Source organism: Lepidochelys kempii, chromosome 2, assembly GCF_965140285.1.
Source record: "Lepidochelys kempii isolate rLepKem1 chromosome 2, rLepKem1.hap1, whole genome shotgun sequence".
Classification (NCBI taxonomy): Eukaryota; Metazoa; Chordata; order Testudines; family Cheloniidae; genus Lepidochelys; species Lepidochelys kempii.
In genome coordinates this window covers 23,812,155-23,884,243 of record NC_136381.1, presented here as the reverse complement: position 1 = coordinate 23,884,243, position 72,089 = coordinate 23,812,155, and the positions used below count along the sequence as shown (strand labels likewise).

General features: G+C 43.1%; 1 protein-coding gene across 1 annotated transcript; it reads right to left on the bottom strand.

The window, feature by feature from the left end:
• Window positions 1-40,143: 40,143 nt before the first annotated feature.
• Window positions 40,144-63,195, bottom strand: HAS2 (hyaluronan synthase 2). Its single transcript, XM_073329342.1, has 4 exons — window positions 63,023-63,195; window positions 49,800-50,426; window positions 46,131-46,232; window positions 40,144-41,620 (listed from the first exon to the last, which is right to left on the bottom strand). Exons 2-4 carry the CDS (start codon window positions 50,424-50,426, stop codon window positions 40,691-40,693), a joined length of 1,659 nt encoding a protein of 552 aa, XP_073185443.1. The 5' UTR covers window positions 63,023-63,195; the 3' UTR covers window positions 40,144-40,690.
• Window positions 63,196-72,089: the final 8,894 nt, after the last annotated feature.

Here is a 72,089-nt window from a genome sequence, read left to right as displayed (position 1 = left end):
CCAGCTCCCTCAGCCTCTCCTCATAACTCATGTGTTCCAGTCCCCTAATCATTTTTGTTGCCCTTCGCTGGACTCTCTCCAATTTATCCACATCCTTCTTGAAGTGTGGGGCCCAAAACTGGACACAGTACTCCAGATGAGGCCTCACCAATGTCGAATAGAGGGGAACGATCACGTCCCTCGATCTGCTCGCTATGCCCCTACTTATACATCCCAAAATGCCATTGGCCTTCTTGGCAACAAGGGCACACTGCTGACTCATATCCAGCTTCTCGTCCACTGTCACCCCTAGGTCCTTTTCTGCAGAACTGCTGCCTAGCCATTCGGTCCCTAGTCTGTAGCTGTGCATTGGGTTCTTCCGTCCTAAGTGCAGGACCCTGCACTTATCCTTATTGAACCTCATCAGATTCCTTTTGGCCCAATCTTCCAATTGGTCTAGGTCCTTCTGTATCCTATCCCTCCCCTCCAGCGTATCTACCACTCCTCCCAGTTTAGTATCATCCGCAAATTTGCTGAGAGTGCAATCCACACCATCCTCCAGATCATTTATGAAGATATTGAATAAAACCGGCCCCAGGACCGACCCTTGGGGCACTCCACTTGATACCGGCTGCCAACTAGACATGGAGCCATTGATCACTACCCGTTGAGCCCGACAATTTAGCCAGCTTTCTACCCACCTTATAGTGCATTCATCCAGCCCATACTTCCTTAACTTGCTGACAAGAATACTATGGGAGACCGTGTCAAAAGCTTTGCTAAAGTCAAGAAACAATACATCCACTGCTTTCCCTTCATCCACAGAACCAGTAATCTCATCATAAAAGGCGATTAGATTAGTCAGGCATGACCTTCCCTTGGTGAATCCATGCTGGCTGTTCCTGATCACTTTCCTCTCATGCAAGTGCTTCAGGATTGATTCTTTGAGGACCTGCTCCATGATTTTTCCAGGGACTGAGGTGAGGCTGACTGGCCTGTAGTTCCCAGGATCTTCCTTCTTCCCTTTTTTAAAGATTGGCACTACATTAGCCTTTTTCCAGTCATCCGGGACTTCTCCGGTTCGCCACGAGTTTTCAAAGATAATGGCCAGTGGCTCTGCAATCACAGCCGCCAATTCCTTCAGCACTCTCGGATGCAACTCGTCCGGCCCCAGGGACTTGTGCACGTCCAGCTTTTCTAAATAGTCCCTAACCGCCTCTATCTCCACAGAGGGCTGGCCATCTCTTCCGCATTTTGTGATGCCCAGCGCAGCAGTCTGGGAGCTGACCTTGTTAGTGAAAACAGAGGCAAAAAAAGCATTGAGTACATTAGCTTTTTCCACATCCTCTGTCACTAGGTTGCCTCCCTCATTCAGTAAGGGGCCCACACATTCCTTGGCTTTCTTCTTGTTGCCAACATACCTGAAGAAACCCTTCTTGTTACTCTTGACATCTCTGGCTAGCTGCAGCTCCAGGTGCGATTTGGCCCTCCTGATAACATTCCTACATGCCCGAGCAATATTTTTATACTCTTCCCTGGTCATATGTCCAACCTTCCACTTCTTGTAAGCTTCTTTTTTATGTTTAAGATCCGCTAGGATTTCACCATTAAGCCAAGTTGGTCGCCTGCCATATTTACTATTCTTTCGACTCATCGGGATGGTTTGTCCCTGTAACCTCAACAGGGATTCCTTGAAATACAGCCAGCTCTCCTGGACTCCTTTCCCCTTCAAGTTAGTCCCCCAGGGGATCCTGGCCATCCGTTCCCTGAGGGAGTCGAAGTCTGCTTTCCTGAAGTCCAGGGTCCGTATCCTGCTGCTTACCTTTGTTCCCTGCGTCAGGATCCTGAACTCAACCAACTCATGGTCACTGCCTCCCAGATTCCCATCCACTTTTGCTTCCCCCACTAATTCTACCCGGTTTGTGAGCAGCAGGTCAAGAAAAGCACCCCCCCTAGTTGGCTCCTCTAGCACTTGCGCCAGGAAATTGTCCCCTACGCTTTCCAAAAACTTCCTGGATTGTCTATGCACCGCTGTATTGCTCTCCCAGCAGATATCAGGAAAATTAAAGTCACCCATGAGAATCAGGGCATGCGATCTAGTAGCTTCCGTGAGCTGCCGGAAGAAAGCCTCATCCACCTCATCCCCCTGGTCCGGTGGTCTATAGCAGACTCCCACCACTACATCACTCTTGTTGCACACACTTCTAAACTTAATCCAGAGACACTCAGGTTTTTCTGCAGTTTCGTACCGGAGCTCTGAGCAGTCATACTGCTCCCTTACATACAGTGCTACTCCCCCACCTTTTCTGCCCTGCCTGTCCTTCCTGAACAGTTTATAACCATCCATGACAGTACTCCAGTCATATGAGTTATCCCACCAAGTCTCTGTTATTCCGATCACGTCATAGTTCCTTGACATCACCAGGACCTCCAGTTCTCCCTGCTTGTTTCCAAGGCTTTGTGCATTTGTATATAAGCACTTGAGATAACCTGTTGATCGCCCCTCATTGCCAGTATGAGGCAGGAGCCCTCCCCTCACAGACATTCCTGCCTGTGCTTCCTCCCGGTATCCCGCTTTCCCACTTACCTCAGGGCTTTGGTCTCCTTCCCCCGGTGAACCTAGTTTAAAGCCCTCCTCACTAGGTTAGCCAGCCTGCTGGCAAAGATGCTCTTCCCTCTCTTCGTAAGATGGAGCCCGTCTCTACCCAGCACTCCTCCTTCATGGAACACCATCCCATGGTCAAAGAAACCAAAGCCTTCTCTCCGACACCATCTGCGTAGCCATTCGTTGACTTCCACGATTCGACGCTCCCTACCTAGGCCTTTTCCTTCCACGGGGAGGATGGACGAGAACACCACTTGCGCCTCCAACTCCTTTATTCTTCTTCCTAGAGCCACATAGTCCGCAGTGATCCGCTCAAGGTCATTCTTGGCAGTATCATTGGTGCCCACGTGGAGAAGCAGGAAGGGGTAGCGATCCAAGGGCTTGATGAGCCTCGGCAGTCTCTCCGTCACATCACGAATCTTAGCCCCTGGCAAGCAGCAGACTTCTCGGTTTTCCCGGTCAGGGCGGCAGATAGATGACTCAGTCCCCCGGAGGAGAGAGTCCCCGACCACCACCACCCGCCTTCTCCTCTTGGGGGTGGTGGTCGTGGAACCCCCAACCTCAGGACAGCGCATCTCATGCCTTCCAACCAGCGGAGTCTCCTTCTGCTTTCTCGCCCCAGACATATCATCTGGTCCACTCTCCGCAACGATACCTGTGGAGAGAACATGAAAGGGGTTAGTTACCTGTGTCTGTGTTACTGGAACCCGGACATTCCGCTTACCTCTTCTGGAGGTCACATGTTGCCAAGCTTCTTCACTGGTCTCTTGGCTCCTCTGTGCAACCTGCTCTATATCTGTAGAGCTTTGTGCCCCTAGAAGCCTATCCTGAGTTTCGTCCAGGAAATCCTCAGTTTCCCGTATGCAACGCAGGGTTGTTATCTGTTGCTCCAGACCTTCAATCTTCTCTTCCAATATGGAGACCAGCTTGCACTTTGTACAGACAAAGTCGCTTCTGTCCTGTGGAAGAAAGACAAACATGGCACATCCAGTGCAGGTCACAACAGCTGAACCCCCCCCTTCCATATCACCTTCCTACTATGAGCTTCCTCAGAGCAGTTTGCACGACGTAAGCCTCACTGGGCTCCCTCCAGGCGAACTCCCAGGCAAACTCCTGCTGTGTGCTGCTCTGCTGTCCCCGCTGCTCAGCTGGTTCTCCGCCGCTCAGCTGGTTCGCGAAGCTCTGGCTATTTTTAAACAGCCAGGCTTCCCTGTCGCAAACAAACAGACACCCTACTGCCCGCCCCCTGCAGGCTAGCAGCCAATCAGACACTCACTCAGGCTCTCACACTGCCCCCCCAGCAAACACACGCTCGGATACTTCCTCAGCAAGCAAACAAACACAGACTCGGATACTTACCAGTCCCAGGCAAACTCCTGCTGTGTGCTGCTCTGCTGTCCCCGCTTTCTTTCTTTCTTTCTTTCTTTCTTTCTTTCTTTGTACATCAAGGCCATGTCCAAATCATGCCTTTTCTCCTTATACAATACTTCTGGGACCCAGTCTTTACTTTCTGTCCACACAACAAAGGACTTGTCTACACAGAGACTAAGCGGATGGCAAGCCGGGGTCTGAATCTATAGTGCATTAGCTTTCTGCCCGCTAACTGACCATATGGACCTTGCTATCATGCACTAAAAATGCCATAGTTTGCTTTGACGTACTGCAGCAGTAAGTCAGAGTGCACTATGGGACTTCTAATGTGCAGTAGCAGGGTCCATATAGCCAGTCAGAGGGCAGCAAACTAGTGTACTGTAGATTCACACCTCTGCTTGCTGTGCACTAAGTGTCCATGTAGACAAGCCCTGAAATTCTCATTCAAACTCATATCATCTCCCATCATGATTACTATAACCACCACCTCATCTCAGCTCTCTCCAGTCTACACAAAATGCATCTCCTAAGATATTCCATCCTTCGGACCCTGTCACTGCTCTCTTTGAATCCCTCCACTAACTCCACTTTACTGCTACAGGATAATCAAGTTTTTAGGGGGGCCTTCAGTTCTGAGCCTTTCCATATATGCATGTTTGCCTCTACTCACAATATCCCCCAATCCGTTCCGCTCCACCCTTTGTGCCCGTATCTACATCCTGTTTGTCTGCTTTTCCTACAGCTACCCCTGCACTTTCTCCCATGCTGCCACCTACACCTGGAACATTTTTTCTGAGGTCTGGTCTACACCTAAAATAGGCCGACCTAGCTACGTTGCTCAGAGCTGTGAAAAATGTTGTGCCCTGTGCACCATAGTTAAGTCTGCCTGTCCCCCATTGTAGACATAGCTAAACTGATGGAAGAATTCTTCCATCCACCTAGCTACTGCCTCTTAAGGGGGCAGATTTATTACAGCAACAGAAAAACGCCTTCCATTACGGCTGCACGTGTTTACACGACAGTGCTACAGGGGCATAGTTGTAGCGTCATTGTCGTGCTTCTACCCTGAGCAAAGCTACTACCCATTTCTCACTGAAGTCCTTACTTGAGTCTTTCCACAAGACCTACAGGAAGCTTGCCAACCAGGTCATCTTTTTATATATCTCACTTATTTGTCTCGTGAATTGATTGCTTTTTTGGGTGGAAGGGATGGGTGGAAAGATGGGAGGAAGGGTTGTAAGATCACTGGATATGAAGCTGGGGAAAGAGGGCTGTATGAGAGGGTGGATAGGAGAAGGGATATTTAGTGAGTGAGGATTTAAATGAGTTTATCTTCAACAACAAAACATCCATGTAACTAAAGATCTTTGTACCTATCATCACCCTTGTGCCTAGATCACTTTGCTCATATGTTATATCTCAATCCTGCATCCGTCTTCACCTTGTTAGATCATACTGTTTGGGGCAGGAACTGAGTCGTCATGTGTTTGGAAAGCATCTCGCACTGGGTACTTTCGCATTCTAAGTATTAATAGTGCTAACATTCAGTCCCTGCTATTCATGTAACAGAATGTCAACTGACCAGTGCTCTTTAGTTTCTGGGTTCACTTATCTTCATATTTGATTTGTATTTTTCAATCTCCCTTGTAATATCATCCATGCTTTTAGAGTGATGATATGCTTACTTGTTATTGTTTTTTTTAATATCTGGATGAGTAATGAGGCTTGCGTCATGGCAATAATGGGCTGTTACACCCAGGTTGACCTCCATGTGTTTCTTCACTCTATTTTCCTCTCTGCAGAATAGGATTTAAGTTTTGTCAAATTCTTTTTTAAAATATGATAGTTCTAGGAAACACTTGTTTTGTAAGTAACTCTGCAGTAACATTACTTATTGTCTTATTATTTGGGGGCTTATTTCCCCCCGAACATCCGTAATTTTTATATCTAAATGATAATTTGTAGCTCAAATCCAGATTGCGTCACCTTTTTAGGTATTCATTTTACAAGATATCCTTTCATTCTGTATAATGCAGGGGTAAGCAGCATGTTCTCTGAATACAGTTTTTAATAAATAGACCATTAAATCCATATGTGTAAGAGTGATTTATGAACTTCCATCTCTAAAAATCTCTGTACAGTGAAATTACTTTGGCCTGAATCTGATCATTTTGGAGTCATTCCCTATCCTCATGTGTGCAGTTAATATGGTCCCATTCTCCAGTAGGGAAAACATCTTTATGTGAGAAAAGCATTCCCTATGCTGCTTCTACTTTGAGAATGAAAGATTGAGGCAAAAGGAAAGATTTATGATCCACGTTTTAAAGCTGCAAAGTCTTTTTGCCAGCGCTAAAGGAAAATTTATATAAATACAGCGTGGGAGCTTTTCAAAAGCACCAATGGAAGTTAAAAGGAAAAGTTCCATTGGTTTTCAATAAGAAAAGGGGTACTTGTGGCACCTTAGAGACTAACCAATTTATTTGATCATGAGCTTTCGTGAGCTACAGCTCACTTCATCAGATGCATACCATGGAAGTGAGCTGTAGCTCACGAAAGCTCATGCTCAAATAAATTGGTTAGTCTCTAAGGTGCCACAAGTACTCCTTTTCTTTTTGCAAAGACAGACTAACACGGCTGTTACTCTGAAACCTGTCATTGGTTTTCAATGGGACTTCTGCTCCTAAATCCTTTAGCTGCTCTTTTAAATCTCTCCCAGAGATATGTATAGGGTCACTGCTGAAGTCCTCACTCAGACAAACCCTCATTGATTTTAAGGGGAATTTTGAGTACATAAGGACTTAATGTATGCGCCCTGCATGAAAATGTACAGTAAATTTTTTTTGAAGAGTTTGTACTGACTCCTGTCACTGTTTCATAATGCTGGGTTAGGCTGGTGTCTCTGTCAGTGGCCTCAATATTGTCAAGAGATCTCTTAAGTAGGCTCCTGAGTTAAACACAATCTCCCCCTCCTTTGTACCCAGAAAAAAAATGGTTTTAAACCACTTTAGAAAATGCCATATAGTCCTTGACATCAGTATTGAGCCAGATTTTCAAAAGCTGGCCTCCTTTCTTCATGTAGACATAGTGGGAGAAAAGTAATCGCTTGGATGGCCAAGTTCCTGGTTTTCAGGTGAAATCAGCTATTTAGATGTCCAAATGATATGAGCTGTGTTGACAAATAATTTATGGATGCAAAATTGTGCCTTCTGTTATTTATATTTTAAAATGTTTGGGTGCAAAAAAGGAGGCCTAGTTGAGGCTAGGCAGACATTCAGTGCCTTTACTCTTTAAGTTACCATAAGAACACCCTTTATGGAAAAAGAAGGGACTGATATGTGCCACAGCTTAATGGCAAGGACATATAAGAGCATCTGATTCAGCTAATATTATCATTATTTACAGGTAAAGATCATAACAAAAGGAATTCTTCCCAGGAGAAATTGCTAAAACACAGGACTCAGTATTAATTGATCTGGGTTCAGTTGCCAGCTCTTCTACTGACTGTTGTGTTATCCTGGGCATGTCATTTAGACCCTGATTTTTTCCACCCTTAATCAATGGGATTACCTGTAGAGTAAGTTACTTAAGAAGGGGCATTGCCTACCTTGGCTAGTTATCTATTTTATAGGTATTGTAAGGGTTCACTCAGTAACTGTTGTAAAGTGCTTTGGGATCTTTGGCTAGACGAACCATAAAAGTGCATATATTGTTATTAGATATGAATATTTAGATTTTATAGGTCAAATTCTGCCATTGTATATGCATGTGTGGCTCCATTGAAGTTCATGGAGTGCCACATGTACATCCAAGGACAGATTTGGACCTAAATTTTAAATGACTAAGTCACTTCTAAGCGTGCATTTTATTGTCAAGAAAAGGGTTGTTGCATCTGGGTGCAAACTCAAAACCACACCCATACAGATACTCTGACTATTTCAATTCTCATTACCTGGAACTTCTTGAGCATAAAGCCAAATTGGCTGATATTCCTGAGAAGAGCATTTGAACATCAAAAAAACAACATTGGTTAGTCCTTGGGAAGTTTCTGAGCAGGGATTTTGGTTAAGTGAAACATATTGTTGGCTAATTAAAGGAACCAGATGTTTCAGCACTTTAAGGAAGACTGCTGTCTGGCTAATTATTGTCATTGGGAATTGACAGTCTGATCTGTGCCAGAAACATCAGGGAAAGGGAACTCTATAAAACAGGAAGAGGGAGGAGACAGTTCTGCAAATCTGAAGGTTGTTTCCAAAGCAGCTTACTCAAAACTGGTTAAATCTGGGGGGTTTTTTCAGACTAACACTAAACCACAATTTCTTCTCCATCTGTATATCAGACTGAAAAGAACTTGATTGATACAAAAGCTTTAGATGTGATTAAATTTTACCCTCAAAACATATTTTTCCTTATGGTATCACGGGATTCGCTACTGGGGTACCTTCACCTGGGGACTAGCTCATGACCAGTCTGACATCCCCTCTTTCAGTTTCTCACTCCCATGGTCAGTCTCTCTCTCTGGAGTCAGGTTATTCGGTCTTTATGGCTTGGCCTTCCAACCAGGTCACCATTGTTTTCGCCTTCTGAGGTATCAAAGTCTCTCTGGACTAACTGTCTCACACAGTCTTCCAATCCACTGCCCAGATTTTACCACTTCCCAGTGGCTGGTAGGATAACCCAGGCCTATGCACTGCTTTGGGTTCCAGCCCAGGACCCTAATACTAGTAACCATGGTCTATGCAATCCCAGACTGTGTTGCTGTTTCCTTGGTCTGCTTCCTAACTTTCTTCTCTAGCTCTAGCCTCCCTCTGGGTTACCATTAGAGCTTCCTCTACTCCCTGGGGCTATTTCACCCTTCATGGTTTCTTGCCAGAGTCAATCATCTAAGGCAGGATCCCAGAGCTTTCACATCCCCTCCTCTCTAGGGAGTAGCTGCAGAGTTCCTTCTTGCTGTCCCTCTTTTACCATCAGCTTCCTCTCTTTATGCCTATTCCAACTCCTCCCCAAACTGGGATTCATTAGCCATTAGGCCTTATCAGCCTTGACTCTCCTTCAGGTGTAGCCTATGACAGGGTTCACTAGTCAGGCTTTGTGTGTGGTAGGCACCCCATCACATACGGGAAGAAATGAAAAAAACCCACAATCTTCCTTCTAGTAGTTGCCTGGAGCTCACTAAGGGAAACTGATGATCCCAATGACTGAGCTACTCTAATGATTATGTATAACTAAAATAAAAATAGGGAAGTTTTTGGCTATATTTAAAGCTGTTTTGTTTGTTTTCCAATTCCTTTTGGTGCAGTTTCTCTACACAGAAAGACAGGTAAGTCAAATGCCCAGTATTTAACATTGAAAATATTGAAAATATGTACCCTCTTGCTAGCATCTGGACAGGCTATAAACTGTTGTTACTTCTGTACTAGTTTTGAGTCTTGACTGAAGGAATGATAATTTTTTATCATAAATGTAAACTACTTGAGTGCCAATATGGATTGAACAAGTCAGTGAATGTTTAGACTCAAGAAGCAGACTTTGCATTGTGTATGGTGCATAAGAAATGGTTGGCTCTATTGAATGCTGTTCCTGGAATGATGCATCCGATGAAGTGAGCTGTAGCTCACGAAAGCTTATGCTCAAATAAATTGGTTAGTCTCTAAGGTGCCACAAGTACTTCTTTTCTTTTTACGGATACAGACTAACACAGCTGCTACTCTGAAACCTGGAATGAATACAGTGGGTCTGTAGGGGAAAAATATCTTTCAGTAAGAGCTCTTCCACAGGGTTTTATCTTTGAGGCTAGAGGGCAGTGTTTATAGGAGCAAACCCAATTGTTTTAACAAGATTATAAACAGAAAAGTCCTTCATCTTAAGGTATACGCCAGTCTCTTGATCATTAGTGCTCTGCCTTCACAAAGGCATTTCCCCCTTGTATTCCCTTCTAGAGCAGGTTAGGTCTTATCTTCCCAGCCCTGCTACTTTACTCAGCTCTCTATGCCCTAGTAAGCTTGAAGCTGGGAATTAACTGGGTTTACTGGACAACAAGGGCTTCAGGCCCCTGTTACAGATACAGAACCGGTTCATCGCAGTCTGCATGATGGCTGTCATCTTGGCTCACACATGGGATTGAACCAAGGATCTCCCACACAGAAAGCCTGAGTTGCTAGAGCTTGAGCTGATGCTCTGTAGCCAGCAGCTATGCAACGCATGTCTTTTGCAGATCTGCACAGAGGGGGACTGTAATACACACTCACCAGTGGATTACTGTAGCAGGGCAGTTACCCCCGCTCTGGTGGAAAAGGCTAGGCTGACTGGGGAAGAAGCCACAGCTGGGGCCACGCCCAATCAGGCCACGGCAAGCCCTGATAAAAGGGCTGTGAGCCGGGCTGTGAGCCAGGCACTGAGTCAGTCTCTCTCTAGCCTTAGAGGGAAGAATCTAGCTGCCTGGGAGAAAAGGGTACCCGAAGAAAAGCAGGGTTGGGGAGCTCTAGCCTGGCAACACTGTAGGCTGAGGTCTTGTACAAGGCCTAAAGAGGTACTGGGGCTGCAGAGGTGTAGTCCAGGGATAGGTAGAGGCAGCTGGTCCAGGTCCCTTGCCTATGATGAGTGGCTATTACAGACTGCAGTTTGCCCTAGTTAGAGAAGTCTAGATGATAACTGGCAGTAGCTACTGAGGCAAGGTGGGTGTAGGGGGAAGGAGTTCCCCTGGGAGGGGAGACCTGGAGTGTGGGGGTACTGCTATGGCAGAACCCTGAGGTAAAGGGGTACCAGGGTCTGGAAGGTGGCCAGCCGAGGGTGCTCTGAGGCTGGAAAACACCTATTGGCCAGCAGGAGGCACCGCACTGGTGAATCTTTGCTCTGCTACAGTTACATCGACTCATGCTGCTATCATCATACTTTATCTGTGATAGGCTTAGCGTGTCAATTTCTTGGGACAAAGATAACTTCTTCCTTTAGGTTTGTACGGTACTAAGCACCCTGGCCCTGCTGGTGGCATTCAGATTACAAAACCAATAATCAGATACTTTGGATTCTTTGACATAACACAGCAAACTCTCTCAAGGATCTAAAGCCCAAGAATGGAGGGGAAATAATTTGTATGCTTCAAAAGGGGTATTGAGAATTAGTTGATATTTGAGAATATCAGGAAAAATTAATCAAATGTATAATGGGGCTTCCACCACTTTCCTTGGAACAGTATCTCAGTCACACCCCTGGAAATTTGGAGCAACTTCATATACTTAGAGGAGTTATCCCTGGGTTTCCAATGATATAACAGAGAAGAATTTGACCATATATGTATTATATGAAATATACTTTATATAGTTGGCATTCAATTTGAATTTTCTCATTTGAGGTAATGCTTAAAGTTCTCCTGCTGCCTAGGAACTGATGACTTGCTGCATTTCTTTTGAACAGCTTTACACATGTCGAACATGAATATGTAACATCACACAAGTGCATCATGACATTAGATTCCATTAAACTAGCCGTTCCATTACTCCATTAGCGTGAGCCACCAGGAAACTGAAATTGGCAAGGTTCCTGAATCCAGATTTGTTACACCAGTAACTTATTTGATTTAATTGGAGTTACATTAGGATGGCTTTGACCCAAGGTCTCAGAATACTCAGGAAGTGAGATTTTGGGACTGTTACATCCATGGTTTCAAAGACTTCTAGTTTATTGGAGGTAAGGGTGGGAGGAGTTACTATGAAGGGAGTATTTTAAAACAGAAATTGGGTTGGAAGGAAGAAAAGGTAAAATAAAGAGCTTGTCCGGAACCTTTCAAACTGCCTTCTACACCTTTAAGTCACATTGCAACCTTATGTATGACTTCTCTCCACAACAATGGATAAGCCTCAGAGCATTGCTGCTGAATCAATCTCACTATAAAACTCATCTCCTGCAGTGCTTTAACATGTTTAACTTTCCACTTTTCTTTTCAATTTACTTCCACGGACAGAGCAAAGAAAGGCGATTTTTGGAATGATCCCAACTATTTTTGGAATGAGAAATTTGAAGAGAGACAAATAATTATTTCCTATGCTGGTTGCTTATTAGTTAATGTAACCTAAAACATCTTGAGGGGAAAATGTCACCTGTATTTACTGTGTCCCTAATAAACCCACAGATCTGAAAACCTGCAATTAGTGAAACAGTCAGCCCCTGTAATTACTAGCTTTGCAGGCCAGTGCCCTCTTAGCAGGAATGTGAAATACTCTGATTAGCCATGGTTTATATCAGAGGGAAAATTAAGGGTTATAGGGAGAGGTGGGAAGAAGATGGACAGAGAAACAAACAGAATTGAGCACTGTCCCAAGACAATACACGAGTATGAGAAACAAACTTACAGATGCTCATTTATGAAACAGTTATAGACAATTATAACACAGTTAGCTTGACACTGACAGACCAGTGGCATAAATTGCAAGGGAGAGTTACCATATCTTCTCCAGCAGAAGTGTGTTGCTGTGAAAGACAAATTGGTTGTGCTTTTCTTGGCTGTGGCGGAGCCTGTAAAATGCCCCTGGATTATCCTGGGATTGAGTAGCAGCTTCAGCAGCAGAAGGTGTATGTCTGCAGAAGAAATATCCTCTCCCAGAGCAGTAGAGGAAGAAGCATCATCATCGGGAGTTTCAAAGTGGGAGTCTGATAGGGCAGCCCTTTCTGTTATAAATCATAGTCCACTCAACAGCTAATAGAAAAGGAGTACTTGCGGCACCATAGAGATTAACAAATTTATTTGAGCATAAATTTTCGTGAGCTACAGCTCACTTCATCGGATGCAGTCAGTTTTCCACTGACTGCATCCGATGAAGTGAGCTGTAGCTCGCGAAAGCTTATGCTCAAATAAATTTGTTAATCTCTATGGTGCCGCAAGTACTCCTTTTCTTTTTGCGAATACAGACTAACATGGCTGCTACTCTGAAACCTGTCAACAGCTAATGATCATCCAAGATTCTCCACTTCTGCACTTTTGTTCAGCAAGGCATGGTGTATCATGCAGCTCTCAGAATGTTGGGTTGACCTGATTTCATGGTGAAGAGGGTTAACTTTTCTCCTAGCAGCTCAATCCATTATAGTAGGAGTGTTCCTTGTTTAAACAGTAACTCAGTAAACCATCACAAGGGTGCCCAAGTTTTATGATACTGAGAACTGCTTTGGGAACTTGCTGGGTAACTGAGAGTGGTACATAGCTTTCATATCAATCTCAGAATTTCAGGAAGTGGTATTGGCAATCAATGGAAAGCACTCTTCCCTCTCATTCAGTACTGATTCCATACTCTGGCCTGGCTCTAGGGGGCACTGAGCTGTTGAGCGTGAGGTCTTTCAGATGAGATGTAAAGCTCAGGCCCTGGCCATTCATGGTTGTCACTATGTTAAAGAAGCTTGTGATGCTGGCAGACCAGATGCCAGCTCATGCCCAGGTGCACAGGCCTCAGTGAAACATTTACAAAAACATAGCAAGAATCAGTCTGGCTCACCTGTGTTTACTATTGTTAAAACAGGTATTCGAATTATAACAGTATTTAGACTTTATTGAACGCTTGTGAATTACTGTATGCATTAATCTCACTTATAGCATCTGTATGCAATATTGTAAGGTAATATTTGAGTGGTTGCACTGTAAACCTCTGTGACTGTAAATCACCAGATGGGAGAGAGACATTTAAATAGTGTGAAGTGTTGGTCTCCAACAGGAGGTGTTATGTCCTGCCCAACAGAGAAGGTCCATCAACACCAGACTATTGTGGAACATTAAAGAGGACAAAAAACTTTGTTTTGCCATCCCGTCCCCCCACACCCTAGAAGATGAGTCATGCAAGTGGATCCCTCCCATCAGCTGGATTCAGAGCTCAGAGCACATGGGAGGAGGGCAATGAAAAACCCCTAACAAGAAGGAACTGTGTCTTTATGCTGCTTGAATTCTAGGGGACAAGATTTAGTAGGCATAAGCAAAAGATCCCCAGTGCTTAGCATGGGTTAGCCCTAAAGGTTATATAGAGCTTTTGCTTATTATAGAAGTTTAACCTTTGAAACTTAAGACTGTAACTCATTTGTGCATATATGTTTACCTGCTTTAACTTTGTAAATAACTGTCTTATGTCCGTTTCCTATTTAATAAGTCTTTATACAGTGTTTTAGAGGATTGGTTGCAAGTGTTGTCTTTGGTGTGAGATCTAAGATGCAGTTTCATAGAATATCAGGGTTGGAAGGGACCTCAGGAGGTCATCTAGTTCAACCCCCTGCTCAAAGCAGGGCCAATCCCCAATTTTTGCCCCAATCCCTAAATGGCCCCCTCAAGGATTGAACTCACAACCCTGGGTTTAGCAGGCCAATGCTCAAACCACTGAGCTATCCCTTGACCTGGGGAAAAGTGACTGGCACTTTGGGACTGGGAGTAACCTAAATCTTGCTGTGATTCTTGGTGTAAGGGACCATCTATCACAAAGGTGTGTTCTCTCTGCGTGGCAAGATACTTCGGAGTACCCGGGGGGGCTGTCAGTGAGTCCATGATTCGGCTGTTATAGTGCCTGAGGAGTTTATATTGATAATTGGTTGGTGAAATCTAAACATAGTACTTACAACCCCCAAATTGGTTGTGTCCTGTTTTTTAACTGTCTGCCATGAGGGTGGTGCTAGTGTTTTTAGTCATTGCAGGGCAAAGCTGTTAGGTGAATTTTTGTGGAGACATAGCTGTGATGTGTTCAGTAGGCTGATGACTAGAGCTGGGTGAATACTTGATTTGTTGAGATTCAGCTAACAAACAGAAACATCAGGGGAAATATTAATCACAAGGCTATGTTCTTAGTCTTTTTTGGTGTAATGATTTTTAAGCCTTTATACAAAGTGGAACAGCTTCCTCTGAAGAGATTGTGAGCCCCCTTCCCCTCCAGAATAGCCAAGCGGTGAGGATGTGCATTAGAGAGGAAGACATTAAAGTTCAAGTCCTAGCTCCGGATTGGGGATGCAAATCTGGGTTTCTTGCAGCCTACACAAATTCCCTAACTACTGGGCCTAGGTTATGTAGAGGAATGCTTGCAGGTTTCTGAAGCTGACCCTGAAAAGCTTTTTCCCAGCTGAAACTATCAGTTCAAATTTATGAGTAGTTTCAGGTTGACTGAAATTGCATTTTTTCAGCATATAAACCAGTCAACTGAAAAATTTTGCCCAGCTCTACTGATGACACCCTTGTCTATGGCTCCATCACATCAGACCTGCCTTGTGCAGTGCGATGAATAACCCAGTATCTATTTGATAGTGGGGTATGAATGAGAGCTAGCAGGCTGACAATAAGTCCAGAGAAGCCTAATGTTGGTGGGTTGAAGTAGTGTGTGGAAGAGCTAAGAGTAATACCTGCACCCATGGGCAAAGGAATGACTCTGCCATTTGGAGAACAGGGTCATAGTCTTGGATTTTTGTAGCTTGTGTTCTGCTTTAGTGTGTGATCTTTTCTTTTGGCTGCAGATTTCACTGTCACTGCCACATCTTTTTCACATCAAGATAAGACCACTGTAATACTGTCTACCTGGGACTACACGTTGGGACATTGATGTTAATGGGACCTAAGCATGTGTCTAAAATTAAATGCTTTGCTGTATAGGCATTAGCGGCTGAACCAGGGCCTTAGAACCTACACATTGCTGCTCCTGTGGCGGAACACTTGAAGATTGAGTCTAAATTTTAAAACAAATATGTAAATGTTGTATAGACCTGACTGGAAAGGAGAGAAATAACAGCACCCCCTTGCCTGCCTGCTGGGAACCGATATCATAGAAATGTGACACAGGAGCACCCTGAAGATAAGCCCACTTTTCTTGACTGTGAAAACAAAATGTAATGGGCTTTACAGACCCTTGACTAAGACTAAAGGAGTCTTGGAGCAGTGCTGGGCCAGCAAGGGCCTTCCACTCATTAGCAGCAAAGCAAGCTCCAAATGGAGGGCCTATGTGACGGAGCGGCTGCCCCTCACGGTCAGAAAAGGGGTTAAAAGCAGCCCAAGGGAGGCTGTATATGAGGCAGCCAGACAGAGAAGGGCTGAGAGGAGCAGCCCATCAGGGCTGGGCAGGCCCATATAAGAAGAGCTGCAAGTCAGAGCAGCTTTAGGAGCTGTCTGGAACTTGAGGGGAGAATCCCCGGCTCCTAGGAGGAGGAAGGAGCAGAGCAGTACTGCAAACAGCGACCAGGGGAGCTAGAGAAAGCTCCTGGCTGGCTGCTAGGGCCTGTAAGCTGAGGCCTTGAGGTAAGGGCAGAAGAGGGTGCTGGAGCCACATGGAAAGCGGCCCTGGGACAATGGACTGCAGTTGCCACTGAGGCCGTGGCTGTACAGAAATTGCAAGTCCCCCAGAAGGGGGGAACACAGAAGAGGATGCTGCAGTCCTGGGAGTGGCGTGGGTTCTGGAATAAAAGTGATGGTTGCGAGGCACCACCAGAGGAAGGTGCCCTGGTGAGCAGAGCTAATTCCCATGACAGCTGGCAGGAGGCACCACAGTGGTGAGTCTCACCCTGTCACAGCCTGCTTCACAGGAGACTCTGACAGGCAAGCCCGGAGAGACTGAATGACAGACTGGCAGCAAGCAGGCAGCTGAGCTGCAGTTTTTGAAACAGAGGGATTTACAGGGGCAGAATCTGGACTATGGATCAGACCCAACTGGGAGGCCAAGGGTCTGATCCTCTTTTTCTCCCTCACCCCACCCTTCTCCCTGACAAGAGGGAGCCAGTGGACGCTGGTTGGTGAACTGGGAAGACCCTTCTAACAGAACTATTGAGACTGTGGGAGCAATCTCTGCTGAGAGGGAAAATGAGTGCCACATCCCAAACTGAAGAGAGAATAGGAGGAGGTATGAAGTGGCCCAGGGAAGCCTGGTTGTACCAGATAAAGGGGAGTGATAATCTCTCCTCACCTCTTCCCTCTTGGGCCCCGGGCCGGGACACAGTGGAGAGTGAGGGCCTAGGTCCCCCGACCCTTCCCTCCCTCCACCCAACTGGGGGATCCTGGGGAGCTCTAGGGGATGGTGACTGTAACTTGGCCGCTAGGCCTTCAGTTTGTCTGACATGGCCATCTCAAGGCTCTGAGAGACTGAGCCATGGCCTGCCCACTAGGCCTGTTGCCCCCAAGTGAACCCTGCTACACAGAACAGAAAAACAACAAAAAGCCTACTAAGAGATCAAGCACTAGACATATGTTGGGCTATTGAACTCAAGACTTAAACGTATGAGATATGGAAAGCTCTCATTCATCCCAGAGAAGTCAGATGAACAATTTTCCAAAGTATTTATTCCATATGTTGTTAAATTGGGACTTGAGTAACTTCTCACCCCATATCTCCAAGACCTATCTGGATGGTTGACCAGACTGAAGGAAACTGAGCAACTCTAGAAACCCCAAAAGAAAGCCAAAACAACAACTGGATTTACTTTTGTCACCCAGCCACGAAGACCCACCCCTGTTGCAACACTGAACACATTCACGTCCTAGCTAACAATGACCTAACTAAATATACAAGGCCATTGACCCTGGTACACTATAGAACAGTTGTATAATTATATCTGGTCTCTGAAGTAACTCTAAAATGCACAGCTACAAAATCTCTACAGTGCTCTGTAACAGTGGTTCTCAAAGCCGATCTGCCGCTTGTTCAGGGAAAGCCCCGGCAGGCCGGGCCAGTTTGTTTACTTGCCATGTCCGCAGGTTTGGCCGATCGCGGCTCCCACTGGCTGCAGTTTGCCGCTCCAGGCCAACGGGGGCTGCTGGAAGCGGTGAGGATCGAGGGATGTGCTGGCTGCCCTTCCCGCAGCCCCCATTGGCCTGGAGCAACAAATTGCGGCCAGTGGGAGCCACGATAGGCTGAACCTGTGGACACGGCAGGTAAACAAGCTGGCCCGGCCTGCCGGGGGTTTCTCTGAACAAGCAGTGGGACCAGCTTTGAGAACCACTGCTCTATAATATTAGCTACTTCTCTGCGTCAGTGGAACTTACTGTGCTGAGTCATATAATTGGCCCTCTTATGTTTTCATATTTTGTGAGTGGAAAAAAATGTGGTAACCTGAATAAATATTCTACACAATGATCAAATAATTTGGCCACAAAAGCCAAATGCTTTGGGTTCCTTCAATGTGAAAAGTGATATATTGTTATTAATAATAATAAAAAATTAGTTACATAATGTGCTAGTAAGTCTGAAATCCAGAATTAAAGCCCTCTAGTGTATACAAATTTCAGCCTGACTTAATATTAGAAAGGATGTGACTCTTGAGATCTGAGAGTTTGTTTGTTTTTGAGCTAGCATCTATCAGGTGCCTTCTGTTACAAAATAAACCGATCTTTACCAGCAAAGGAAAAAGAAATTTCAATTACCTTCGCAACGCTATGCCCAAGTGCTGAATAAGCAAGATTACTGGCAGAAGATGGGATCAAAATAATCTATGTAGTGTTTGCTTATGGTTCACCTAAGGATACACTTTGTAGGAGAAGGCCTGTATGTGCTGCATGGTTGGATGCTGAACACAGTGGGCTCAATTCAGCAAAACTCTCATTGAGTTCAATGGGAGTGATATCACTCCCGTTGATGTCAGTTTCCCACTGAGAGGTGCATTAGAGAAATCTGAAATCATTTCAGCAGACAGAGTGGTAAACACAAGTGAGGTTTTAGCTTTCCCTGGCTCCTGAATTAAGAATGGTAAATATTCTCATGACATCATAAAACGCATGACAGAATCCATTTGTGTTTGTGTTTCCACAAAGTTTCCTGCAGCCTTCCTGTAAATTGAGAGGCAAACATTTGCATGTTATTTTAGGAGAGAAGTTTTAAAAATACTGACAAATGGCTTTTAGAAAGGGACCAGAACTTTCATGGGCCAAGAGAGGCTCTAAAAGTAGCTGAGAGCTCTGAGGACACACGGCCTTTGTAGTGTTGATGCACCACCCCATAGTGTTCCTGAGCTTTCACAGTACTCACTTGCAGGGATATTTTAAGGGAATTTGTGGGTTTTTTTCACTGGAAATATCCTACAGTTTGCAGCCGGTTGTACTGAATATATATATAATTTTAAACTAAGGGAGAAAAACATTTAAAATATGTATTGGGGGTAGCTTGGTTAGTCTGTATCCACAAAAACAACGAGTCTGGTGGCACCTTAAAGACTAACAGATTTATTTGGGCATAAGCTTTCATGGATAAATCTGTTAGTCTTTAAGGTGCTACCGGACTCCTTGTTGTTTTTATTGAAAATATGGAGTCCAGTAATATGACAGAACAGCCCGTTTGTGTCTCACGACTACTGACTTAGGACAGGGATAGTTGGCATTAGGCATTGCTACTGAAGATAAATGAATCAAATGGATTATTTTAGCCCTGACATTGTTTTTTTCAATAGTGTGAATCATGAGCATTTGTTGCAGTATAAAAATCACAGAAGTTAGAGATGGGAAAGACCTGGGCCATCCATTCCTCAGTAACCCATCCTAGGGAAGGGGAGCTCTTTACTCAATATCCTTTCTAAATGATGTGCCCTACATTTTCATAAGTGAATGGAGCCAACTGGAAAGGATGGTTTGGGGAGTGAGGGGGAGAGGCTGAGGGGAGGATGCAAAGCGCAGACACATGTCAGCCAGCAGGATAACCGCTAGATTTGATTAAGAGCGAACAGTAGAGGGGTCAGAACTCTTTTCTCCCACCCTGCCCCAGTTTTTCAATTCGAAAGGGGCAGAGGATGTCCCGTCTTTCTTCCCACTTCCCTGCAACCCTTCCTTATCTCTTAATACCTCTCCGGGACACCCTCTGACTACAAAGTCCCAGCTTTTTCCACTTTGAAAATATGATTCTCCTTCAAGGGAGGGTTAGAAGTAGTGGGAAAGGGCTAGCTTGCAACCTATCCCGATATTCTGTCCTGGGAAGATTCTGTCTTGAAAAAGATTTGGGGGTCAAAGTGGATAATCAGCTGGCCATGAGCTCCCAGTTGGCGCTGTGTCCAAAAAGGCTAATGGAGCCCTTGGATGATCCATATGGGAAATCTTGAGTAGGGAGCAGAGAGGTTATTTTACCTCCATATTTGGCACTGGTGTGACTGCTGCTGATATACTGTGTCCTGTTCTGGTGTCCACAATTCAAGAAGGATGTTGATAAATTGGAGAGGATTCAGAGAAGAGCAACAAGAATCATTAAACTATTTGAAAATATGTCCTATAGTGTTTAGACCTAAGGAGCTCAATCTATTTAGCTTAACAAAGAGAATGTTAAGGGGTCATTTGATTACAGTCTATAAATACCACCATAGACAACAAATATTTGATAATAGGCTCTTCAATCTAGCAGACAAAGGTATAAAGGTATAGCAGAAAAGGTGGGGGAGTAGCACTGTATGTAAGGGAGCAGTATGACTGCTCAGAGCTCCGGTACGAAACTGTAGAAAAACCTGAGTGTCTCTGGATTAAGTTTAGAAGTGTGTGCAACAAGAGTGATGTAGTGGTGGGAGTCTGCTATAGACCACCGGACCAGGGGGATGAGGTGGATGAGGCTTTCTTCTGGCAGCTCACGGAAGCTACTAGATCGCATGCCCTGATTCTCATGGGTGACTTTAATTTTCCTGATATCTGCTGGGAGAGCAATACAGCGGTGCATAGACAATCCAGGAAGTTTTTGGAAAGCGTAGGGGACAATTTCCTGGCGCAAGTGCTAGAGGAGCCAACTAGGGGGGGCGCTTTTCTTGACCTGCTGCTCACAAACCGGGTAGAATTAGTGGGGGAAGCAAAAGTGGATGGGAATCTGGGAGGCAGTGACCATGAGTTGGTTGAGTTCAGGATCCTGATGCAGGGAAGAAAGGTAAGCAGCAGGATACGGACCCTGGACTTCAGGAAAGCAGACTTCGACTCCCTCAGGGAACGGATGGCCAGGATCCCTTGGGGGACTAACTTGAAGGGGAAAGGAGTCCAGGAGAGCTGGCTGTATTTCAAGGAATCCCTGTTGAGGTCACAGGGACAAACCATCCCGATGAGTCAAAAGAATAGTAAATATGGCAGGCGACCAGCTTGGCTTAATGGTGAAATCCTAGCGGATCTTAAACATAAAAAAGAAGCTTACAAGAAGTGGAAGGTTGGACATATGACCAGGGAAGAGTATAAAAATATTGTTCGGGCATGTAGGAATGATATCAGGAGGGCCAAATCGCACCTGGAGCTGCAGCTAGCAAGAGATGTCAAGAGTAACAAGAAGGGTTTCTTCAGGTATGTTGGCAACAAGAAGAAAGCCAAGGAAAGTGTGGGCCCCTTACTGAATGAGGGAGGCAACCTAGTGACAGAGGATGTGGAAAAAGCTAATGTACTCAATGCTTTTTTTGCCTCTGTCTTCACTAACAAGGTCAGCTCCCAGACTGCTGCGCTGGGCCTCACAAAATAGGGAAGAGATGGCCAGCCCTCTGTGGAGATAGAGGTGGTTAGGGACTATTTAGAAAAGCTGGACGTGCACAAGTCCATGGGGCCGGACGAGTTGCATACGAGAGTGCTGAAGGAATTGGCGGCTGTGATTGCAGAGCCATTGGCCATTATCTTTGAAAACTCGTGGCGAACCGGGGAAGTCCCGGATGACTGGAAAAAGGCTAATGTAGTGCCAATCTTTAAAAAAGGGAAGAAGGAAGATCCTGGGAACTACAGGCCAGTCAGCCTCACCTCAGTCCCTGGAAAAATCATGGAGCAGGTCCTCAAAGAATCAATCTTGATGCACTTGCATGAGAGGAAAGTGATCAGGAACAGCCAGCATGGATTCACCAAGGGAAGGTCATGCCTGACTAATCTAATCGCCTTTTATGATGAGATTACTGGTTCTGTGGATGAAGGGAAAGCAGTGGATGTATTGTTTCTTGACTTTAGCAAAGCTTTTGAAACGGTCTCCCACAGTATTCTTGTCAGCAAGTTAAGGAAGTATGGGCTGGATGAATGCACTATAAGGTGGGTAGAAAGCTGGCTAGATTGTCGGGCTCAACGGGTAGTGATCAATGGCTCCATGTCTAGTTGGCAGCCGGTATCAAGGGGAGTGCCCCAAGGGTCGGTCCTGGGGCCGGTTTTGTTCAATATCTTCATAAATGATCTGGAGGATGGTGTGGATTGCACTCTCAGCAAATTTGCGGATGATACTAAACTGGGAGGAGTGGTAGATACGCTGGAGGGGAGGGATAGGATACAGAAGGACCTAGACAAATTAGAGGATTGGGCCAAAAGAAATCTGATGAGGTTCAATAAGGATAAGTGCAGGGTCCTGCACTTAGGATGGAAGAATCCAATGCACTGCTACAGACTAGGGACTGAATGGCTAGGCAGCAGTTCTGCGGAAAAGGACCTAGGGGTGACAGTGGACGAGAAGCTGGATATGAGTCAGCAGTGTGCCCTTGTTGCCAAGAAGGCCAATGGCATTTTGGGATGTATAAGTAGGGGCATAGCCAGCAGATCGAGGGACGTGATCGTTCCCCTCTATTCGACATTGGTGAGGCCTCATCTGGAGTACTGTGTCCAGTTTTGGGCCCCACACTACAAGAAGGATGTGGATAAATTGGAGAGAGTCCAGCGAAGGGCAACAAAAATGATTAGGGGTTTAGAACACATGAGTTATGAGGAGAGGCTGAGGGAGCTGGGATTGTTTAGCCTGCAGAAGAGAAGAATGAGGGGGGATTGGATAGCTGCTTTCAACTACCTGAAAGGGGGTTCCAAAGAGGATGGCTCTAGACTCTTCTCAATGGTAGCAGATGACAGAATGAGGAGTAATGGTCTCAAGTTGCAGTGGGGGAGGTTTAGATTGGATATTAGGAAAAACTTTTTCACTAAGAGGGTGGTGAAACACTGGAATGCGTTACCTAGGGAGATGGTGGAATCTCCTTCCTTAGAGGTTTTTAAGGTCAGGGTTGACAAAGCCCTGGCTGGGATGATTTAACTGGGAATTGGTCCTGCTTCGAGCAGGGGGTTGGACTAGATGACCTTCAGGGGTCCCTTCCAACCCTGATATTCTATGATTCTATGATTCTGTAACAAGATCCAATTGGCTGGAAGCTGAAGCTAGACAAATGCAGACTGGAACTAAGGTGGACATTTTTAGCAGTGAGAGTAATTAGAACAATTTGGCAATGTTTGTGGTAGATTCTCCATTACTGGCATTTTTTAAATCAAGATTGGATGTTTTTCCAAAAGATCTGCTCTAGGAATTATTATGGGGAAATTCTATGGCCTGTGTTATACAGGGGCTCAGATTAGATCACAATGGACCTTTATGGCCTGAGAATCTATTTATCTAAGGGAACGGCTACATTACAGAGTATACAGTGATGCAGCTGGACTGATGAAGCTGCACTGCTGTAAGTTCTCTCAGGTAGCCACTGTAAGCCAACGGGAGAGATCTCTCTGGTTGGCTTAACTACGCCAGCCCCCACCAGCAGCAGTAGCTATGTTGGCAGGAGAAGCTCTCCCACAGACTTAGCGCTGTCCACACTGGTGCTTACGTTGGTGTAGCTTATGTCGCTCAGGGAGGTGATTTATTGACCCTCCCTGAGCAACATAAATTATGCTGACATAAGCGGTAGTGTAGACATTGCCTTACCCTTTAGGGGAGGGTTAGAAACTGTGGGAGGGGCCAGTTTCAAAAGTGCAGAGGAAGGTAGGAGAGTGGGAAAAGAGGAGGCTAGTTTGCAACTTTCAGAAGAGGCTGGGGAAGTCCTGACTTGCCACCTGCAGCCCCAGTTATTTTCAGCCCCAGAGGCCACTGCCTAAGGTCTTGCTGTGCTACCTGTGTGCCACATACTGTGATTTGCTACACAGACTTTTATGGGAGGCTAATGTAAGCAATTGGGTTAAAATCCCCCCACAATAAACCTGCTTCCTGGGAAATGCTGCAATCTTCGGACACCTCATCTTGTCCACAACACAAGTCTAGCATCACCAATCAAAGGGAGGATGTGAATAGTGACAGTAAAAAGTTAACTGCCTCTGTGATCTGATTGCATTGGATGAAGCTGGTAATGAGTATGAAGAGAGTTTCTCATCTGGTCATAAACAAGCCAGAGTGACTGCAAACTCTACCTGTTTAAATTTCCAATTAATGCAAGCTTTTAAATCTCTCTCTAGATCAGTGCAGTTCTTTTTTTTTAAACGCATCTAGTGTTTCCAATTTGCAATTTTAGGTGTTTTCTCAAAGCCTCAGCTCCTGGATCCATGATTACATAAGAACCTTAGTCAGGCTTCATGTTAATTAGGTTGCACAGAAAAGCTTATAAATATGAACCAAGAGAACCCTAACAGCTCAGAAACCAGAAGACAAATAAAAAGAACCCCAATTTTCCTAAATCTCCATTTTTAAGCCCATCTCATGTCTTTTGAGGACCTCACTCTTGATTTTTTTTTTTTTTTGATTTTTTTTTAATGCTCCTAGTTGGCAATACTGAGTCATCTTTTAAAAAACAAGCCACCAGGGGAAAAAGGGCCTCACTTATCCTTGTGCCAAATGGGGCCTTGAAGTGTTATGGATCCTTTATAATGGTTTAACAGGAAGGAAAACAATGACCAGTGATTGTGAAGTGTCATAAAATGCACCCTGCTAGCCATTTGCATTGCAAAAAGTTACCCCAACTGTTGTTTATCATGAAGCTAAATTAGCACATTCAGATCCTCTGGTCAGTAGATACAATCAGTTAAAGTGGCCTCATGTGAAATCATTTGTTTCCGATCAGCAACACCTGGAAAACAATCATGATCTCTGTAAATTGAAAGGATAAGAGAAATAAAAGAAACAGAGTTCAAGACCTGTTGAGCCCAGGGGGAGAGTTTGTGTTAATAAATGCAGTCAGATTCTTGAGAGTGATATTCCAAAACTCAGCATGTAAAATCAGGGTGTGTCTACACCGAGTGGGTGGACGGTACATTTCCCTGGTGTAGCTACACTAATGTATCTGCACTGCTGTCAGCTCCAGGCACTAGATTCTCGCTGGTGTAAATCAGCGTAACTTCACTGTTGCCAACAGAGCTATGCTGATTTATACTAGCAGCATTGATATAAAAAGTGGCTTGCATGAATGCAGTTTACCCCAAGCAAGTCATTCTTCATACCAGTGCTGCATGTAACAATATAGGAACATAGGAATTGCCAGACTAGTCCAACCCGTAGTTCGGTGTCATGTCTCTGACAAGGGGCAGCATCACAGGAAAGTGTAAGTCACTTTTTCTACTGATGCAACATGTCTGCCATTCTAGATTTGAACTGCTGCAGCTGCACTGGTATAACTACACCAGTGCAAGAAAACCCCCATGGTACGGACAAGCCCTGACTAGGGCAGAGTGGTATTTTTGTTGTATTAGTGTGTGTTTTAAGAATGTGCAAGACTACAGTCAGGACAGATGAGATGATGAGTCTTACCATATAAAACTCTCTTTCAGACACTCTATCTATCGCATATAGTGCGAGTGTAAAGATTTTTCAGGCCAAAATGTTTGAAGTAAATATAAATAATTTTACAAGACTTAAAATTAATTAATGTGCATAAATGAAGGATTTTCATGTGGTTTATTGGTTTATTCTTTGTGGTAATCCATGTATTTTGCCTGGCAACAGGGAGGAGCTTGACTGTGGAAGACTGTTACAGACATACGGAGGATCAAAGGAGCTGTGTTATTAAAACTAAAGATTTGTCTGAACCAAAACACCTTTTCTAAGCATTAGGGAAATTTGGATTTGTCTCCAGCCTTCACACCTTTCTTCTGTCTCAATACTGAGCTAAACTGATGCTTAGATCTAAATCCCCTCAAACTTTGGGGAAATTTGGATTCAAATTCCAAATCAGCAGTTAACAGTTGTCTCCGAATAAAATATAAACATTCACTAAAACCTCTGGGCCATTCTTATCACGTGTTACACATCCAAACTTCCCACTGATGTGCTTATTCCCACAGTAGGACTGGGCCCTTTGGGTAGGTATCAGTTGTCAGTAGTCACTTGTCAGGATAATTCATTGCCCTGGGGGGGAATGTGAGTTCAGAAGCAGTAGCCTTCTCCCAGTTCAACAGAGGTCAGCCACATCAAAGAGTAGATGAGCATGGACTCTGAGTGGGTGGGAAAGGTTACTGCTCTTGAAGTTGCCAGTTTTCCTTTGCTGTACAGTCCAAGGAGTGGCAGAGGATGCTTTTGAAGATAGAAATGTGCTGAAAATCTGGGATCTCTATCTCAATCTCATCTAGGCAACAGTAAAGGGGAAAAAAAATAAAGATTGCAGAAATCCAAACTCGATCATATTTGATATTTAGACTTAGTGCAAATAATTTTAAAAAATAGTAGAAAAGAATAACACATAGTAGACTGATTTCACACTGGTTTTACACCAACATAACACAACTGACTTCAGATAAGTTTCTCTCCTGATTTACACCCCAGCAAGAGAGAACAGAATCAGGCTAATTGAGAGTTAAAAAGAATATTCAAGGAGTACATACTGTGTGCCCAAAGGATGTGTGTGTTTTGCTAGGAATATGTCTTTTCTACTGCTTACATTTAGGGGAATATGGGAAAGAAAACAGCTCACTGAACATTTTATTTTTAAAGAAAAATTGGCCAGGTGTGCTATGCTAAGTGAGTTTTATTAAGCTGTGTTTGATCGGAAAGAGATTAAAAGAGCTAGAATGGTCCGGGGAGAGAACATAGTGGGCAAGGGAGATTAGAGAGACATGGAATGGCTGAGTGAGGGACTGATCAGAGGAACTGAAGGTTATAGAGGATTTTTTAAGGTTAAGGGCTGTTGCTGGTTCAGACTGATTTATAGCAGGAAAAGGAACTTTTATTCCCCCTCTTACAACTGCTTATTAAGTTTTATAAACATGAAAAAGCCTACCTAAAAATTTACCTCACTCCTCTTGTTCAAGTCTGTCTGAACTGAAGAATTTATTCATCACTATCTTGTCTTGCGGCCGTGTGGGTGAGCTAGACAAAAAGAGGCTCCTGTTGAGGGTGACCATACGTCCCATTGGCCGGGACAGTCCCTTTTTTGAGCCCTGTCCTGGCTGTCCCAACTTTTTTGGCAAATGTGGGCATTTGTCCCATTTGCTCTTGCCAACTTAATCAGGGGCGTGGAGGAATGTGTGGTCGGGGGGGGGGAGTGGCGATGCCAGCCCCTCACAGTGGGGAAGGGCAATGCTTGAGCAAGCAGCAATGCCAGCCCTGTGCATGGAGGAGGGGCAGGGCTCGGGCAAGGGGCTTGGGCCAGCCTTGTGCAGGGAGCGTGCTTGGGAGTGTGGCTTGAGCCAGCCCTGCGTGTGTGTGAGGGGGGGGAGGAGAGGCTCTAGAGCTAATATGGTCACCCTATTTTTGTGTGATACTACTGTAGTTATGGTAAAAGGAGGCATTTAAGCTGGAACTCTCTTGCTTTAAATAGAGGATGGGTCCCTGGATTTTGATCCAAAATACTTCAGTTCTCTTGAAATTTGAAATGCTATCAATCCCATCTATGGTTTCAGGGATTTTGAGGAGGACTGGAGGTTGGCTACAATTGGTACTGGATGTGTGTGTCGACGGTTGGTTTGGGGGGGCGGAAGGCAGAGATATTTCCTTGTTTTTTTCTTTTTGGTTGGTAATTTGTAGCTATGAGGAAGTTGAGACAGTTGAGACATAACCGATGGATTAGTTATTAATGGGGACTGTATTTCAAATATCTGTCAAAGGGCACCCAGAGCCTAACATTAATAATCCCTAGCTCTTATACAGCACTTTTTGCCTGAACAAACAAATACATAAATAAAACAATATAACCTGAAATGAATAATTGCCATGTAGATGACATGCAGACTACAGTTTCAGAGTGGTAGCCGTGTTAGTCTGTATCAACAAAAAGAATGAGGAGGACTTGTGGCACCTTAGAGACTATTTATTAGGGCATAAGCTTTCGTGGGCTAACACCCACTTCATCGGATGCATGCAGTGGAAAATACAGTAGGAACATGAAAAAATATACAGAGAACATGAAGAAATGGAATGGCAATACCTATTTTTTCATGTTCTCTGTGTGTATGTGTGTGTGTATCTATCTTTCTTCCTACTGTATTTTCCACTGCATGTATCCGATGAAGTGGGTGTTAGCCCACGAAAGCTTATGCCCTAATAAATAGTCTCTAAGGTGCCACAAGTCCTCCTCATTCTTTATGCAGACTACACTGCATTTATATGAAATGTTTTCTCCCTAATTATTTATCCTTTTTCCACTGTCCAAATGGAGGGCTGTATTCCGCCCCACTCTGCATGAGCATTCTCGGGACAGGAGTAGGATGACCAGATAGCAAGTGTGAAAAACTGGGACACTTTTTTGGGGGAGCCGGGGGTACGGTATAGTTGCGTATATAAGACAAAGCCCCTATGTTGGGACAGTCCCAATAATATCAGAATGTCGGGTCACCCTATAATAGCTGGAGTCTCTTTTTTTTAATGAAAATGGAGGTTCTGGAGAACAAAATGACAACTCCCCCTTCGCCCCCGCCCCAAAAAAAGTCTCACTGACCTGGTACAATCCAGCCCAAAGTGAACCCTGTAAAGGGCATTCCATGGGGCAACATTTCCAAGTTTTGAATATGCAGATAGAATATTAAGTGAAATTCAGTGGCAAATGAGTTGATGGGTTCAATCCATTTTCTAACAGACAAGTGTTCACGTCACAAAACTACCCTATTCTAACTGGAGAGAAAGATGAGCGTGGAAGCAGAACTATCGTGTCCCTGCTAGATGTGGTCTCTTGGGGTCAGCGTTGAGGAGCATCGATGGGTCTGTATGAGGACAATTGTACTGCCACTGCTTATGCTGTACCAACCCTAAAGATACAGGCCTTTGATCTATGAACCCGACAATCCAACAACTTTCCAAAATACAAAATTAGATCAAAAATTGCTAAAGGAATATTTAAATCTCATAGAATCCAATTCAGCTACTTTTTATTCTTACGGTAAATAATGTACATAGGGTCATTTACTAAAATATGTAGGACTCTGGAGTGCAGCTCAACAGGTAAGATTTTTTGTGTTTCTGTGAAATCTGGCTCCATAACAGTAGCAACAGCAAATCTTAATAATTTAAACAGAGTTATCATGACTTTCCTTGTGTCTGACAGCAATATCTGGATTTAAATTATAAGGGCAGGGCCAACTAGGGGAAAAATAACTACGTCAAATCTGTGTGATTTCTGCAAAGTCCCTGTAGATATCCTGTATATCTTGGCAAAAAGTGTTATAGATTTCTACTTTTCAGCTCATGGTGTGCTAGTTACTAGAAACAATATATAGATAAGATACAAACATAAAAAGCAGTACATTCTACATACATCTGCATATTACAATAAAAACCACATTAGACAAATGATTTGAATTCCAATATAAGTTTATTCAAACAAAACTAACAAAGCAAAAGGCCAGTTTTTTTCATTTCTTACTTGGTCAAAACTCCCATTGAAGCCAATCCAGCAGACATGCAGGGGGATTTGCAAGTTTGTGTGGGCCCTTTGGAATGCAGAGCCGGTCCTGAAACTTGGAATTTTTTTCCCAGATAATTACATCATGCAAACAATGCTACACATGCACTACTAACTGAAACATCTAACCAACTGTTATTAAAATATGGTTTGCTTTTAATTTAATTTTATGACATGTGAGTTGGGGAGGGGAGGAGATAAGGGGAGTGTGTCAGAGTATTTCTTATAGACTAACAGACTTATTGGAGCATAAGCTTTCGTGGGTGAATACCCACTTCGACGTCCAATACGTCTGTTAGTCTATAATGTGCCACAGGACTCTTCACCGCTTTTACTGATCCAGACTAACATGGCTACCCCTCTGATACTAGAGTATTTCTTGTTATCTGTGTCCCTATTAACCTAGCACATGTGCATCTAATGCATTTAATGTCCTGTTAAATGTAAAATGAAACTGTAAAATGAAATTAAGAAAATAATCGGTTCTAGTTTCCAGATAAACAAAAACACTGATTCAATGTAAACAAGGTTTAATGACAACACAGTCCTAATTTCCAGTTGGAGTTGCTGCCTGATAAAGCTGGATGGAGGAGGAAAGGCCCCTCCAAGCTATGACAAACCGCCTTTTGGTAAATGCTTTTTTTTCTTTTTTTTTCTTTTAATTTTTGACCTTTCACTCAAGTCCTAATAGATCAAATGTTGGAAGAAATAAGAAAAACATTTCTGAGCGAATAGCTGAAATTAAAGGTTCAAATAGCCTCAGTCTCACGATAGAGGCAGAGGGCCAGATTGGAGCCAGCTGCTGCATAGAAGAACAAAGGGAGGAGGCAGTAAGATCATCTTCCCTCTTAGTCCCCCCACCCAGAGGGCCTGGCACGATTATAGTTCCTGTGCTCTCCTGAGGGCTTGTCTACATGTAACTTCTCAGGAAAATGAATTCAAATTAACTTTTAAAGTGAATTATACTTGTCTACGGAGAGACACTCAGGAACATTAATCTGAATTAACTAAAAGGTTTGAATTAAAAGTGGGTTAATTAAACTGCATTAAACCCTGTGTGGAAACTCTCATCCAGAATTAAAATGTCTTAATTCTGTTTAGTTTAATTCAAGACCTCTTTAAGAGTGACCACACAGGCGTTTAATGAAATTTAATTAATCCACTTTAAAAGTTAATTCTGAATAACTTTCTTGAGCGTCTCCATGTACATAAACCCTTAGGTGGACTGCTCCCTGAGCACTAGTCAACCTAAAGGGGAAGGAAACAGTGCCATGGTCAGCAGAGCTATGGAGGAGAGCACAGCTACACCCATTGCCTATAGAGATAATCTGGTTTAGAGCGACAGGCTGTGTGTGTCAAAAACAAGTTCCACAGATTTACCACAAACAATCTACATTTTGGTAATATGTTTTTACTTCCTTTTTGACCTTTTACTCAGCATCGAATAGAAAACATGGCTAGAAGGAATAAAACAAATATTTAAAAGTAAATTATTATTGTACATTATTTTGTACTGTCATAGTTCCCAGTACGCCCACTCATGGACCAGGATCCCATTATGCTAGGCGCTGTACAAACACAGAACAAAAAGATGGTCCCTGCCCCAAAGAGCTTAACATCGAAGCAGAACTTGCCACTAAAAGGTAGAGGCCAATTTTATTCTATCTGGTTCAGAATCCCATTTTCCAAAATAGAGGATAAATTTTGCATGAGTAGCCACTCCTCACCTCCTTAGACAACTATGACAGCTACTGTATACAGATTCCTCTTTGGTAGACACTGGTTCCTAGGAGTGTACACCATTTCCAGAATGTTTTTGGAGAACTCAAAGTAATGAAAGATTTGCTAGATTCACTAGTAATCCACAAAGTATCAGTGGAAGGGCTGGAGGAATCTACCAGGATAAAGATTAAAAGGGAGCTGAGGTAAATGCTTAGCACAAGAAAAGAAAAAAAGCATCCTTGCTAAACCATCGAGTAGATTACTATGCAAACAGAGACAAAAGAAGCAATGCTTGGGTTGCCGGAGAGAGGTAACTTTGAATTTCCAGATTTTCTAATGTCTCTGCTTTCTGCGAAAGCTACAGTATTCTTGAATGTTCTCCACTCTGCCCTTGGCAATTGATATATATTTACAAACCTTAACTCTGAGTCAGCAAAGCTTTTTGCCATATGCAATCAGAGTCCTGTCCAACTCTTCAGCATATTAATGGTCAAGATGATTTGGAGGAGGCAACTCTCCATTTTGCCCTTCAGGACAAATTCAAGATCAGTAATTCACTATCACTGTCTAATACCACAGTGTTTTGACATCAGATGTCATTGTGTGATAGTATTTTGCTAGCTAACCATTTCGGGGTCAGCTAAATAGTGACTACAGAATATGGATCAAACTCAGTTACATGATGGTAATACCACAGATTTTGAGTCCGGCATTGGCCTTAGATGGATATTTTTCACAGTAGATACTTTCAAAACCTTTCACCCTGCTTGATGGAAAGTTCCTGCAGCCCAGGGATCACTTTGGAGGAGAAGCAGGTTTCATTTGGCATTTGTCTATATAGAATATGTATTCAAAGGGTTGCTGAAAATCTTCAGTTTCTTCAAATGAAAATGCTGAAAAGTAACATTCTGATTGACTGTGTGTTAAGCATACAGATTAGATCATTTTGGTCTGGTGCATTTGGCAATACATCAAAATTTTTCTTTAATAAAGACTCCCTAAAAAACTGATAGCATTTTCTCAAAACCTGTTCGAGTATATCACCAATTTAAATGGATTATGTTGGTCTGACTAGCAACCCTAGTTGAATGGTTACAAAAGCCATTATTCAGCTATCTGTTGTTAATTGATGTGACCCTAAAATCCATAGCAAGTACCCCAGACCTCAGTGGTGGTAAAAAAAAAAAAAAAAAAAAAAAAGAAAAACCTTAGAAACTGATTGTTTTATTCACTCTGGCTGTCACCTTGATGATTCACAGTGTGAGCTGCTAACGACGCTGCCTTTTATTTTTAGACAGCATCCTTGGTGTTGGCAAAATGCTTTCCAGGGAGACAATTGTAAACTGTAGAGAACACATCCGATGAAGTGAGCTGTAGCTCACGAAAGCTCATGCTCAAATAAATTGGTTAGTCTCTAAGGTGCCACAAGTACTCCTTTTCTTTTTGCGAATACAGACTAACACAGCTGCTACTCTGAAACAAATGTTTTAGAATTTACGGACAAGAAGCTCAGTCATAGAATCAAAGCCATCTGAGATGGAAAAGACTAGATCATTCTATCCCTCCCCCTTACAAGTGCATGTTTGTTGGTGCACTCTAGTTTGAAATGACTGAGGTCAAGTCTGGGCTACAGCCTTCTGATGGCATTAGTTATGTCAGGCAGGCTTGTGAAGAGGAGTGATTGTCCAGTGTAGACATGACCTAGGGCTTGTCTACATGGGAAAGCATTACCAGTTACACCATATAGTTATACTGCTTATAACCCCCTGAGTGGACACACTTATTACAGCAGAAGAGTAGCTTTTTCCGGTTTAGCTTAAACCCTTTCCTATACAACATATGCATAACAAAAACAGGGGGGAGGGGGAAAGGCCTCACTTATATGAGAATGACTGTCACCCCTTTGGGGTTTACTGGTATAATTTCATCAGTTTAAATTCACACCTTAGCTTATATTGAATAAATGTTCCTGTGTAGATGAAGTTTTAAACTCCTTTCTCTCAGAGGTTTGGTGGCAAGCGGGGAAATGCCATATCAACTAGATAGGACCCTACATGTGGAAGAGTTCCTCTACACATCAATCTTGTATAATACAGTATTTCCACAGCCATGATGTTTTATGGTTCACCCATAGGCTCCCAATACCATATATTTTGCAGTGTAAATGGATCAAAAGACTGACCCTTGTGGGCCACTCCCATCTCCTTACACACACACACACACACACACCCTACTTTCCACTGCATTCTGTTGACTTGTCCCATAGCTTGTGATGAAGTGTGCATTTCTTAGAACTAGTTTCAGAGTAACAGCCGTGTTACTCTGTATTTGCAAAAAGAAAAGGAGTACTTGTGGCATCTTAGAGACTAACCAATTTATTTGAGCATAAGCTTTCATGAGCTACAGCTTCATCCGATGAAGTGAGCTGTAGCTCACAAAAGCTTATGCTCAAATAAATTGGTTAGTCTCTAAGGTGCCACAAGTCCTCCTTTTCTTTTTTCTTAGACAGAAAGATTTAATTCACCCCTGATGAGAGGGGCAGACAGAGCTGCCACCACTCTCCGCCAAGGGAGACAGCTTTAAACTACGGTTGGAGTTCTCTAGAAGCCTCACTAGCACAGGTCTCCCAAATGGCATGTCCCCACCCACTTTGTGGGCTGCACTGACTGACTCCCAGCAGAGTTCGTGGTGGTATGCCAGGCACCATGCCTGGCAGACTATTCAGGCCCAGCCATCTTTTGCTTTAGGTGAAAGATTTAATAGGCATTAATTCTCAGCAAATTGACAGGTGTTTATTAGACTTTTCTAATCCCACCTCTAGCTGAAATATAGTGGACAGTAGAGGATCCTTTACTGTTAGTTTAGGATGCTGAAGTATCTGACATGATCATTTCCAGCCCCCTTTTTGCTATCAACATCGAAGAGATTAGTGGTAGCTCTGGAGGAAGATGATTTAATACCAGTAATCATAATAGATTCCATCAGGTGCATTTCACAGACTTTACAAAAAGAGGCATCACTTCACCAGCTACTGAAATGGAAACGTTGCTGGGGTGGAACACAGCTATTTACCATTGCTCAGAAGTACTGCAATAGAAAAGAATTTAGAGCAGAGAATGAAGATTACCAGTTCAAGTGAAACTGCAGGGGCAATTCTGGTAGGCAGAATGTAATTACTGACACTGGAATTTATATAGGACATCCTGCCTATTCTTACACAATATGGTGGTTAATTACTACAAGTGGTTAAGACAGTAGTTTTACACCTGACTGGCTGGGCTGATTGAAACAGATGTAACGAAATAGGTTCAAGAAGGTGGGTGGAGAACAAAGGGATGCAGGTGTCCCATCCACTGTTGACTGAATCTGCCTACTGGCCCAGGGCAGTGCCTGACAGCACACTCTGACATGTGAGTCAAACAAAAGGCATGGGCAGTAAAAATTGCAGAGATCATTATTTTTGTTCTGCCTTGACATAGGATTGAGAAAATTGGACACAATTCTCAGTCATTGACGCTGACAAAGAATATGGTCTAAAATGGTCCCTGTCATCAGTGAATTCTTTCACAAGCCAAAGGAAAGATATTTGGGAGTGCGTGGACAGGGGGTTGATTAATCACTGGTACATAACATGCACTCACAGACTAGTGCTTTCGACAACTTTTGCAAACACACTGCAGCAATGTATTTCTTGAAAGAGTATTTTTGCTGACAGATTCTTTCCACAACAATTACGGAAAGAATCATTGCTGGAAGACAACAGCTGTATTTCCCTAGTAACTTTGAAATCCATCTGTTTAATCGATATGTTTATATAGCTCCCCATTGCTTCTTAGATTCTACAGTGCTAGCGTGATACAGACAGCCTTCAAAGCTGCTGGAGAAATATGAATATTAGTTTCTAGTCATTATTAGCATGGGTAGAGCTGTACATTGCTTTAATTAAATTAATAACATAATTTTGATTAGATGAGAAAAAGACAGAGAGAGTTGCTGATTTGGCAGCAAAGTTTACTCAGGGGGGCACAGGACAAACGAACCCACCTTGCCTAATCAATAAATCCACCTCAACCCTGACCAGGCACACCCACTTGAAGGGGTGGGAGGAAAGTTCATTCTCCACATCTCTTCACTGTGTGGTCCTTTTCACTTATAACACCAGTAAAGGAGGCCATGTGAATGGTAGTGGTGGTGGTTTTAGTCCTGGAACAGGGCTGAACCAACTAAACTTAGGAGCAGCTGTAGAAGCAGCCAAAGCAGGGACTGCTGCACTGGGGGGAGAGGGTAAAATAGGGCCCGGATGGGGCAACCCTCACCCTAGCACCTCTCTGGATGCAGGACTGGGGGGGGGGGGGGGAGAACCAATGTTCCCTCTAATTTTTGACAGGCCATGTGCTCAAAAAATGTCTTCTGTGCAAATTGTTGTGCTTCTGTGCACGTTTTTGTGCAAGCGGTGTTTCACCGTGTGTGCAGGGTTTAGGATCTGTGTGTGCACGCCCAGGCGTACACCTTAGAGGGAACCATGGGTGGGACCCCTCTACTCTGGGGAAACTAAGATCCAGTTGGTGCCTCCCCTCCACAGTCATGTGGCCATGGAGAAAAACTGCAGAGACGAGTCAGGGAGAGACTCGAGCCAGGAGGACTAGAAGCAGCTAAAGTAGGGACTTCTGGACATTCAAACTCTCTACAGGTTTGACTGAACTTTCTGATTGGCTGTGGACTAGTGTAATTTGGGGAAGTGGTTTTATTTGGACAGACTGGGTTTCGTCGGCTTACCTCAGATTTAGGTGTGGACGCATGCATGTGCTGCCAAAAGGTGTCTTCTGGTTATTTTGGTTTAGCTTTAACTCATTCCTAATCAATTTAAGATAAACTGAAGTTAATCTTGTGAGACAAACCCTTAGAATTGGTACACACTGCAATCACCCTAGATTAATGAAAAGCATGATTTAGAACCAGCTTAGTTAAACTGATGCTGGGTCTCTGTGTTTCAAGACCTTGCCAAGGAGTCACTAATATAATTTCCTTTAGCTTTTTCTACTGGTACTTATATCTTTGCTTTCCTGGATTTTCTCATTCTTCCATTCATTTTGTTCTATAGTTCCACACCCACTTTTTGTCTCTCACAATGAATTTGTCATCCTAGAATTTTGTGTCACCTGAACAGGTGATTTTCATCCTTTATTTTCAAATGGGAAATACTATTTAAGAATTATGCACTCCTACCCTTCCTGTGTTGTTTCTACTTCAGTATCTTTTGCCACCATGGTCCCTCTTTTTTGCCACTGGGCTCTGGTGATCACATGGATCACACTACTACAAGCCTCCATTGACTCCCACAGGAGCTGGGTGGGGCCCACAATTTGCTATTGTAATTTGAGGCCCAATCTTACAGGTTGCTGAGCAACCTCAGTTTCCAGTGATGTTAATGGAGATTGAGGGCATTTAGCACTTTGTGGAGGTACTTGGTACTTTGCAGGATCAGGACTCCAGTGATAAAAACAAACTGTGGGCCCAAGTCAGCTCCTGTGGAAATGTATGAAAAAACTCTCATTGATTTCAGTGGGAGCAGAGTCAAGTCCTGTGGTCCCAATTCTGCCTTCATATAAGTCTAAGGGAAATTTCTGTGTGTTGCACCCATTAAAAGGAAGGGAGAGCTGGGTCCTGTATTGCAAATGCTATCTGCAGCTCCATCTCGAACACAGTGAAGTTATGGAAAGCAAATACAGGCCACAATCCTACAGAAGGCTGCAAGTGGGCTGCCCCCTGAATTCATGCATAGCAGCATTGAAGTTAATTGGTCTTCCTGGGCATACAGGGTTCCATATGCATGGCGCACCTGGCAGGATCAGGGCCAGTTACAGGTTTTTTCCACCAGAGAACTTCCCACCCTGCTCCTGTTAAGCCTAAAAATCAGAAATTACAATATGCTGACTCTCAATAGTTCAAGCACTGGAACTCTTAGCAGCAAATGCATGACAATTTTTTTCCTGTTAAAAAGTTGTGCTAAATAGATATTCTTTTGAAAGAATCCTGATTTGTGGCCAAAACAAAGCCCACAAGCAATCATAATAGGAAGGCTTCTTCCTCCAGGTTACCACTGAGGTCTCCTAGGTCTTGCTCTACACCTGATGAATGCAGATGCTTGTTCTTGAGCTAAATTGGTTCAGCTCTGGGAATGGATTGTAGCCATGATATAGATACCGTGATACAGTGTCTGTGTGTATGTATACATTTATATCTGTATATCCAGTTCATGGGAATTTGTTTTTAATGAGGCTTTAAGTGTTGTATTATGCATAGGGGTTTTGTTTTTTGTTTTTAATGGAATTCATCACCATAGAATCTAGAGAACTTATAACAGCTGGTCAAAAATGCCAGTTTTTCACAGGAAATTTAAAACTAAAACTTGTTTTAATTGAAATTTCCCATAATGTTTTGGGTTTTGCATGAAAAACTGAAAGCAGAATGTTTTTGGTTAAGAATTATGGGTTTCAGGACAACTGAATTTCGCTGACACCCAATCATTTTTGCAGAAAACATTTCATTTTTGGTCCAAATAGCAGAAAATTTTCCATGAATATTTTTACTTTCAATAGGAAGATTTTCAAAAAAATTTTTGACCAGTTCTACCTCAAGTGTTAAATGAAGCCCTGCAACCCTCCTGCTACTATAGATGGGGAAATGGAGGCACAGAGAAGTTAGTGCCTTGATTTGCAGAGGTGCTAAGCTCCAGCAGCTCCCATTGACTTCAGAAAAGTACAAGTGCCCAAGGTCACACAAGAAGTTTGTGGTAGATTTGGGAATAGAGTATTAATTACTTAGGTGGGTGCCAGCGTCAGAAAGCATCCCTATCCTAGAGAGCTATCTTCTTTAGTACTTGTCTGTACAGTGCCTAAAAATAACTAGCTTCTATAGTCTGGCTCATCCAGAGATCTCAAATCACCTTACAAAGGAGGAAAGTATCATCCCTGTTTTGTAACTGGGGAAACTGAGGCAGGGAGCGGCCACGTGATTTTCCCAGGCCGTAAGGCCAGTGATAGAGCTCGGAATGGAACCTTGTTTTCCTAATTCCAGTTCAGAGTTCTACCACACTCCCCACCCCATCTACCATTGTACCCAGCACAATGGGACTCCCAATCAAGAATCATGGACCTTAAATATTAACCTAATACAAGTAGTAATGCTAGATTGAATCCATGCCGGTTGTTTCCTTTCCATTTCCTCAAGCCACAAGACCATCCTTGCTCTCTTCTAGGTCTGAAAAATTGCCAAATTGAAATGAACTGTTCATTGACATGTTATTGAATTGCAACCCGGAAATCAGGCATGTGGCTGTAAATTTGCTACCATTAAAGTGTGCTGCAATAGCTGCAAAAGCACTATAGAAAAACAACATGAATTAGTCATGATCTTATCAAAAATATTTTATTTATGAAAGTAACAATTATACTATACCACCTATACTGGAAGTACATTGAATAATTGCTAGAATAAATACAGGCAATTAATTCAATATCTTATAGAATGAGAGGATTTATTTGACATTTGAATGTTACTCAAGCTTTAACTTACAACATAAATAGTTAAAAGGCAAACTCAAGTTTTTTTAAAATGTTTTTTTTGCTTGTTTTTAATACTGCTTGTTCTATTTTGTAACCCACAAAGATCAACTCTTCAATCATGAACATAGTATAACATTCAAGCAACCATGTACCTTAACATAATCAGACAAGAAGGTAGTGTGTGTCCCATTCATTCTACAGCAGAATATATTCACGTCTGCATATAAAGGAAGGTGAGCATGCTTCTAGGTTGTTAAAAATATCATATGCTGGTTTCTGCTTTGCGACAGTCCTTTTTATGCCAGAATCCAAAAGGGCATATATTTATATGCAGCCAATGTTCTATCATTCTTTATATAGGTTTCAGAGTAGCAGCCGTGTTAGTCTGTATCCACAAGAAGAAAAGGCGTACTTGTGGCACCTTAGAGACTAAAAAATTTATTTGAGCATAAGCTTTCGTATTTTAAGGCTCAATGCTGCATTCCTTTGGCTAACATCCTGGTTAAGGACTGCAGAATTTAGTGCTAAAAGTGACTTTCCAAAGCTTTCAAACCCAGTGTCCTAAATTATATTTAGGCCAGGGAAGTAGTAGATTCTCCATCTCTTGAAATGAAGACTGGATGTCTTTCTGGAAGATATGCTTTAGTCAGACACAAGTCATGGGGCTCTGTACAGGGGTAACAGTGAAATTGTATGGATTGTGTTATACGGGAGGTCAGACTAGATGATCTGATGGTTTCTTCTGGTCTTAAAAAAAAAAAAAGATATATGGATGTCAGTTTAGAAGCCTTATTTAGGCACCCAGGGTTTGAAAATTGTGGCCATTTTTGTCTTCAATGCGTTGACTTTTTATCCTAAGAAAATGTGCACTCTCTGCCTGGTCCTGAGCAATGCTGAGCATCGCAACGTTCATGGAAGTCAAAGCGTTGTGGGTGCTCAACATGTCCTAGGATCAGAACCTGTAGGCCCAAATCCTTCTCCCATCAAAACCAAAGGGAGTTTTGCCATTAACTTCAATGGCATCAAGAACAGGCCATTGTATACCCATGGCCATATGCCAAGACTGTAGTGTTCTCTTTAGAGAATCAGGGTTCCCTCTTACAATGTCCTCCAATAAAATTGCACATTTGTACCCCTTTGGCCTTTTCGTGCCTACAAATATGTTTCTATTCAAAACCTGACAACAATGTTGGCCTTTTTCGATACAATTAAATCAAAAGTTCAAGAAAACATTTAAATACTTTTCACAGAAATAACCATTCAGCAATTTAAAAAATGTAGAGAGACATTTTATTATTTTTGTTGTGAACAATATCAAAATCAACACGTTTTCACATTGTGGGCAGCTTTTTGGGGGGAGAGAGAGTGAATTCTTTCAAAACGTATTTAGAAGGATAGATAGAGAGCAAAATGTCAGGGAGGTGTTCTTTTGGCAGATAAGTAAAATATAAAATATGGAAATTTTTCAAAAAGTTGGTGTAAAAATACACACACACAAATAAGACAATAATATAAAAATACAGCTCAGCCAATGGCCTCTTAAAATTTACCTTTGGCATTACATTTGTCAGCCTAACACAAAAAGACCCTATAAAACAAAACTATTTAAAAGAGTTCATAAATTAGGTTGCAAGATCCTTTGCTTGATTCACCAAACTCCTTTCCTTCCTGTCCACCCACATAAGCATGACTAGTGAGGTATATAGAACGTAACACTGTCAGGCGTATGCACAATAAAAAAAAGTGCATAAACAAAGAAGTCCTCCCATTTTCCTGTGAACAGGTTGAATCTGTGTGGTTTTTTTCCCCCTTCAGAAAAAACAATGGTGTGTTTTTACTTTGGCAGGATGAACCCATAGAAACATGAACGTTTAAGTCCCAGCAGCAGTGATCCATTTCTCATGGTGACATTAATTCGATGCCACAAATACTATCAAGTTGTTGGGTTGCTTTAAAATTTTCTGTGTAACGTTCTGCAGAAACATCATACATCAAGCACCATGTCATACTGTTGCCCTTTCTTCCGCCTGCCACATTTGGTGATAAGAACCAAATACAAAGTCAAAAGCATAACCCAGTAGCATGCATAGAGTACTGTACCAATGATGAGAACAGTCTGTTTTGAATCGGAAAACGACTTTTTTGATTCCTTGCATATAGTGAAAATCACACCGCCGAGAAGGATTGTAAACCAAACAGATACTGGAATAAGTCCTATGAAATTGACGACAATGGTTTTTCTTCCTGATGTGCCCCACCCTGCTTTGTTTATGGTGGCTATTGCGAACATCTTCGCTGGAAGTAAACTTGACATGTACAACACTGAGTAGAGTGACATGAACACCATGACGATGTTCCCCCTAAGGCAGCTGGCAAAGGAAGACTTTACAAGGCCTACTAACTGAACTGTCAACAAGAAAAGGAGGATGTTCCAGATTTTCCCCCGGTAGAAAAGCTGAATGACTGTGGCAATGAGGAAGAAAGGAAAGAATCCAGTGATTACAGCTTCGTAAGTCATCCACAAATGATGCTTGTGGAACCACATTGCATTATACAGCCACTCTCTAAAGTATGATTTACTCCAGCGGGTCTGCTGGTTCAACCACCTTAGGTATTCTACAGGTGTTTCAGTAAGGCACTTTGATCTAGCTGTGTACTTTGTGGCATAACCCAGACTCAGCACTCGGTTAGTCAGATGTCTGTCATCTCCAAAACTACACTGGGAGCCCATGAATTCTTGATTGTACCAATCTTCCACAAATTCATGCAGTAAGGAGTTCCTGTACATTCCCAGAGGTCCACTGATGCACTGTACACAGCCAAAATAGGACTGACAGGCTCGTTCTATGTTAAATGCCATCCAGTATCTCACGCTGCTAAGAAAGGAGATCCAGGAATCATACTTGTTCAAAATCTGCAAGTAAAAGGAAATTTCAAAAATTAGCTCTTAAAAAATGGAAATATTTCTGGATCAGAAACTAACACTCATGAAGTGAATGGCACTAACCAAAATATGGGACAATGAATTGTGGGAAGAGCTGTCCACCTTGACAATTCAGGATAAACATCAAGAGTTACCATTAAAACGTCAGCACTTTAAACCAAGGGTTAGACTATCAATTCCTACCAAGCTGAATTGGCTCTTGCAGAAGCCATGCTTCCTCACTGACAGTGACTGTTCAGAGTCCCAGACATGTCTATTCAGAAGGGCATTGCTAGGGAGGTCAAAATAAACATTAAATAGGATCCTGTCCCACCAAAACTTCTCTCCCTTCTGTCCAAAAACAACATAAACCTTCCCCTCACTCCCACAAAGAATCACCCTCCCGACTCATTGATCTTCCTTTCCAGCCCCATGTACTGACTCTTCCTCTGTGCCACTCTGCCCATTCCCACTTAACAGACCCCAAAAGACTCCTGGGGACACACCCCCTGTTGTGCTCCATTTCTGCTGTGTGCCACAGAGCAGAAGCGCTGCTTAGGGACCATTCACCTCCCTCTCTGAGCTCACACTGTCTCCCACCTCCTTAACTCTCACACTCACAGGTAAGTGTAATGCCTGATTTGTTCTGAGCAGGGTGCAGCAGCAGGGAAGGTGGGCAGCAAGCTCAGACAGGGACTCAGGCCCAGGTATTTAGGTGCCTAACTCCCAGGCCCTGGGCCTCAGCTATTAGCTGTCTGGCCATCTGACCACATAGCTAGCAGGCTGCAAGAGTAAAGATATTTCTCCTTCATCCCATGTTAAAAGTCTACTGGGTGGAGAGGGAAACTAGAAGTTTTTTTTATAAAAACCGAAGACCAGTGAAACTGTTATTATGCATTTTTTTAAATAAATCCCATCAGAAGCAATTGTTTTGAAAGAAATAAACAGCCCTCTGTTGCATTTTCAACCCAAACATTGCAGCACTGAAAATGCACTAAAATGGGTGAACTTGAGTGGCTGGTGTTAAATTGATATGGATATAACAGGTATCACAGGATGATGATAATCAAGTGGACATGGTAATACCAGGGTGCAAAATATATAGGAATGATAGAGTAGGTTGTGCTGGTGGGGGAGTGGCACTATCTGTTAAAGAAAGCATAATCAAACATAGTAACAATGTTAAATTAATCAAACTGTACCATAGAATCTCTATGCATAGGAATTCCATGCTTGAATAATAAGAATATAGCAATAGGAATTTATACTACTGACTACCTGACTCGGATGGTGATGGTGACTATGAAATGCTAAGGGAGTTTAGAGATGTTACAAAAACAGAAAACTTGATAATAATGGGGGATTTCAACTATCTCCATATTGACTGGGGAACATGGCACCTCAGGATGAGATGCAAAGATAAAATTTCTAGATATCATTAATGACTGCTTCTTGGAGAAGCTAGTCAAGGAACACACAAGGTGAAGGCAGTTCTTGATTTAGTCCTAAATGACACACAGGATCTAATCCAAGAGATGAATATAGCTGAACTGCTTGGTAATAGTGACCATAACATAATTAAATTTAACATTTTTCTAGGGAGGAAAAGACCAAAGAAACCCATTACAGTAGTATTTAAGTTCAAAAAATGCAACTACAAAATGCAAATACAAAAATAAGGCGGCTAGTAAACGAAAATTAAAAGGAACAGTCACAAGAGTGAAATGCCTGCAAGCTGCATAGAAACTATTTAAAAATATAAAAGACACTCGTGTATGTATACCCCAAATAAAAAAATACAGTAAGAGGACCAAAAAATGTCACAATAACTAAACACCAGTGTAAAAGTGGCAGATAGAGGCATGCTTTAGAAATTGGAAGTCAAATCCTGTTGAGGAGAATAGAAAGAAACAAAAACTCTGGTAAATCAAGTGTAAAAGTATAATTAGACTGTCCAAAAAAAGAATTTGAAGAGCAACTAGTAGAAGAAACAAAAACTAACATCAATTTTTTTTTAAGTACATTAGCGGCAGGAAGTCTGCCAAACCATCAGTGGAACCACTGGATGACTGAAGTGCTAAAGGAGCACTCAAGGAAGACAAGACTGTTGGGGAGAAGCTAAATGAATTCTTTGCATCAGTCTTCACGGCAGAGGATGTGAGGGAAGATCTGCCACATCTGAGCCATTCTTTTTAGGTGAGTGATCTGATGAACTGTCCTGGACTGAGATGTCAATAGAGGAGGTTTTGGAACAAATTGATAAATTAAAACGTCACCAGAACCAGAGGGTAAGAGTTTTGAAGGAACTCAAATACGAAACTACTAACTGTGGGATGTAACATATTGCTTAAAACAACCTCGGTTTCAGATGCCTGGAGGATAGCTAATGTAACATCATTTTTTTAAAACAGGCTCCAGAGGGAATCCTGGCAATTGCAGGCCAGTAAGACTAACTTCAGTCCAAGGCAAATTGATTGAAACTATAGAAAAGAACAGAATGATGATATGTCGAGGAAGAGTCAACATGGCTTTTGTAAAGGGAAATCACGGCTCACCAATCTATTGCAATTCTTTGAGGGGTCAACAAACATGTGGACAAAGTTGATCCAATGGATATAGCATACTTGATCTTTCAGAAAGTGTTTGATAAAGTCCCTCACAAAAGGCTCTTAAGCAAAGTAGGCAGTTATGGTAAAAGATGGAAGGTCCTTCTCATGGATCAGTAACTGGTTAAAAGATAAGAAACAAAGGGCAGAAATAAATGGTTAGTCTTCTAGTAGAGAGGGGTAAAAAGTGGGGTTTCACCCAAGGATCTATACTTGAATGAGCGCTGTTCAATATACTCATAAATGATTTGGGAAAAGAGGTAAAAAGTGAGGTTGCAAAGTTTACAGACAATATAAAATTATTCAAGATCGTTAAGTCCAAAGCTAAGTGAAGAATTAGAAAGGGATGTCACAAAACTGTGTGCCTGGGCAACAAAATAGCAGATAAAATTCAATGTTGATAAATGCAAAGTAATGCACATTGGAAAACAATCCTAACTATACATACAAAATGATGGGGTCTAAATTAGCTGTTGCCACTCAAGAAAGAGATCATGGAGTCATCATGGATAGTTCTCTGAAAACAGCTGCTCAATGTGCAGCAGCAGTCAAGAAAGCGAACAGAGTGCTGGGAATCATTAGGAAAGGGATAGATAATAAGACAGAAAATATCAAAGTGCCACTACATAAATCCATGATACTTCCACACCGAATACTGTGTGCAGTTCTGTTCACCTCATCTCAAAAAAGATAAATTAGAATTGGAAAAAGTACAGAGAACGGCAACAAAAATGATTAGGGGTGTGGAACAGCTTCCACGTTAGTGAGATTAGAAAGCTTGGGACTGTTCAGTTTAGAAAAGAGATGGATGGCTAAGAGGGGATATGATAGAGGTCTATAAAATCATGAATGGTGTGGAGAAAGTGAAAAGGGAAGTGTTATTTACTCCTCATAACACAAGAACGAGGGGTCACCCAATCAAATTAATAGGCAGCAGGGTTAAAACAAACATGAGGAAGTACTTCTTCACACAACACACAGAATTGGTGGAACTCATTGCCAGGGGATGATGTGAAGGTCAAAAGCATAACAGGGTTCAAAAAAGAATTAAATAAGTTCCTGGAGTGTAGTTCTGTCAATGGCTATAGTCCACATGGTCAGAGAAGCAACCCCACGCTCTGGGTGTCCCTAAACTTCTGACTGCCAGAAGCTGGGACTGGATGACAGGGGATGGATCACTGGATATATTGCCCTCTTTTGTTCACTTCCTCTGTAGCCTCTGGCCCTGGCCGCTATTGGAAGACAAGATACTGGGCTAGCTGGACCATTTTTCTGAGCCAGTATGGCTATTCTTATATTCTAATGAAAATATCAGAGAATGTGACTACAAACAAAAGTGGAACTGACTTCAGTGATTTTTATTGTCCTAGCTCAGAGAAATACAAAAGTAAAACAGCATACAGAGTGACTAGTTTATGAGATTTCAAAAATACTTTAAGTTTTAATAATCAAAGCTGGAAATAGTAAAATAATTAATGGAGAGGAAGGGTGGTCTATTGGCTAGGGTGCTAATGTAACAGTCAGGAGATCCAGGTTCAGTTCCCTATTTTACCACAGACTTCCTGTGTAACTTTGGGCAAATCACTTAGGCCCAGATCCTCAAAAGCACTTAACTCCCATTGAAATCAGGTAGGTACCTAAATATCTATGAGGATCTGGGCCTACCTCACAGGGGTGTTGTGAGGCTAAATATATTATAAAGATTACAAGGTCCTTAGATACTATGGTAGTGATGAGTACCACCAGAGATAGAAAATCTCTTAAAATAAACAGGACTCTAAAATATTGCTACAAAATTCCCAATTCCTTGTGTTAATTCAAGTCTGGGGATAATTTTGTTTTAGAAATATTTGCTATTAATGCTGCTCAGTTAATCTGAAGTTCACCATATCCACCTGCACATCACCCCCAACTCCGCCAACCATTGGATCTTCCTCTAAAACCTTTACCATCTCCACCGACGAGGCCGGATCAAGCATTGTATCTGAATCACAAACCTATAAGTAACACAAAGAAAAAAAGAAAAAATGGAGTTAGGGAATGCACTAGAGAAGAAAATTAAAAATAAGAGGGAATATAGTGTTTCAGTGTACATATTAATAAAATCTCTGGAATTTGTATTGTTACTTCTGCTGAGGGCATTTGATATCAGACAACTAGATTTATCATTGAATGAAACAGAGCATTTGTCTGTGGTATAGTCACAAAGAATCTTCTATTTTCCATATTATCTGTATTTGTTTATTGGCACATTGGATCAGCTAATCTGAACAAGAGAGATATTATTTGAGAGAAGGCACTAAGACCCATATGAATCAAAACAAAACTTTTATGGATGGTCTGCAGTTTCCTGGCTGAGCTTTGGCACAGGGAAACCGGATGTGTTTGCACCCTGTTCAAATGTTTCCTATTCTCATAAGGGAGATCAATGAGGAGTTAACCCACAGATGCTTATGTAGATTAGCTAGGAGTCTAAGAAGAACCCCAATAGCACTTTCACTAAGAAAAGGGTTCAGCAATTCATGTGAAAGTACGTATTGTGGATTTCAGGACAAATTCACTTTTCAGTTTAGTTGCATGGAACGTTACAAATAATACAAAGATTTGACATTTGATATGAAAACTATTTGGTATTTTCTTCAGTAGTTTTATAAAAAAAAAAAAAGGAAAGGCTAAAAGCAGCAGGTCACCAATACATAGAGATATTGATACAGAAATGGATGATATTGATACACTCAGGATGGCCCACTTTTTTTTGGCACCCAACTTAAAGACACCTAAAAGGGGCCTAATTTTCAGAGGGTGGATGCTCAGTGCTGTCTTTGAGCAGGGGATTGGGCAAGATGACCTCCTGAAGTCTCTTCCAACCCTAATATTCTATGATTCTATGTCTGAAAATCAGACCTGTTTAAAGTGTCTTAAGTTGGTCACCCTAAAAATGAGGCACCCAGAATTACTAGCCACTTTTGAAAATCTTGCCTTCATTTGCAAAACAGCCATGCTTTCACTGTGTTGTGGGATACAACTGTTGTTACCAGACCCACTGAGACAGTTGTATTTGTAGTGTAGATGTGACTTTAGTTGACTTCATCATTCTTTAACATGACTCAGTGGTTGGCTTACTCTAGCGTTGAAGTTTCTAAGACACTCATCAGACTTCTTGAGTCAATGTCATGAGTCAGTCATGTACCCCCTATGAACAGGTGCTAAATAGACCTAGCAAGTGCTGGCAGCATCTCTGCGGGGAGGCACTTCCTTTTTCCCATTTTTCATAGATTCATAGATTCCAAGGCCAAAAGGAACTGCTGTGATAACCTAATGCAATCTCCTGTATAACACAGGCCATAGAACTTCCCCAAAAGAATTCCTAAAGCAGATTTTCTAGTAAAACATCCAGTCTTGATTTAAAAATTGTCAGTGATGGAGAATCCATCTCAACCCTTGGGAAATTGTTCCAGTGGTTAATTACTCTCACTGTTAAAAATGTTCACATTCTTTCCAGTCTGAATTGTCTAGCTTCAACTTCCAGCCATTGGATCATGTTATATCTTTGTCTGCTAGACTGAAGAGCCCATTATTAAATATTTGTTTCCCATGTAGATACTTATAGCTATTAATACTTTTGGCCATTGTTTCTTTAGCAAAAACACTTCACTACAGTTTTCCTGGACAGATGATATGAAAGATCCTGAACCAGCAAAATAGGAGATATGACAGGCCTGATTCTCCACTGTGCTTCTTGTGCAGCCATTTACATCCATGCAAAATGCTTTCAAATTAGAATAGCACTTTGCACCCTGATTGGACTACACAAGATTTGAGACCATGGAGGATCAGGCTCATCATGTTTAGGGAACAAACCAGTTTAATTTTTCTGAGGTGGGTTGGGGAAAGGTGGTTATTTACATTTTTATTTATTTATTCTCTGCTCTTTCCATCTGTTCATGTACCTATAAAATCCTGCTAAGAAACTCTTTCCTGTACCCCTCCACCTTCTCTGGCCTTTGAAGACCCTATGGTGTTGATCCAGCTACTCTGGTAGCTCCTTTGCAAGGCCTCAGATGGCATGATGTTCAAATCTTGCACACTTCGTCATGCAATGCATTCTGGATTAGCCCGAGAGTGTAAGCAACTAGAACACTGACCCTTCCAGAGCCCGGCAGAGAGGCTCCATAACTGGTTGACCATCAAAAGAGGATTTTTAAAGGTGAAACCCAGGGCAACTGACTTTCAGGTCCACAGGGAGGAAGGGGAGAGCCTCTAAAAAGCCTGAATTGCTTGAACAATCATCACAACTTCTCAGGGCTTAGTCAAAACCAAACCCTGAACCTTGTAAGGTTTATCCATTGCTAGTGGTGTTCAGTGTCAAAAAATGGCCTGATCCTGCAAACCTTACTCACCGGAGTAGTTTTTATTCATTGAAGGCAATAGAACCATTTCCAGGAGTGAGGAATACTTCTGTGCATGTGGATCACAGAATCAGGACCAAAACATAGGAAAACTTGTACAGAATCCAGGACAGCTTGAGACCAATCTGTCTTTGCAGCTTTGTAAATGGGGATAGGACTCTGCCTAATTCATTTTAAAGTGAACAGTGTGATTAAGGCTTTAAAGGCCAAGTTGTGGTGAGTGAGGTAATGCAGCTGTAAAAGATGAAGCAAATGCTACTTCTGGCCTTAGCTAAAGAATTTCTCATCTGTGTTTGTAAGAACTCCATTCCTTCTCTCTCCCCTTTTATTGAATAGTCCTAGCTGGCTTTGAAGGCTTAAAAATGTCTCCTTTTTACAGACTCTGTCAATGCTTTGAGATATTCCTGAGAATATTTCCTAATACAGGGGTCGACAATCTTCAGCATGCGGCCCATCAGGGTAATCCGCTAGTGGGCAATGAGACATTTTGTTTACATTGACCGTCCGCAGGCACAGCCCCCCGACAGCTCCCAGTGGCCGCAGTTCACCGTTCCTGGCCAATGGGAGCTGCGGGAAGCGGCGCGGGCCGCAAGGACATGCTGGCTGCTGCTTCCCACAGCTCCCATTGGCCGAACTGCAGCCACTGGGAGCTGCGGGGCAGCTGTGCCTGCGGACGGTCAATGTAAACAAAACGTCTCATGGCCCACACCAGCGGATTACCCTGATGGGTCATGTGCCGAAGGTTACCGACCCCTGCCCTAATAGGTTATTGCATGTTTGTATCCAGGGCATCTCCCAGAATGAAAAATTACCTCTGATCTCAATTTACATTGGCAAAGCAGTGATCTTCCAAAGCAGATAATTTTTTAAAAAACGTAACGATTTTGATAAGGGAGTACTAGTGTTAAATATCAGGAAATGCATCAGACTTCTCAAATAATAGTGCACAGATTTAGCATACTCACAGAAAGTCTAACCGTTTTAAAAGGTTACAAAATATGCTTTCAACGGTCATGCTGTTTTCAAATAGACTGAAAGGAGCACTGTGTTCATAAGGGACTAGGATGGGCTAAAGCATGCTGCATGAAATATACAAAAGCTGCTTTATGTCAAGGTATGTTTGAATTGGCATTGGCCTAGTGCTTTAATACCTACCTGTACATAATCCACACTTCTCCCCAGCGCTTTGAATGCTGTGTACATTACTTCTCTTTTTCCACCCCATTTCTGCATGATGCAAATACTTTTGTTGGATAGGACTAGTTGAGTTACGTGTTGCATACTCTCTTTATGTGACTCTTCTGTCTCACCTGGACCCTTCTCGTGAAAGTTATTCCTCCATATATAAGTGACAGATTTGTCCCTGCCCATGATTTCACTAAAAATGTCCATCATGTAAATGTCATCTTCTGAGTTCCCATCAATGACCATGATAACTTTAATTCCAGGGTAGGTCAATCTTTTCACTGAAAGTAAACATTTTCTTAAGTAGTCAGGATCCTCTTGATAGGCAGCAATACAAAGGGCAACTGTTTTGTTCAACTTTATTGGAGTCTCAAGTGATCTTTTCATTTTCCGGTGTTCTAAATAGGCAAATAGGCTTTGGATGATGAGATGAGATGCCAAAATAGCACCATAGAGTCCAAAAGAGAAATAGTAATTATCTGTTTGGATAAACTGGTAGCCAACAATGTAAGCAGCTGTGATTCCGAGCAGGAGGGAAACCCCAAAGAGCGTGGTTCCAAGTATTCTCAGGATACATATAAATCTCTCACAATGCATCTGCAACAAAACCAGAAAAATAATTAATGTGATTGCTGTTTCCTGCTACAGAGTGTAATCTGGGTGGTCTAATGGCTAAAACACAAGATGGAGAATCAGGAGATACAGGATCTGTTTCTGCATCATCTTGGCCAAGTTGTATCATCTCTGTGTTGCACTATTCCCAACTTGCAAAATTGGATGCCAATACTTCACAAATTTGTGAACATGTATAAGGTCCTCTAAGATCCTCTGACAAAAGGTGCTATCTATATAAGAATCTGATCCTAGAAACCTGGGCTTGCTAGATGAGACCTTAAGTATAATAGTATTGAAGAGACTTTTAAAAAATAGATGTCTGGCTAGTAATGTATGTGAATATATATATTCTATATATATAGGTGAACTCCCAGCTCTGTTGAAGTCATGGGAATTTTTGCCGTCGACTTCAATGGGATCAAGATTTTACCCTTTGAAGTCAATGGCAAAATACTCATCAGCTGCAATATAGCTGGGATTTTACCCAGTCTTTGCAATTCTGCAAAACTTCAGTTGATTCTGACAACTTTCTACATTTTTAGCTTAGCTGTCCCTTGTACCCCCTTTACTGAACTCCAAGGTATGCAAGATCTAACAAGTATGTAAGGTGCTAAGATATACAGCCTGGTGATAAATGGTATGTAAAAAAGTATGCAGGCAGGTAGGCAGATTAGCAGTATGGTATATTCCTGGCTTTCTTTCAATCACAGTCAAACCAACCATTTTATGCAACAGATTTCTTAAAACTAACATAAAACATGTAACATGTCTTCAAAGTCCTGATTCTCATTCTTAACTTTAACTGCATGCTTTGAATTTCATTTGATCTAAAGACATACGTGAGTGCTTTGCTGAATCAGGGCCTCTCTTTGTATTTTGGGCTCTTTCCTTTTCCATTATTCACATTTTCCCTACTGTTATCAGCTGGCATGCATGTTGATAATATTCATCACACCATCTGTTGGCCACAGTTGAATTTGGAACACCACCCTTTTACATCATATATGCCTGCAGACCATCCCCTGAAATACAGGGGGAAATTGCTACTAAACTGTAGCAATGCAGCTGTACTCAGCTGTTTACATTTCAGTCTGCAAAGTTACAGCCACGGGGAAAAAAATCTTTCAACAAAAAATAAACCACAGAATTTTAGGCTGAGAAAAAAAGCACTTCTTCCTTTTTGCTATTTTAAAGTGATATATTTCAATATGGGAGGAAGGTTCTGAAATTTACATTTGGAGACAATAGTAAAGTAAGTATCATAACCTGGACTCTATAACTAAAACTTGCTTGAATACCTAAAGCCGAATTTTGGCAGGTGCCATAGGTACACATCAGCAAATTTATGGCCAGCAGTAAGTCTGTTGACTGTAAATTGACAGTCCCTATTTTGACCTGTCTGAAATGTTGCAGAGAAGATCACTCCAAAAGCTTTCCATGACAGTAGTCTTAGGGTGTGTCTTCACTACCCGCCGGATCGGTGGGCAGCAATCAATCCAGCAGGGGTCGATTTATCGCGTCTAGTTTAGATGCAATAAATCGACCTCTCCTCCCAGCCCCCCGAGCGATCTCCCGTTGACTCCTGTACTCTAGCTCAGTAAGAGGCATAGGCAGTGTCGACGGGGGAGTGGCAGCAGTCGACTCACCACGGTGGAGACACCACAGTAAGTCGATCTCTACATTATTCACGTAGCTGAAGTTGCGTAACTTAGATCGATTTCCCCCCCACCCCACCCAGTGTAGATCAGGCCTTAGAGAAGCATTACAGAACATGACCATGAATGCCAAATGATAGGTGCATTAGAAATAAATGAATAAAATAAGTTAAATAATCTCATCTAGATTAGATGATCCTAAAGATCAGAATATGTGGTCCATGTGTTTATTCATCTTTCATGTAAACTGGTTCCCTGACAGCTGAACTCAAAAGGTTTTATCCGTCTTACACCTGGGCTGAATTTGTCTCAGTAATGACTCTTTTATAGCATGTTTACTCATTTTCCATCCATCTGTTCTCTGGCCCAACCCAGAATATTCCTGTTAGGGAGCAGGGGAGCAGGGGCCAATTCTGAAGCACTTAGAGGAGAGGAAAATGATCAGGAATTGTCAGCATGGATTCACCAAGGGCAAGTCATGCCTGACTAATCTAATTGCCTTTTATGACGAGATAACTGGCTCTGTGGATGAGGGGAAAGCAGTGGACGTGTTATTCCTTGACTTTAGCAAAGCTTTTGATACAGTCTCCCATAGTATTCTTGCCAGCAAGTTAAAGAAGTATGGACTGGATGAATGGACTATAAAGTGGATAGAAAGCTGGCTAGATCGTCGGGCTCAACGGGTAGTGATCAATGGCTCCATGTCTAGTTGGCAGCCGGTATCAAGCAGAGTGCCCCAAGGGTTTGTCCTGGGGCCAGTTTTGTTCAATGTCTTCATTAATGATCTGGAGGATGGCATGGACTGCACCCTCAGCAAGTTTGCAGGTGACACTAAACTGGGAGGAGTGGTAGATACACTGGAGGGTAGGGATAGGATACAGAGGGACCTAGACAAACTAGAGGATTGGGCCAAAAGAAATCTGATGAGGTTCAACAAGGACAAGTGCAGAGTCCTGTACTTAGGATGGAAGAATCCCATGCACCACTACAGACTAGGGACTGTCTAGGCAGCGGTCCTGCAGAAAAGGACCTAGGGGTTACAGTGGACAAGAAGCTGGATATGAGGCAACAGTGTGCCCTTGTTGCCAAGAAGGCCAATAGCATTTTGGGATGTATATGTAGGGGCACTGCCAGCAGATCAAGGAACGTGATCATTCCCCTCTATTCGACATTGGTGAGGCTTCATCTGGAGTACTGTATCCAGTTTTTGGCCCCACACTACAAGAAGGATGTGGAAAAATTGGAAAGCGTCCAGCAGAGGGAAACAAATATGATTAGGGGACTGGAACACATGACTTATGAGGAGAGGCTGAGGGAACTGGGATTGTTTAGTCTGCAGAAGAGAAGAATGAGGGGGATTTGATAGCTGCTTTCAACTAACTGAAAGGGGGTTCCAAAGAGGAGGATCTAGACTGTTCTCAGTGGTAGCAGATGACAGAACAAGGAGTAATGGTCTCAAGTTGCAGTGGGGGAGTTTAGGTTAGATATTAGGAAAAACTTTTTCACTAGGAGGGTGGTGAAGCACTGGAATGTGTTACCTAAGGAGGTGGTGGAATCTCCTTCCTTTGAGGTTTTTAAGGTCAGGCTTGACAAAGCCCTGGCTGGGATGATTTAGTTGGGGATTGGTCCTGCTTTGAGCAGGAGGATGGACTAGATGACCTCCTGAGGTCCCTCCAACCCTGATATTCTATGAGTCTGATACATTACAATAGAATTGAAGCAGTTATATGTAACTAACTTGCTACAGTACTGGTCATGTTATCATATTAATTCTCTCTTCCTATGAAATATATCTGCACAAAAATGCTGAGTTCTGCTGTGTTTCCAGCATAACTTCCCCTCAAAATATTTTCACAAGATCAAGAAGTGGGTTTCTGGACCTGATAAAACAGCAATTTTTTTCCCATCGAAAACGATCTAAACTAAATATAATATATATATAATATATTATGCATATTATATAATAACTAACTAAATATAATCTGATCTTAATCCTGGCTACAAAACTAATGCATACTTTGACCTAAATTTGTGGCTTTAGTGAACTCTCTTTCCCCTTTTATACATATAAACTAGGGTTTGACTTTTAACTGACTGACTGTCTGGGAGAGTCTGGAAAAAGCTGTTCAAGGAACGTTCTCAAGCTTTAGCATGTGGACTGTTGATGTTTTGCCCAGTAGACCTGATCTTTATCGGTTTGAATATACACAAAGAGAGAGGAGCCAAAAAGCCTCCACCCTGCTTTAAACATTTTGCCAAGGATCTTACAGGAAATTCACATTTTTACATGTCTGGGGCCAAAAAGGAGTGCTGAGTCAAACAGCACCATTCAGAGTAGGCAATTGCTCTGTCATAGACTTTTAAGGCCAATGGGAACTATTATGAACATAGTCTGGCCTTCTGCATAACTCTTAGCCACATCCTTAATCACACTTTGAACATGATTTTACTGAATTTTACATTTGAGCACAACTCCAAAACTATCAGAGAAACCAAAGACCTAACTCAGGAATGTGTTATTCCAATTTTACACTGCTGTAACTCCTGAATCAGGCCCAAGGTGGCAAGCATATAGTGAAGGTTAAGTGCCAGGTTTAACTTTTCAGATCACCATTTTTTTTCAGTGACTTCTTTAATACCCCTTTCTAAATTATGGCCTTAGGCCTAAATCCTGCAGACAACCATTAACTTCAACAGGAGTGCTGCCTAAATAAGACTGTTCAAAGGTGTCCAGATTTGGCCCTTTGTTTTGATTAAACCAGAAATTCCAGCCCTGATCCAGCTCCTGTTGAAGTCACTTGGGGCTTTGCCATTGACTTCAAAGAGAACAAGATCAGATCTATAAATACATGTATAAATTACTACGCTCATTAAGGGCTTCATCTGGAGCCTGTTGAAGTCAGAGAGAATCTTTGACTTAAGTGGGTTTTGGATCAGGCTCTCAGAGTGAAATCTTGTTGCCCATAGCATGGGATCATGGCCCAGATCCTCCAGGTATATAGGCAATGGAAGGTAGGAGCCTAAATATATTTGACAAACTGAGCCCAAGTGCCTAATCATGCACCATTAAAATCAAGGGGTACACAGCCTGCAGAGGCGAGCCTTCCAGCCCAGCTCAGCAGATTTGGGCTAGCAGGGTTTGCACTAATGCTCTACAAATAGGCCGGTAGGCAGCACTTTGAAGTTGCAGCTTGGGCTTGGGGCTGGGGCTGTGAAGCCTAAGGAGTAGGCGGGCTTGTATTTAGTTGTGACTCTGAGTTCCTTTCCCAGACCTGAGGAAGAGCTCCATGTGGCAGGATAGTGGGCCTCACTCGCCAACAGAAGTTGGTCCAATACAAAATATTACCTCCCCGACCTTGTCACTCTAATATCATGGGCCCAACACGGCTACAACTACACTGCAAATATCAAGCATAATGTCTGTTTACGTTAGCATGATGGTGTAAGTGCATGAAACATAGTGTTTCTCACCACTGCTAAGATTAAATAGATCTTACTCTACACTAGCCTTACCTGGCAGTGTAACTGAAACCTGAAATTCTACAGGGCTTTTCATAAAAGCTTCTGGATAAGAATGTGTGAACAACTATAGAAAGTGGAACTGTGGCATCTAATTTATAATTACGGTCCAGGTTGTGCCATTTTTACTCATGTTGTATAGTATGTTAGGTTCTGAATCAGGAAAACACTTCAATATGTGTTTAAGTTCACCCATATATCCAGGAGAACACTTAACTCTCAATGAGAGTTAGGCATTTGCTTAAAGTTAAGGGTGTCCTTAAGTGCTTTCCTGGCTAGGGATACTTTCCTGAATCAGGGCCTTACTCACCAAGTTATCCCATGGAATCGACGGGACTAGTGACATAAGGTACTGTTCCTCTTGAGTGAGGCTGGCGCAGTCTGGCCCTGAGAGCGTAAATCAGTTTCCATAGATGCAGAGGGGGTATTCCTCTCAGAGACCAATAGGAGCTGCACATGATCAGTGCATATGAAAAATGCAAAGGCCAGAAATGAGTAGGGCCCTACCACATTCATGGTCCACTTTGGTCAATTTCGCGGTCATAAGATTTTAGAAATCATACATTTCATGATTTCAGCTATTTAAATCTGAAATTTCACAGTGTTATAATTTTTCGGGCCCCTGACTATATGGGGGGTTGCCAGGTTATTTTAGGGGTGGTTGCGGTACTGCTACCCCTACTTCTGTGCTGCTGCTGGCAGCAGCGCTGCCTTCATACCTGGGCAGACAGAAAGCGGCAGCTGCTGGCCCTCCGAAGGCAGAGCCACTGCCAGCAGCAGCACAGAAGGAAGGATGTCATGGTATTGCCACCTTTACTTCTGTTCTGCTGCCTGCAGACTTGGGCCCTCAGTAAGGAGCCGCCACTCTCCAGCTGCCCAGCTCTGAAGACAGCAGTGCAGAAGTAAGGGTGGCATGATATGGTATTGCCACTCTTACTTCTGAGGTGCTGCTGGCAGGGTGCCGCTTTCAGAGCGGGGTGCCTGGCTCACAGCTGTCACTCTCCAGCTGCCCAGTTCTGAAGGAGGTGCAGAAGTAAAGGTGGCAATACTGTGACCCCCTTAAAATAACTTTGCAACCCCCCTCCATCCCTCCCCCCAACCAACACCCTTTTGGGTCAGGCTCCTCAATTTGAGAAACGCTGGTGTCCCCTGTGAAATCTGAATAGTATGGATTAAAAACACACAAAAGACCAGATTTCATGGGGGGAGACCAGATTTCACAGTCTGTGACGTGTTTTTCATGGCTGAGAATTTGGTAGGGCCCGAGAAATGAGAGTTCAATCTAATAAATAGATAAGAGAATAATAAATAGAATTGGGGAACAAAATATCACAAAAATAACACATATTGATATAAGAACACTTCAGCATTCACTACCATAGACCCCTTAAACATTTATGTAGCCAGTTTTCTCAAGTAGTGAAAACCTTCAGGTGGTCCTCTCCATCTGCTAATATAGGATTTGGATCTGGTGACTATTAAAGGAGGTCAAATTAAAGTCAGACTTGTTTGCAACACATGGGATGTAGCTCACTACATCAGCTGTTGTAAGAGAAGTCCCTAATGTGCAATGCACACACAGCTTTTCAGAGGAAACCCTGAGCCACTTTTCCCCCCCAAAAGATTGAAAACAAGAAGGGTGAGATATAAGGTCACAAATACAAAGGAAACTATGTGGGGGGTTTTGTTAGTTTGTTTTTTAATAACTTCTTAGCCATTTCAAATTTTCTGGGATAAGCTTTAAAAAAGGAGGATTAACTTTACAGTATGATCATGATACTATTTGGGAACGTTTGTAATTGGGTTTTGAAATAGAATACTCATGGGGGTGGGGGGAGTTAGGATGCTTTGGAATTTAAAGTTTGGTCAAAATGTGGTTCTGAACATCAAATGAGATTACAAATACTGCAAGCCATAATATTTCATTGCTTTTTCTGATGAACACCACTGAAATAGTTAAACCTCTGTAGTACAAAATGGCCCTGATCTAGGGACATAGCTTAAAATTAAACACTCTTTATAAAGCAGAGTCATTTCCAGTTTTGCCCTAGTAAAAATGTATCCAAGTTGTATGATACTTTTTAACCTTTACAATTATATTATACTGAATAACATTTCCTGGAAATGTAAGGGACACAACAGATTAATCACACAATTTAGTTTCTCATGTGTTCAAGAAGGATAGTGATACTGACCTTCCTAGTAAAGCACTAAAGTGCTTTGAGATCTACTGATGAATAGTTCTATATAAGAGCTAAGGATTTGATTTGTATCTCTTCTCAGTGTCATTCAGAATCCACCAGTTTTGTAATTTAATCTTTCTCTCTCTCTCTCCCCCTACCATATGTCAGTCCAAACCTTGCTCACCTTACCCACATGAGTAATTCAATTGATTTGAATGTAATTATTAAGATGAGTAAAGCAAGTCCTATAGTCCTTACTCAGGCTAATATTCTTGTTGATATCTATGAGATATGATCACAAAAGGTTTTAATGTCTCACACACATATCAATATATAAACAGATCTCCCACTGATGTCAGCAGGAGTTGTATGTATACAGCCAAGGGAAGAATTTAGTTAGCCCTTTATAAGCCAAAACTTGATTTCCTTACCCATGTGACGAGTTGGTTTTGGCTTTAGTAAAACAACTAGGTCTGGCCAGTGTGTATGTGGGTGTGTCTAAGAGTATATACACAGATTGATATATGCTGTAATGTGTATATATACACAAACACTGTATATACACATATAGTGTAAATGGTATCTGATTATTATGAATTGGCATCCAATTTAAAGAAATGTAGATGTATTTTGACAGCATAATAAATACTTCAACTTTGAAGTACAAATGATTCCATAAAATATGAATTATAAGCATAAAATAACTGTCCACATTCCCTCTTCCAGTTTACAGCTGGCAGAGGGGAAACAAAAGTTATGTTACATCTGTACATCTTTGTATCAACAGAGTTACCATAGCTGTTGTTTAGAGTTATTTGTCACTTCTAGATTTTACATACCATTTATCTTTTCAAAAGGGTCCACATAAGACTAAAGTTAAACCTGGTTTTAGATTAAATAGAAAGAACAGGATAGCATATCAGAATTAATGACAACAAACTGTGCCTGCCTTTAGAAGTTTTTGAATACTGGACCAAGAATCTTCTCTTTCTACTCACTACTCCTCCAAAAAACTACACAAATGTATTCGCTTATGAGCCTTAGCAAGGCCTCTGTTGTTTGTTAGTTCTGTCCCTGATGTAAACAATGGTGACAAACTCATAGGGTTATGCAAAGGTAAGCCATGCTTGTACAAAAAAAATCTATTTTATCAATCGTTTCCAGTTTACCTGTCATGCAGTTTAGGTAAGTATTTGGAGTTAAACACTTTAGCGGTTCTCAATTTGTTGGCAGGGACCCCAAAGTGGGTTGGGACCCAATTTTAATGGGGTCACCAGGGCTGGCTTTAGACTGGCTGGGGCTTGGGGCTGAAGCCTGAGCCCCACCGCCCAGGGTGACCAAGGGCTTCAAGGGAGGCCCCCTGCCTGGGGCTGAAGCACTTGGGCTTTGGCACTCCTGAGGCGGTGGAGCTCGGGCTAGCCCCTCCCCTCTGCAGTGGGACTCAGGTGGGTTCAGGCTTCAGTCTGCCCTTCTGGGACCATGTAGGGAGTTGCAATGCAATGAAGTTTGAGAACCCCTGAACTAATTACATAGTAGTAATGCATGTTACCCACCTTAAATAAATTTGATTGGTGTTTATATCTTTGTGATCTTATAATTTATTTACTGCTTATTCATAGATCATAGGCCATACCCTACTGGACTGACTCATGTGAATGGTCCCATCACCTTTAATACAGGAATCATTTGGCCCTGTGTATATAACTATGGAGGAGGAGACAAAATAATTTGTTTCCTCCAATGCCGTAAATATGTATGGCCAAATTATCTGCTAGTGTACATGTGTGAAAAGAAAAGGAGTACTTGTGGCACCTTAGAGACTAACCAATTTATTTGAGCATGAGCTTTCGTGAGCTACAGCTCACTTCATCGGATGCATACCGTGGAAACTGCAGCAGACTTTATATACACAGAGAGATCATGGAACAATACCTCCTCCCACCCCACTGTCCTGCTGGTAATAGCTTATCTAAAGTGATCATCAAGTTGGGCCATTTCCAGCACAAATCCAGGTTTTCTCACCCTCCACCCCCCCACACAACACACAAACTTTGTGTGTGGGGGGGGGGGGTGGAGGGTGAGAAAACCTGGATTTGTGCTGGAAATGGCCCAACTTGATGATCACTTTAGATAAGCTATTACCAGCAGGACAGTGGGGTGGGAGGAGGTATTGTTCCATGATCTCTCTGTGTATATAAAGTCTGCTGCAGTTTCCACGGTATGCATCCGATGAAGTGAGCTGTAGCTCACGAAAGCTCATGCTCAAATAAATTGGTTAGTCTCTAAGGTGCCACAAGTACTCCTTTTCTTTTTGCGAATACAGACTAACACGGCTGTTACTCTGAAACCTGTACATGTGTGAAATTCCATTGAAGTGCTGTGTCCTTGTGTACTAGCAGAGAATTTGGTCCGTGGTATATGGGCAAGTGTGTAAGAAGAGTTACAGGCTTGGCATGGAATCCTGGCTCCACAGAAGTTAATGGTCAATGGCATGAAATCTTGGCTCCACAGAAGTCAATGACCAATTGACTTCATTGTGTCTAAGTTTTCACCCATGACTCTTTAGTATTTGAAGGAGAGATGCTATCTTGAAACTAATACTTTAATATTAATATGGTCATTTTAAAATGTCCAAAGCCCCAAAAGACTAAGAACTGGATCCTGCAAACTCTTTTTCCTGTTGAGTTGCATGAGGAGTCCCATTCAATGTAATGAAATGGTGTCCCTAGCCTCTGTTTGCCAGAAACTGGGATTGTTCTGTTCATTCCCTTTGGGGCAGCTGCCATTGGCCACTGTCAGAGGACTGGATACTGGGCTTGATGGACCTTTGGTCTGACTCATTATGGCGGTTCTTATGTTCTAATGAGATTACTCATGCAAGTATGTGTGTGCAGTCACACACAACTGCAATAACGTATGGAGGCACTCATGCTGAATGCCTCAGTGTGTACTAGTGAAAACGTTTGTTTTCATTTTGAAAACTGTGATATGTATTAATATTTTAAAGTAAGCAAACATTAAGAGTCTGTACAGCTTCTACCAATGTGTGACAAGGAAACCTCTGATCTCTTCTATCTTGTCACTGGAAGACCAACTGAAATTTGGAACTCGGTTCTCTGCTATTTTAGATGGAGCATCTGCATAATACATAAAATTAAATTCAAAATAAAATTAACGTAACACTTTCATGGCAGGAGCGATGTAGGAACATTAATCCATAATGACCTCCACATCAGTATGTTGTTTTGTGTTGTCTGCGTGGTTCCGAAGTGTGCATGGGGCAGATTGCGATCTCTCTTGCACTGGGGCAAATATGCAGAAGCTCCGTTGAAGTCAATAGGGGCTAATCAGGTTAAGGGAGATCACAATCTGGCTCCTGGGCTGGTCTCCCCCAGGCACTTATGTATCTCCCAGGCTGCAAACCTTTTAAGCAAGGGAAGCTGAGTGCTCGTTGCACAGTGCTCCAGGGCTCTTTGCCAGAGAGCAGCTCCATTTCCTAAAGCGGCACATGCCAAAGGGCTAGAAAGCACCAGTCTCCCAACTCCTGTCCTCCCCCAGCGAACTCCCCCTCCCCCGACTGAGCTAGCGAGCCCTGGGCTCGGACCTCCACTTCCCGGGGAACCCCCCTGCCGCAGGCATTAGCCAATCAGGGAGAGGCGGGCTCTTGCATCACAGGGGGGCGGCCCCTAATGCAGTGACCTCAAAGGTATTCCCCGCTCTGCCACGTGGGTTGCCGCTTGTAAATGTCTTCCCCCGGCGGCGCTGGCTCGGCGGCGGCCGGCTGGAGCAGCGGGCCGGGGAGCGGAGCCGGCGCTCGCTGGGCGCCGGCGTTTCTTGACCCCGTGCGGCGGCCGCGGCTCTCCCTGCCCGGTACGTAGCCCAGGCCGGGGCGCCTCCTGCGCCGGGGAGACCCGCCTCCCGCTGGCGTTGAGCCACTGCCGGGCGTGGGATGGGCTCCCGCAACACCGTGACAGCTGGACCCCGCGGAACGTGACACCGGGGGCTGTCCCTGACACCCCCGCCGCTCGCCCCCTGGCTGCACCACGTCTTGGGCCAGATCCGCCCTCCTGCTCCCCCCCCGGGGCGCGTTTGGGGGGGGGTTCCTCCTGCGGACGGGGGCACAACGAAGGGGTGTCGCTCCAGTGGTGGGGCTCGGCAGCCCGCCTGCCAATCAGCCTGTCCCCGATTTGCTCTTAAAACACGTGCCTAGCTCGCTGGGTGGCATGCCACGTATCTCCCCCTCCCCAACCACACACACGCGCGAACCCATTCAAACTGGCGTGGCTGGGACTTGTGACCGCTGGCATCGGAGCCCAGCAGGGCTGCTCCGAGTTACACGCTCCTCCTCAGCCTGTGCAGCCACCGGGCGCCTTAGGGGAGGTGCTAAAAGTTTTCCTGGTAGTGGTAGGTTCTTCTCCCCTCCTCCCCCCTCCGAGGCTCCCCCCCCCCCGAAACTGCCTTCTCTCTCCCCACTTTTCAGAGTAGCAGCCCTGTCAGTCTGTATTCGCAAAAAGAAAAGGAGGACTTGTGGCACCTTAGAGACTAACCAATTTATTTGAGCATAAGCTTTCCTGAGCTACAGCTCACTTCATCGGATGCAGTGATCTAAGTTCATCTCTAAGGTGCCACAAGTACTCCTTTTCTTTTCTCCCCACTTTGTATTTCAGCGAGACGTCTTGATCGCGTTTGCGCCCTCTGAGGTGGGGCTGGAGGACACCCCCCCCCTCCCAGCTCCCTCCCCACTCGGCCTCCCTGCAGCCCCATCCCTGCCTGTGCTCCTGTCACGTCCCCCATCCCCTGAACGCACAGCGGAGAGGGAGGGGATCACGGTCATGTTTGCACAAGTGTATAAATGACTACACTGTGTGCAATCCAAAAACCCAGCAGCAGGCTGGATATGGTGCGTGAGGATGGCCGGGGAGGCTCCAGCTCCAACGCACCTTTGCAGCTTACCGTGCCCCGCTTTTCCAGCGGATAAAGAGCGTGAGCTCGGCAAGGTCTAAAGCATGTTTTTAGGTGAGAGGTTAGTCTACAAAATGCATCAAGGCAACTCTGCATTCTCGTTCATTGCCAGAATAGGTGTGCATGAGGGGAGGGTAAATACCCCCCACATACCATTCAGATGCATATAAATCGATCTCAAGTCCCCTTTGCAACAACTTTAATTCGAAGTTTAAAACGGTTTGTTCCTCTTGAGACGAAATAAATATAAATCACGTACCTTGTTTGTCCTTTGCTCATAAAGGGTCCTCGGCTTGCTGGGTGGTCTTGTATTTTGTAGCTCCTGCGGAACAGTTTCCAGGATTGAGGTAACAGATCAAATCGCGGGGGTCTCAAGGATTGAGCATCAAGGAGAAATACAAATAATCATTGGAAATTATTCACTCGCCCTCATTTCTCTCCCACGTGTTTTCCCTCCCTCCCCCCTTTTCCTTTCTCTGCTTCAGTTTCTAGCTCAAAAGTTTCTCTCTTAAAAAAAAACAAACAAAAAAACAAAACACACGGCTTCGAAATAATCGACGTGAGGCTTGTTTCTGGCGCTCGAGCGCACGGTCCTGTTTGAAACGCCAGTCGCCAGGAGCCCGGAGAAGCGGCGGGCTCTGAAAGTCGCGGGATGGGCAGCATCAATCGCCGAAAGTCTCTGTGGTGATGCCTCGCAGCTCGAGCGCCTGGGTCAGTGAGGCGCAGCAGCGGCGGGCGGGCGGGTAATATTTTCCAGACGTCTTGACTTTTCCTTTCCTGCCGTTGCTTTTCTGCCTCCTCCACGTTATGGGGTCTTTTAACAAGTGAGACTTGGAGGTTGTTTTAATAGGGCGGAGGATGGGGACAGGGAGGAGGAAGGGAGGTCCTGTGGGGAGGGGTGGGGGGGGGGAGGAAGAACTGCCCATTCGGACTAAGTTGGGTCTAGAACCAGTTCAACGGAGTGAATTCAATTAGCCTACCGGCAAACATTTGCAGAAAAATGCAATACACATATGTTGTCACCACCTGATTTCCTCTTCACGTACAGCAGGTCGGAAAGGAGAGCCTTGCTTTTAAAATCCCTTGAGCTGTATTTGCATGCTGGGGCTGCAGAAGTTTCTCCTGCGACCATACTTCACACAGTACAGTTCTTATAAGTGAACTGCGTCTATGGATTTATGAATTAATGGTCTCTTCTTGATCTGAATTAACTTCAGTTTCTTGATCTATCCAAGCTTCTAGGATTACCTCACGCTCACTGTCTCTCCAACTACTTGCACTAAGAAATAACATTGAACCTTCCCACTAGCATGGCTGACTTCTGCAGATGTAGTTTCCAGAAACTCGGAAATAAACCATATTGTTTAAATAGATAAGCCTCAAATTGTCATAGGAGGTTTGCCCAAGAATCTTTATACTGATCTGTCTCTCTCTCTCCGTCTATACATGTATTGTAAGCTTGCAGTTAACTCTAATAATCTATTCACGTGGTTAACTGCAACCCTTCCATCAGCTTCCAGAGTCACAGTGACCTGTAAATATTATTAGCTCTGATATAGGAGATCGTTATCTTTATGTCCCTTTGCTACTTCATTGTAAATTTTCTCAGATCCGGAGAGCGTTTTTTTTTCCTGGGGAAGCCTGGAAGTTATTCAAAAGGACCACTAGGTGGCACTGTTTAGGAAATAATAAGAAGTAAGATACACATGCTGAGTGGAGAATCACAGCAGCCAGCCATCAATAGGTTGTTAAAATAGACAGGGTAAACGTGGGTGAACATATATATACACACATATACACAGCCTAACAGATACTGGTGTACATGTAACAGTTGTATCTTTTGAGGGCAGGGATCATTTTAATTTTTATCTTAAGCCATGCTGTTTTCTTTCGTCTTGATAAGGTAGTTACTGGGCTAGACGTTCTTTTAAGTCTACAGACCTGGTCATGTTTAATCACAGTTGTGAAACATGATTGTGACTCTTCACTGAGTTATTATCACCGTTCATATTTGCTAGTGTGGGGGAGGAACAACCATGCATGCTCTAATCATGCTAAAAGAAAAGGAGTACTTGTGGCACCTTAGAGACTAACCAATTTATTTGAGCATAAGCTTTCCTGAGCTACAGCTCACTTCATCGGATGCATACTTAGGAAACTATTTTAAGTCCGGTGGGAATGTTGAAATGCCAATAGTGATTCTGGATGACCCAGTTTACCTCTTGCTCCCATGGCTCATGAAGCCATATACCAGCCACCTCAGCAGCACCAAGGAGCATTTCAGCTACAGGCTTAGCAGGTGCAGAATGACAGTTGAATGCGCCCTTGGCCATTTGAAGGGTCCCTAGTGTTGTTTACTTTCAAGATTGGAACTCAATGACAAAAATACCCCAATGGTTATAGATGTCTGCTCTGTTCTGCATAATATCTGTGAAGCCAAGGGGGAAAAGTTTCCCCTAGGGTGGAGGGCAGAGGTGGCGCAGCTGTCTGCTGAATTTGAACAGCCAGATACCAGAGCTATAAGAAGAGCTCAACACAGAGCTATCTGGCTTCAGGGAGGCTTTGAAAGACCATCTTAATAGTGAGCCAGAGTAGCATGTGTTGCTGAAGTGTTCTTTACCTGATCTTTCTCTTTTGTGGCCCAGAATGAATCTTATAGTGATTGCTGTGTATGTAGGACTATAACATTGTCAATGCACCTATTAATATTGTTTGTGAATGTTGTTATGGGTTCTGTGACACAGCACAGTGACTTGAAATTGATTGCTGTCAGACCTGCTCATCACCAGCCAGCATACGTTGTGAATTAATAAAGATGAATTATGTTCCAAAAATATAATTTTATTCTGTAACATTAGCCAGGCAATTAAAAACATTTAGAATTTAATAAAACTTAATAAATTAAGGGGAAAGAACTTAGGAAGGGGAAAAGACAATCACTTCCATTTCAGGTACACATACACCAACCATGGTTTTCACAGGTCAGTGTATGCAAAAGCTGTTATTTTCTTTAATGTCCCCCCGGGTAAGGGTAATGCACTGAACCCTGATGCCACATGGAATGTGGGTAGAGGGAGGGTATAGGGAGAGTATAAGGAGGTCCTGATGTAGAGTTTTCTATGGGCTGCAGAGGGAAGAGAGCACCGGATTATTTAACCTGCTGGTCCACCAAAATCTCTGTTTGCTGCCTGCATCTCTGTTTGTTGTCTGAGAAGCGCAAGCATCTTCTGCTGCACATCCTGCTCCTTTTCTTGTGTCTTTCTCCTCTCCACTCTATCCTTGTTCATGCTGTCTGCAAGGGTGATCCTTCAGGCCCTGGTTTCGTTCTCTGATGCAGCACTGGCTTGCAGGATCTCCTGGGACATGTCAGCCGAGTCCTCTTCTTTCTCCTCCTTATCTGGCTCAGGCGTTCCACAGGTGTGGAGGGGAAGACCCTGAAGGATGCAGCTGCAAATACAACACACAGAGATGCCATTGTCAATGTCCTCATGATGGAAATTGAAACTTAAGGTGCTGAACTCACTCCCCTTGCTCCACACAAGTTTTAAGCACTACATTCTCACTTCTGCTTGGGATTGATAAAGCACGGTGCCAGTCACAGCACCAGCTGTGGTGAATATGGTCCTCCAGGGGTCTGGGACATGAGGAGGGGTTAGCTCACTTGCATGATTCTAGTTGTATAGGGCAAGGGAACTGAATACTGACACCACTTTCCACAGGAGGTGGTGATTTTAGCTGATATCTCACTCCTGAGGGTAACAGATGCAGAGAGAGCACAGCTGCTGCTGGGATCCTGATGCCACCCAGGCCCATACCCTGCTAGCCAGTGTACTGCACTGCTGCCTCCTGAAGTAATCACAGAGTGGTGTGGGAAAGTGTCCTACAGCAGAAGAAGAAATAAGGCAGCCCTTCCCAGAAACCTTTGTCAGAATATTGCAGAGTACCAAAGTTTAATTGAGATCTCTATAGGACATCCCGGTGCACATAAACAAACTGCTCCATGTGGTTCCTCCATGTGGTTCCATGTGGTTCCTGCTGTCTAACTCTAGAGGGGAATGAAAGGCTGATAGTAACTCCACCTCTCTTGGTTGTTCCGTTGCCACTCCTAGCACAAGTAAAAATGAGCAAATCAAAAGATGCATCCTGATACTATGGGGGTGCCAGCCCTGTAACTTCAAAGTAAACAACATACTTACCAGAGGTTCCTTCCCCTGCATCAGACTTGCCTGTGCTTGACTTTCAGGACAGGTGGTACAGTGGAGTCATGTCCTGGCTTGCTGCACAGCTGGATTCCCCGGTCATCTGTCCCCCATACTCCTCCTCCTCCTCGTCTACTTCCTCCTCTTCACTGTTCATGTGGGACCTGTGACTCCAAAGTATCCACAAGGATCTTGGGGGAGGAGGGGTCTCCGCTGAGGGGGGCACGCAGTTCTTTGTAAAAGCAACGGGTCTGCAGCTCCGCACCAGATCAATTGTTGGCCTCCCTGGCATTCTGGCACACCTGCCGCAGCTCCTTGGTTTTCATGCGGCAACGCTGTTGGTCCCTGTTGTGGCCCTTCTCCCCCATGCCCTGAGCAATCTGCTCGTAGATGTCAATGTTTCTATGGCTGAGCCTGCACAATCTCTTCTTCCCACAGGCCCAGGAGATCGAACATCTCTTGTCTACTCCAGGCAGGAGCATGTTTGCAGCGTGTAGCCAGCTGGGCAGCTGGCCAGTTAAACTCAACAGTGGAGAGTTGCTAGATGTGCTCACCAAGCTGGGCAACCATGAAAAGGAATTTCAAAAATGTGTGGGGCTTTAAAGGGGAGAGGGTGGCTTCCTGTCTACCAGAGCCCTGGGCAGCAGAGTTCACAGTAGTGATCAGAGACATCAGAGTGGTGCATTGTGAGACAGCTCCTGGAGGCCTGCAGCACTGGATGTAAGTAACGCAGTGTCTACACTGGCACTGCGGCAACCTAATTACATTGACCATGACTCTAGACCATTCAGAGAGGTGGTGTTATTCAATCAACGTAGAAAGGCGCTTATGTTAGCGGTTGGTTGCCTTGTGTTGCCATAACCGGGTAGACCAGGCCTATCACTCCCATCATTGCTAAGTCCCAAAAAACTTTAATGTAGAAGAATGAGTCGGAAGCGCTGGTTATAACATGATTAACACTGGTAGTGTGGACAGGCTAGGGATGATCAGTTAGGTTCTGCCAAAACTACAGATGTTAATTGTGTTGTAATTGTGTCCCATGAATCAGTGCAAGTAAGTCCTAAAACACGATTTCCTAACATCAGCTTTTCTCTGTACAGCGGCAAGAAGGGACCAGGTTATAACACTGCTTGGCCACAATCATGTTTGAATATGTCTGCATTTGCAGTCTTGAGATATCCTTTGAGGGAAAACTGCTAGCTTGTTTCACCTTCCTTTGCCTGAGCCCTCAAGCATGTCCTGTGCAGATGACTTTAAAGACACAATGTAACATTCTTAAATGTTTTGAGAGTGATGGTTTTTTCATTACCATATGTCCTCTTTTGAACTATTTCTCCTTGTTCAAATTTTAAATGGTTGAAATCTATTTTTGGTCATTTGTGGGTAAATGTTTCTTGATTGAATGCCTTCTAATGCATTTGCAAGCTTTACATGTACATTCTCCATTGGTATAAGTAATTCTAAACTAAATATTGGGCCCAGATCTCTATTCTCTGTGCATCCTAAATGTATTATAGTATGAAGAGAGGTGTCCCAATCATGCAAAAAATCCTTGTGTCCTGTGTACCTTACCAGCAGTAATAAGCGGTTCTTAAAATAAACTGAAGCTTTCTAATTGGGCCTGATTCTCCTTTCATTTACTCTGGTGTCAGCCAGTGCTAATGTTGTGCCAGGCAAAATAATGGAAGAACTGATATGGGATTCAATTACTAGAGAATTGAAGGATGGGAATATAATGACTGCCAGTCAACACAGCCCGTTTTCATTTGGTGATGAGATAATGAGTTTGTCTGATAATGTAATTCTAGAGGGGAATGTAGGTTCAATACACTTTATTTCAGTGGAAGTTAGGTATCTAAATGCCCTTGAGGATCTGAGCCTTATACTTTTGTAAGGCATGGCTGAATAACATTCTGATTTAAAAATTAGCACTACAATATCAATAAAGCACATGTTAAATGCATTAAGAACTGGCTAACTGATAGATCTTCAAAAGTAGTTGTCAAGGGAGAATCATCAGCAAATAGGGGTGTTTCTAGAAGGGTTCCACAGGGATTGGTTCTAGGTTGGATGCTATTCAATATTTTTATCAATGATCAGGAAGCAAAATATAAAATCACTGCTGATAAAATTTGTGGATGACACAAAGTTTGACAGAGTGGTGAATAATGATGAGAATAGGGCATACATACTGAGTGATGTGGATCACTTAATTAAACTGGGCCAATTCCAACAAATTGTATTTTAGTATAGCCAAATGTAAGGTCATACATCTAGGAACAAAGAATGCAGGCCGTACCTACAGAATGACGGACTGTATCCTGGAAAGCAGTGACTGTGAAAAGAAATTAGTAGACAGACAACTGAACATGAGCTGCCAGTGTGATGCTGTGGCAAAAGGAGTGAATGTGCCCCTTGGATGTATGAAGAGGGGAGCAGTGAGAAGGAGTAGGGAGATTATTTTACCTCTGCATACAGCACTGTGAGGCCAATACGTGAATACTGTGTTCTGTTCTGGTGTCCACATTTTAAAAAGAATGTTGAAAAATTGGAGACGGTTCAGAGAAGAGACACAAAAATGATTTGAGGGTTTGAAAAAATGCCTTACAGTTAGAGACTTAAAGAGCTCTATCTGTTAACTTATCCAAAAGAAGATTGAGCGGTGACTTGATTATGTTACATAAATACTTTCAGAGGGAGAAAATACCAGGCACTAAAGGGCTCCTTAATATTCAGAGAAAGACATAACAAAAACCAACGTCTGCAGCTTAAAACCAGACAAATTCACATGAGGAATAAGGTACACATTTTTAGCAGTGAGCATGATTAACCATTAGAGTAAACGTCAAGAGAAATAGTGGGTTCTCCATCTCTCTCAAGTTTCCAGTTCAAGACTGAGGGCCTTTCTGGAGATATGCTTTAGTTAAATATAATGTATTGGGCTCAAGACAGGGTTAACTAGATGCAAATGCTGTGGCCTATTCTATGAAATTATACAGGAGGTCAGTCTAGAGTATCTAATAGTCCCTTCTGGCCTTAAAGTCAATAACTCTATTGACATCACAGGTATGTCTGCATATATTGTGGTGTGTCGCATCCTCCACTGAAAACAGCAGCATTACAGAAAGTAAAAGGGGTGTAAATGAGAGGAGAATCAGGCCTCTGAGTTATGACTTTTGACAACTGGAAATCCATAGACAGATTTTAGTGTAAACATCACTGTGAGTTCGGGGTTCACAACGAATGAAGTCTTGGACCAAGACATTTCAATCTTCTGAGATTGTTTTCATTGTATACAGAGTCTGCCAAGGTTACCAGTGCTCTGGACATTTAAATGTCCATTGATTTATTGAAGGAGCTTTATAGGATTTGCAGAAAACCACCTATCTTTAAAACTAAACCACTATTGAAAAGTTGAAACTTTCCAACAATTTATGGATGTGAATATACCCAAATCCTTTGGCTGGCACTGCCTGTGTTATCAGCATAAAGCCCAGTTGGAGGGTAGCCGGCAGCCTAATTTACAATGGCTTTATTCCATAAATGGTGATTTCACCCTTCTTTTTCAAATAAAATCATTCCACACTGCTTGAACTGAAGTCTTGGTTTCATGCATTTAAGCATCTAACCTTGGTACTTTTGGTTAGTTCTTCCAGGTGGTGGTAATAATAACCGTCAGTACAAAATGAAAACAAGGTTATTTGCTTTCACCCAGAAGCCATGGACTGCCTGAAAAAACTCACTGTCATGTTGTGGGTCCTGCAGGGGGAAGGGGTTCCTGCATGTAATGGGGTTGACCAGTCCTTAAGGGAGACAGGATACCAGGGCATGTGGAGGTTAACCTTGACCATGCTGCAGAGGAATCCCAGGAGCTGCTCAGAGGATGGGGAGCTCATGTTAATAATAATGAGCTTTCTGAGCTGCATCTGAATGGGGCTGGAGAGAAGGATGAACTGTGTAGGGCTGGGTTCCTTTACGCCCCATATTCTGCCTGTCAGAAGTTCAAAGTAATGGGTAATGTAGACATTAAAAACTGCTCACAGGCACTGACAAAGCTAACAGGCACTGCACGGGGAGGACACTGCAGCAACCCTGTTGGCACTATCTGTCTTGGGTTCTTGAATGGCCCCTTAAGGCTAGGTATGGGGGTATAACTGCTAGACTGTACTTCCTCTGAGGCTGGGAACTGTAGACAATTTAACAGGCCATTGGTTCTGCTCTGAACCCAATTCGTCTCCAAGCAGCAGCAAAGGCTTGTTACAGACCAGTGTTTCTGGTCACACCATGCACTGCAGGAATGGCCAGGAAAGACCCTGATGGCAGGGAGGTGGAGTCAAATACTATGTTACAATTGTATGTGTTTCAGAGTAACAGCTGTGTTAGTCTGTATTCGCAAAAAGAAAAGGAGTACTTGTGGCACCTTAGAGACTAACCAATTTATTTGAGCATAAGCTTTCATGAGCTACAGCTCATTTCATCAGATGCATACTGTGTGAGATCCTTGCAATATATGCAAGCCCCGGGGCTAGAAGGCTTAAAGGGAAAAAGAAGCTCTCTGCTCCTCCAAAAGGAAAAAGGGGAAACGCAAGTTCAATTCATATCAATTACCATTTTGCCTCTGGGCAGTTTGGCACAGTGTTCTGCTGTTGTGTTGTTCAGGATTGCTTTGTGTCCTGTTTTTGGCAATGACTTTCAATGGTGCATGCAAATGTAAAGAGATGAAAGGGGGAAGAAATCATGAAAGCTATACCTTGGTGAAAGTGGGTCACCCTGAGTGTACAGGTCAGGGACTTAGACTGGGGAGTGAGCCCAAATTAAAAGGATGGAATTCTGCCTAGGAGCAGAGTCTATTTTTAGAGTTCTTGCTTTGCTCTGGGTTTTCCACCCAGAGATTTTGGCTCCCATGTGGAGTTGATTTTGTAGAATTAGACCTAGCAGGAGTTGTGGCCCTACCTTTCTGAAACCAAACATGACAGCTGCAGATCAGAGCAGGGCATGATGGTGTGGTTTTCACAGGACAAGAAGAGCAGGCAGTCTGGGAAAAAGGCATCTACTTGACCACCCCTGAGTCTATTTGGATTTGTGAGTAAGATTTAGGTGGGTGGGGAACTGTTTTGTGAATAGCAC

Coding starts and splice junctions, on each gene's coding strand:
- HAS2 (XM_073329342.1), bottom strand. CDS start 50,426: ATGCATTGTGAGAGATTTATATGTATCCTGAGAATACTTGGAACCACG. Junction 46,233..49,799: donor GAAGTGTGGATTATGTACAG/GTAGGTATTAAA, acceptor TGTTACTTATAG/GTTTGTGATTCAGATACAAT. Junction 41,621..46,130: donor GAGTTGGGGGTGATGTGCAG/GTGGATATGGTG, acceptor TTTTACTTGCAG/ATTTTGAACAAGTATGATTC.